The 72,089-nt window shown below is 41.9% G+C and overlaps 2 protein-coding genes and 1 pseudogene across 2 annotated transcripts; 1 reads left to right on the forward strand and 2 right to left on the reverse strand.

Moving 5' to 3' along the window:
• Nucleotides 1-313: 313 nt before the first annotated feature.
• On the reverse strand, nt 314-1,474 carry LOC145405535 (uncharacterized). Its single transcript, XM_080276879.1, has one exon. It carries the CDS (start codon nt 1,472-1,474, stop codon nt 401-403), a length of 1,074 nt encoding a protein of 357 aa, XP_080133005.1. The 3' UTR covers nt 314-400.
• A 23,303-nt stretch (nt 1,475-24,777) lies between these two features.
• Nucleotides 24,778-24,896, forward strand: LOC145405707 (5S ribosomal RNA; annotated as a pseudogene).
• An 8,959-nt stretch (nt 24,897-33,855) lies between these two features.
• LOC145405537 (uncharacterized) lies at nt 33,856-38,818 on the reverse strand. The gene is made up of 4 exons (XM_080276880.1): nt 38,756-38,818; nt 36,254-36,407; nt 35,750-35,879; nt 33,856-34,309 (listed from the first exon to the last, which is right to left on the reverse strand). The coding sequence occupies exons 1-4, from the start codon at nt 38,816-38,818 to the stop codon at nt 33,856-33,858; spliced, it is 801 nt and encodes a 266-aa protein (XP_080133006.1).
• Nucleotides 38,819-72,089: the final 33,271 nt, after the last annotated feature.

Genomic DNA, 72,089 nt, shown 5'->3' on the forward strand with positions numbered 1-72,089 from the left:
AGCAATCACATTTTTTTTTTTTCTACAACCCACTTTTTAAAATTTTCCATTACTTTGGCAAACCAGCCTAAGAAAAAAAACATGTCTTCTCCCTCACTTGTTAGTGAATGGCACCATGCCTGGTTAAAGCCTGATTCCTTCTACAAGCGTTGCAATGTTTATCATAACTATATAATTGTTTCACACCTGAATGAACTGTCAGGTGCCAAGTGAATAAGAATTCTTTCTACACAGTTTTCATCATCACATTTCAAATTTTTCCACTTCTGAACTGATATTGGAGAGAACTTATAATAAAACCATTTATCCCATTCATCACACTTGAATTTATTCACTCCTTAATGAATTAAACAGTGTCGGAAGACATCAACTGAGTCAATCGTTTGCCACATTAAGCACACTAGAAACTCTTCCCTCCACAGTGATTTAATAGGTGTCTAGTGAGATGACTTTTCCTACCAAAATGCTTACCACATTCATCACACTTGAAATTCTTCACTCCTGAATGAATTAACTGGTGTCTGGTGAGACTAACCTTCCGTGCAAATAGTTTACCACATTCATCACACTCGAAATTCTTAACTCCTGAATGACTTAACAGGTGTTCAGTGAGAATGCTCTTACGTGCAAATAGTTTACCACATTCATCACACTTGAAATTCTTCACTCCTGAATGACTTAACAGGTGTTCATTAAGAATAAACTTTCGTGCAAATAATTTACCACATTCATCACACTTGAAATTCTTCCCTCCTGAATGACTTAACAGGTGTCTGGTGAGACTAACCTTCTGTGCAAATAGTTTACCACATTCATCACATGTGAAATTCTTCACGCCTGAATGACTTAACTGATGTTTGGAGAGATCACTCTTGTGTGCAAATAGTTTACCACATTCATCACACATGAAATTCTTCACTCCTGAATGAGTTAACAGGTGTTTGGTGAGATCACATTTCTGTGCAAATAGTTTACCACATTCATCACACTTGAAATTCTTCACTCCTGAATGACTTAACAGGTGCTGAGTGAGATTAACCTTCCGTGCAAATAGTTTACCACATGCATCACACTCGAAATTCTTCACTCCTGAATGACTTAACAGGTGCTGAGTGAGACCATTCTTCTTTGCAAATAGTTTACCACACTCATCACACTTGAAATTCTTCACTCCTGAATGAGTTAATAGGTGTTGGGTGAGATTTGTCTTCTGTGTAAATTGTTTATCACATTTATCACACTTGAATTTCTTCACTCCTGAATGAATTAATAGGTGTTGAGTGAGACCAGCCTTCTGAGCAAATCGTTTACCACATTCATCACATTTAAAATTCTTCACTCCTGAATGAACAACTGCATGTCGGATAAGACTTTCCTTAAATGGGAATGCTTTATCACACTCTAAACATCTAAACTGCTTAACTTCAGCTGAGGACACTGTGTCCGGGACATTCTCATTGTCAATGAGGAACATTTTCTCATTTACCTCACACTCTGACTGTGCACCTGGTTCTTCCTTTACCACCTCCATTATTTTGTCACTCACCTCACACTCTAACTTTACATCTGGTTCTTCCTTTACCACCTCCACTATATCCTTCCTTCCACCTCTCTCAACTTCCACCATATTTCGGTTACCTTGGTGTTACTCTTACTATCACCAACAGGATGACTTATCTTCACTGTACCAATGCTCAGTTATAAGATGCTCCCATTACAATGAACAATGTATAAAATTTATCACTATTACTGGATAATCATTGTAAATACATAAAAAGGATAAAATTTCAACAAAGACTACAATTCCTTTAACCCTCTGGCTGCAACCTATCATTTCTCGGTCATTCCCCTGGTAGCGGCCAAAGTCTCTAAAAAATTAATGTGCTAATTATAACTTTGTTGTTACTTTTCCGCTGGGAAATGACCATGAAGTTCTCATTATTTGTGTGATAATGGTCAAACATGCACCTTGCTCTACAAAAAAAACTTTAATTCTCTAAAGGAAAAAAATGCAAAAAAAAATTCATTTTTGCTATTGTGTAATTTTGCATTAATGACAAGATTATTTCCGTCAAGCAAGGTTTTCACTTGTATATCTACACTAGACACATGTACACTGTTGGGACATAAAGAGAAATCAAAACTAACCGTATTTGTAAGAGAACATTGTAATTTTCTGAGAAAAAATGCAAAAATAATTAATCTGTGCTATTCTCTAATTCTGCTATAGTGATATTTACTTCAAGCAAAGGTTTTTCACTTGTACATATAAACTAGACACATGTACACTGTTTGTTGGCACATAAAAGAAATCAAAACTTACTGTATTTATACAAAAACAACATACGTGTGGATGGAAATGTTTTTTTTTTTCAGCTGTGGACTCTGGTCGCCTGACGTGTCACAAAGAATAACTAGTACGACGACCACAGTCACCTGACGCATCACAAAGACTAATTAGCAGGGTAACCACAGTCGCCTACCACAGCCAAAGGATTAAATACTGCTAACATGTGAATGCTTCTGAACCTTAACTTTAAACATACAGGCCATTACTACTGAGTCAAGCTGTCAATTCAGACTGATATTACCACTGTCTTCCTTATTTCAATAGCTGTTACCTACTGTCTCTGCAGCAACAGATACTGCAAAGGATACCACACCAGGTAAATCATCCAAGATCAGCGCCTATGTGGGGGGGGAAAAAAAAAAAAAAAAAAAAATCTTCCACAGGACACTACATGGATAATAACCCATGAGTTGCTGGCTGATGTACCTCTTGCTGGATGTGCTAACACATCACAAGATGTGCCCTCAGTCCTGTTTTGTACTTATTATCCATTACTCAGGCAGCACCCTGATGACGACAGTGTTTATGACTGCTTTACTGCTCTGACTCCAGCTGTGAACCTGGAACAACAGCTGCCATTAGACCAGCATCTCCATCAACTTAATAACACTATCCAGTGAACCCTAATTTTGCACTGAGTTCATTTATACTATGACCAAAAAAAAAAAAAAAAAAGTTCACATTAATTTTTATGGTTATTCAATTTGCACAGCAATAAAAGACATATGGAAATGTATATAAAAACAGCTAAAGAAAAATTGCTGTGTCTTTGTCTTACTAAGGGCTTGTATGCAAATCTGTGTACAACATGAACTGTTATAAACAAAAAATAAAATTTATTTGACATTTAATATCACTTTATTGTGAGATTCGTGATCAATACATCTTTAAACCTTAAAACGTGAAGTTCCTTCCATGAGTAAACATCATGTAACTGCTATATTACTTTTGGAATGTATTCTGAATTTCCTGCCACCTCATTACTGTGCATCAGAGACATGGATAACATCAATGGTGGCACAGTTTGACAGTAAGCCATAGTATACTGAATGCATTCCTGTATTGAAGATAACAAAAAATAACTTTAAAGAGCCAAGAGTGGGACCTTTGGGAAAATTTCTGATTCACTTTTCTCCAGTACCCCCAAAATGGGATTCTTAAGCTTCTTTTTGTGCAGATTCCATTTGCACAATGCACAGTATAACTTGGGAATACATTAGCCATGCAAAACAATGGCTTACAGTACAGCACTTTATAAAGGTAGAGCCAGAAACATCAACATGAAGAGTTAGTTTTGGCACAATCATTACCTTTTAGCTGGGGTCTGCAGAGTCAACATAAGCTCCTTTGATGAACAGACTGCAAGCTGCCTTGTGCATGTCCAGCTGCTCTCTCACCACACACCTGAATCACAAATCATTTCATTACACACACAACAGTAGACTAAAGGACAAGTACTTAATGGTACATCATCGCAACTACAATATGTAATACTTTTTTATGTCATTGGCCTAGAATCAACAGATTAATGTGTACTTCCTGAGGAAATACAGAAACAAGTAAAGCTTAAATGTAAAGTACTCCTAAAACAAAGATACATACAGCAATTGTAATTACGTAATTTAAACAATAACTGAAGGTATGAGGTGGTGGCAACCATCATCCACTCACTTGATGTACAGTAGTACTGAACTTCTCCCTTCCCCCTTCTCATATTGTTTCTGTCTGCCTTCATCTCATCTTACCTCTCCCTTCCCTTTCTGTTACTTTTTATGACTCTCCTTTCCATATCAGGTGGCTATATGCTCAGTGACAAGCCTTATAGTTTCCTATAACACAAGAAACCATTACAACTCTGGTTGATGATAATACAACCAAACTATAGAGTGCAGTGGGGCTTGCTATGGTGCCCCTAATGACTGGGTGGAGGGATGCAAAAGTGGCATTCATCCAGGAACCAAACCTCCACACTATTCCTGGCACCTTGCTTGGGTTAGGCACTGTCAGCCACAAATAAACATCAGGTCATTGCATGGGACAACCCTGTAGTGTTCCTTGCATGTAGCTGATGGGTCTGCTTGGCCAGACAGTCTGGGGTTGATCAGCAACAAAAAACAACCAACGACTGCATCACAGATCTGGCAAGTCCTATGTGGTGAATATGGGTGCCAAGTTACTCCACCTAGTGCCACCTCAGCACCACTAAACAATAAGTAGCAACTGATTGCTCTACATTTGTTTCCTAATGTAGACTAGATGTTTCCAATACCAGCCTAGTGCTGTTACACTGACTTATTCTATGTTCTGTCGCCGCCCAAACCCTCTAGAATCATAGGACTGACATTCTACGTTCGTCACCACCAAATCCCTTTAGAATTATAGGATGTTAAAAATGGCAACTACACTGGATTCAAGGCCATACGAGGTGCTATCCAAAATTTTCAGGACAGGGATCATGACACCAAAATGGATGGTAGTAGCAAGATGCACTTATAGGTGGCAGTACTATCATGCATTGTGAGTCAGTGTGTCACGCGGCAAGGAGCTAGGCAGACATGGGGATTTGTGACATTCATTTGTTTGCTCTCGTGCATGTATCATGAGGCGATTTTCGGATAGCCATAAAAAAGGAACAGTGACTTTGCATCAAATTTTCTGCAAATCTCAGAAAAAATGCAAAATAGACCCTGACAATGATTCAACAAGTGTTTGGTGAGCAATCTCTTGGTCAGACACAGGTGTTTCAGTGGCAGGCATGGTTCAAGGCTGGTTGAACATCGGTTGACAACGACAACCACACAGGGAGGCCCTCAACCAGCACAACTCCTCAGAATGCCACAAAAATTCAGCAGCTCATCCATGAGAATTGACGTCAGAGCATTGACAATATTGGTGAGGAGGTGGGAACTGGTTTTGTGACATGTCAGAGGATTCTCACTGAAGAATTGGGCAAGTGCCACATCACAGCCAAATCTGTCCACAGGCTTCTGACAACTGACCACATGCAGCAACGTGCTGATGTCTGCACTGAGCATGTTGGACTGACTTCAGCAGTTGAAACCTTCTTGTCCAGGCCCTCTGTGACTTTTTTCTGTTCCCAGAAATGAAGACTATGCTGAGGGGGCATTGTTTTGATACCACTGAGGACATCCAGAAGGAACAGCAGGTAGTGCCTGACACTCGTCAAAAAGAACTTCCAGGGAGCGTTCCAGCAATGGAGGAAGCGCTGGGACAGGTGTCTCAATACGCAAGGGAACTACTTCAAGGGTGATGGTGGCCAATAGGACGTATAGTGAGTTTTCAAATTTATATAGCATTAGTCTTGAAAATTATGGATAGCACTTCGTATATAGACCCTCCAGTTCAGAATATTTTTCCATAAGCTGAATAAGTTCATCCTTGCATATCCAAAATAATTGAAGACGGGACAACATGAGCCGAGTTCAATACTTATTATTACAGGCCAAACCTTACTGTACCTATTCGAACACACGTTTCATCATTCATCATCATCCGGACCCCCTTTCCCATCTTAGGGCAGGGTAAGGAGTAGCAATGTCCAGACAGCCCAAATTTGCCCACTTCAATGGACCACACTTCCATTCACTCACCATTCAAGCCCCCAGAATCCTGGCTCTATCTGGTATGCCAAAAACATTCACCATGTTCTGTAGCTTCACATAAACGTATCCGACAGAGTCAATCTGGACGCTGTCAAGTTAAAAAGAGGTGCCAAATCCCTGATCATGAGCTCCTCCTCACAATATTCATCCAGCCAGCTCGACCTCTTCTCAGTCCCCTAGCCTCACAGACTTCCAAACCTCAATGCCTCACACACTCATCCACCAAATTTCTCCACCTCCTCCTTGGCCTACCTTGCCTCCTCCCTTCTTCAAATTCGATCAGATATACCTTTTTCACCACTCTGTTGTTATCCATTCTCTCCACATGACCAAACCATCTTAGTACACTCTCTTTGATTCTTCTGTCCACAGACTTCCTCTCTCAACATCTTTCATAAATCACATTATTTCGTATCCTATCTACTCTCTGTACTTCACATGCATTCCTCAGCAGTCTCATCTCCACTGCTCTCACTCTCGACTTTCCATTTTCATGCCACACTAAAGTCTCACATCCATATGTTAGAGTTGGCACTAACACTCCTTCATGCAAGCCTCTTGCAGCTGCAACACTCAAGCCTCTGTTTCTTATCAAGGCCTTCATTGCACCAGCTACTTTCCTTCCTTCCATCATCCTATTTTCCACTTCTTTTGCACATTTTCCTCTCTTTTCTATCACCGTACCCAAGTATTTGAACTCTCTCACCAATTCCTGTCCCTCTCCATTCACTGCAACATCACACTGGGAGTCACATTCTCTCTCAAAAACCATCACTTTACTCTTTTCTACATTTACTCTCAAGGCATGATGCTCACAGACATCAGTAAAACTCTGCACAAGTCTACCAAGTTCTTGTCCAGTATTTGCAAGTAGTGCTGCATCATCATCATACAACACATTTGAGATATTTCATCCATCACCATTCATTACCAATGCCATCCTTCTCTCCATCATTCGTGTTTTTACTCTCTAGTATACAGTATACTGAACAACCATGGGGACATCACACAACCTTAACGCATGCCCAAACCAATCGTGAACCATTCACTTAGATGCCCATTTACCCTTACCTATGCCTCACAACCATCATAAAAATTCTTGACGGCACCTCTAGCAGCTTACCAGCTACACTGTACATGCGCAACACCTTCCACAATCCTTCTCTGTCTACTTTGTACTATGTTTTTTCAAGATCCACGAATGCCATAAACACCTTATAGTCCTTCTCACATGCGTTCTCCACTAGCTGTCTCGCTGCAAATATTTGATCCACACATCTTCTGGCACTCCTAAAGCCACCCTGTTTGTCACTCACTAGGGCTTCGGATATCTCTCTTACTTTATAATAATTCTTCCATATACCTTCCCTACCACACTCAGTAACCTTATGCCATGATAATTCTTGCACCCACTTCGCTCCACTTTATTTTTGTAAAAGAGTACAATCACAGCCTTTTTCCACTCTGCTAGCAGTTTCACTCATCCATGCCTTCCTACATGGAATGATGACGAATACCAGGAGATGTTGTCAGATATGGCTAGTTATTTACAAAAAATAATTGAGAAAAGCAACAAGATAATTTTGGTGGGTGACTTTAACTGTAAATAGGTAAACTGGGAGGAATGGGACTCAGAAGGCAGCGAAGATTCGTGGGGCTCTATATTATTAAATATAATAATGAATAATGTGATGAAGCAATGGGTCAAGGAAGAGACACCATTCCGAGGTGAGGACACACCAGAAAGGTTAGACTTACTGTTTACCAAAGAACCCGATGTAAAAGAATCATTGAAATATTTCTGTCCTATAGGAAAAAGTGACCATGTGGTCACTGAGTTCCAGATAATAATAGGGAATGTTGAGCCAAGAGACGAGATTTATAGGCAGGGAAGATACAACTTTGGGAAAGCAAATTTTACAGGATTGAGAAAATTTTTCAAAAATGCGGATTGGAGAAAATTTAGAGAAACAAGAGAGATACAGAGGAAGTGGGATATCTTTCTCGACCTCTATAATTTGAGGGTGGAAAAATTTGTGCCATGAGTAAGGGGGAAAGAAAATAGCAAAAAGGAGTGATTTAGTAGAAGGTGTATGATAGCTAAAAAAAAGATAGAGATAAGGCGTGGAACAACTGGAGAAAGAGAGGTAACAACAGAACAAAGGAAGAATATAAAAGAACTAGTAATGAATACACAAGAATACGTAGAGAAGAAGAAAGGAATTTTGAAAAAGGTATAATAGACAAATGGAAGGATGAACCCAAACTGTTTTATAGATTTGTTAATGGCAAACTGAAACAAAAAGAAAGAATCACCAAGCTGAAAGTAAAAGGAGAGGTCTATAAAGATGCAGCAATGCAAGCTGAAATAATGAACAAATGTTTCCAATCGGTTTTCACTAATGAAAAGGAGTTTATGGAAGGGGAGGGAGAGATTAGAAATGTGAGGTGATAAAAGATATAAAAGTGGAGGTACAGGAAGTGTATAAAATTATTGGAAACTCAAGATGTAAGGAAAGCCCCAGGACCTGATGGAATTTCTAACTGGGTACTGAAGGAATGCAAATAACAACTGGAGGATAAAATTCACAGTTTAATTGTGTGTCCTCTGGAAGAGGGGAAAGTGCCACAAGAATGGAAGAGGGCAAATGTGGTACCAATTTATTAGGGAGGAAACAGGGAAGAACCCCTGAATTATAGACCAGTGTCTCTAACCAGCATGGTCACAAAATTGTGTGAGAGAATCCTGAAAGACAGATGGATAAAATATCTAGAAGAGACGAATATTTTGGCTGAATGTCAGTTTGGATTCAGATGTGGAAGGTCATGTGTTTCCAACTTGAGCTTTTACTCAAGAGTGATTGACATGGTACAGGAGAGAGATGGTTGGGTGGATTGTGTGTACTCAGACTCAGAGAAGGCCTTCAATAAGGTACCTCATAAGAGACTAATGTGGAAACTAGAGTATATAGGAGGACTGAAGGGGAAACTCCTGGAATGGATGAGAGACTTTCTGAGAGACAGACAAATGAGGACAGTAATAAAGGATACGATGTCTGGATGGAGGGAAGTAACAAGTGGAGTCCCTCAAGGCTCAGTGTTGGCTCCAGCAATGTTACTGATTTACGTAAATGATATGGTAGATGGAGTGAACAGTTATGCAAGTCTGTTTGCTGATGATATAAAGATCTTGAGGAAGGTAGAGGTTAAGGAGGATTGTAAAATGCTGCAGGAGGATCTGAATAGGATACATGATTGGAACCGGATGTGGGAAATGAAATTTAACGTAAAGAAATGTAAAATATTGGAAATGGGTAAAAGTACCAGGAGGTCATCACTGAATTATTTGTTGGGTAATGAATTACTCACAAAAATGAGAGAAGAGAAAGATTTGGGAGTGCTGGTCCAAGATAGTTTGTCACCTGAAAAACATAATAAGATAGTTAGAGAGATATAAAAACTCCTGACTAACACAAGAGTAGCATTTCATTATATGGATGAGGAGATGATGAAAAAATTGATAGTGGCCATGATCCGCCCCAGGTTAGAATATGCAGTGGTAGTGTGGTCCCCACACAAAAAGAAAGATATAAACTAGATTGAGAGAATACAAAGAACAGCAACCAAGATGGTCCCCAGTCTAGCAGATCTGTCATACAGAAAGAGGCTGGAAATGCTGGATTTGCTTTCCTTAGAGGAAAGAAGAAAGAGGGGAGACATGATTGCAAGGTTCAGGACCATGATAGTAGATAAAATTGACAGAGAAGATCTGTTTGTATGGGATAAGAGAGCAACAAGAGGACACGGAATGAAATTGAAGAAGTCAAGCTGCTTGAAGGATATCAAGAAATATAGCTTTCCTTATTGAAGTATAGACCTGTGGAACAGCCTGGACAGAGAGATCGTGCAGTCTAAAAACTTAAACGAGTTTAAAGCTAAAGTTGACTTCCTGAGAAAGAGCGACGGGAACCCACGAGCATAGTACACTTCGTGTATATCGCAATTAGGTACATTAGGTAAATACATAAATATTTGGAACGACTTAGATGTAGAGGTGGTGTAGGTGAAAAACATTCATGTGTGTAAAAGTAGACTAGATAAATGTGGATATGGAGACAGGACAACACGAGCATTGCTCAATTCCTGTATATTACAAATAGGTAAATACATATCTCCAACAACCACAATTCCACTCTCTCCACTACACTTAATCATCTCTGCATACACCTCATCAACCCAGCTGCTTTCCCATTTTTCAGCTGTTTCATAGCACTCTTCACCTGTGCGAGGGGTCAATTTTCCTGGCACTGCATTCCTTCTCTCCACGCCCTCAAAACCAATCATGTTTACAGTGGCTCTGCTCTCTCTATTCCCATTCATCAGGGTTTCAAAATATTCTTTCCATCTGGTCCTTTATCCCCATGGGTTAATAATCTACCACCTGCATCCTTCACATTTCTTTCCGCTTCCACTTTTACATTTCCGCACCACTTTTCAGAATAACCATCTGTTTTCAGAGTAATTTGCATTCATTTTTCTTCCTAGATCATCATTTACCTCCTCCTTTTTCCTCTTCACTAGTCTCTTTATGTGCTTCTTGCTCTCAGTATATTCAGTTCTTATTTCAACTGAATCCCTATCCTGTAACCACTCCAGCCACTTCTTCCTCTTTTCCTCCAATGCTCTCTTATCCTCTTCATTACTGAACTTATATTGTCTAACCTAACAATATAACCAAACCAAACCAAAACTAACCTAACCCAACTTAACCCAGTGAACCCTAACCTAATCTAACATAGTCTAAACTAACTTTATTTAGCCATAACCTAGCCTAATCTAACCTATACTAACCTATGGTAACTTCTCCAAACACACTGTACTATCATAAATTAGGTTAGGATAATAATTTGCCATTAAATTATTTATTTAAAGTGGAAATACGAGAACTACAAGTCTTTCACCACCACCTTACATTCAATGGAATCAGCTGTTTTTTGTTTATGAATTATCACTGGCATGGTGCAGTACCTTGATCCTTGATGTGTGTGCTTATCTAACCCACAGAAAGCTTACCTTACTGTGTATTTAAGATAATACATGCTCATTTAAGTCTCCATTATTGAAACTGTTATTAATGATTAGTAAGGCCACTGAGTGATTTGCTTCTGACTGTTGGTGGCCTTCATGCCAGCCACCTCAACCTGTAGGCCTCTTCTAAACCAGGACTTTGTGTGTGTGTGTGTGTGTATTTACCTAGTTGTATTTACCTGGTTGTGATATACAGGAAATGAGCTACGCTCATGGGGTCCTGTCTCTTTTCCTTAAGTCAAATTTTGCTTTGAACTCGTTTAAGGTTGTGTGTGTGTGTGTGTGTGTGTGTGTGTGTGTGTGTGTGTGTGTGTGTGTGTGTGTATTTAGCATTTTTTGGGGGGAGGGAGGGGTGGGGTGGGGTGTGCTTTATATATGGCAGGAAATACAGTGGGTTGGGTTGTTGCGAAATTATTGGGTAGCTCTGGATAAATCAGCAATGGTAAAAGTAATTTAGTGCCAAAAACAGCATTCTAAGATGATGTCAATCTATCTTCAGCACACCACAAGACAGTGTTAACCACCAACATGACAATCCTTTAACCCCCAAGGCTCGGATGACGGCCACAGCCCTCGTGAAATACGTGATCAGGGCAGTTTGGATGATGGCAATGGACACTTTGCGTTTCCCACCAGAGTTTAATTTCCTACCCATTTTCTATGGTGTCCAGTGTGTGGCGTAGGCATTTAGGAGGTGGGTGAGCTACACGACCAGTCTTTGAAGGGGATCAGGTGGGCTTGGAGAAATGGTCTCTGAATCCACATACTCACATAGTCCAATCTGCTTGCTGCTACGAGCAGCTGCATGGCCCCTGCCACCTCCATCCCAGCCTTGCCTCCCACTCATACCACAGCGATAACACACTTTACCCAGTAATTCCTTCTCACGTAAATAATGTACCTCTTACTGTCTCCCACACCTTCTCAAACACTCACTAGTTTTTCAAACCCTCTGCCTCCTCTACCCCCACATAAAACCCCCAACCACCCACTGCCTGCCTCGTCTGACTCTGCTTCCAATACATGTTCCCATACTCAGGTGGTTCAAACCTCAGCCAGCCCACACAATGAAAACACTGAGCACCCAATGAAGCAGTGGAGGCAACTGTACATGGGGGATGTGCATATGGTACAAGAAATGAGGAGGGGGAAAGGATACTCGAGATTGGGGAGGCAATGAACATTATTGTGTACAACACACATTTTAGGAAAAGAGAGAGTAGGTTGATTACATACAAGTCTGGGGTAAAAGCAGCCAGACAGACTATTTCCTGGTCAGGAGGGCTGACAAGAGGTTAGTGAGGGATGTTAAAGTTATAGTGAGTGAGGAGTGTGCACAGCAACACAAGTTATTGATATGTGACACGGTGCTTAACCCTTTAACCGCGGGTGTCATCTCAGAATGACATTGCAAAAACTGGACCAAACCGCGGGTGTCATTCTCGAATGTTTGTGAATATTTTGAATACCCCGCTTTTTTTCCGTGCGCCAATTGTTTCAAGGGAGAGTAGCTATTAAGTTCTTTCACTCCAGCCGACCCCCACCTCCCTCCTCCCACCCCCCGGGCCCCCACCTCCCACCCCCTGGGCCCCCTACCCCACCCCTGACCAATATGCATCAGTATCTGTCCAGCTGTGTGAGTGACAACACCACTGATGTGGCAGTGAAGTGCAGGCAATTACAGTGCCTTTTATCTGCCTCAGTGAACACAGAGTAGGTGTTTATCGTATGTGCAGTGTTCATATATGTTTATAGTATTATTATCAGAATGAGGCTGGCATTTGGTAATGGTGTGTGAGCGAAAAATAGTGATTACAACACCGCTGATGTGGCAGTGAAGTGTGGGCAATTACAGTGCCTTTTACCTGCCTCAGTGAACACAGGGTGGGTGTTTATCGTATGTGCAGTGTTCATATATGTTTATAGTATTATTATCAGAATGAGGTTGGCATTTGGTAATGGTGTGTGAGCGATGGTAATGGTGTGTGAGCGAAGGTAATGGTATATGAACGAAAAATAGTGATTTTAGATCGCTCACTTCTAACGGCACTGCCCATCCGGTGATAGTCAACGAAATCATGAAACCTACATCATTGCAAAGCCGAAGGTTAGTACTTTCTAATGGTACCTTATTTTTTGCTCTAGATTTATTCTGTGCAGAGTTATAAAGGTTTAAAGTTTGTTTACATTTTGGCTGAAACCCCCGCGGGAGAGGACAGTCGGGGCAAAACAATGCCCGCGGTTAAAGGGTTAAGAAGCGGGTGATGAAAAAGAGGCCCTATGCACCTAGGAGGGAAATGGGTAAGTTGAGAAACCAAGCAATAGGAGATGCCTTGTATACCAAGATGAGGAGAGTGGAAGTGTTAATGAACAGTACAGAACCCTCAAGACCAACCTCTTGAGAGTTACTGATTCAGTATGTGGACAGACAAGAGGCCCACCAAGACATAAAGTGATTTGGTGGTGGGATGAGGGTGTAGAAGCTGCAGTTACGGAGAAAAGAAGGCTTTTCTGGGCATGGATGAAAGGTGGTAACAAAGAGGAATACTTGGCTGCCAAGCATAGGGCTAGAAAAGAAGTTTACAGGATGGAGTCTGAGTCACAGAGACTCTTACTTGATAACCTAAATCGTGGGGAAGGGAAGAATATGATTTTTTAAGGTGGCAAATCAGATGAAGAGGGAGAACAGGGATATCACAGGTGAGCAGTGTATGAAGAATGATGAAGGAAAGGCAGTGGTGAACAGTGGGGATATCACAGATGCATGGAGAGAGAATTATAGCCGGTTGTTGAACGAGAAGTTTGACTGGGACAGGGAAGGTTTGGAGCCAGCAGATCCAGTGTTTGGCCCTTGGCCTTTGATTGACGCTGCCACTGTGAGCAAGGCAATAGGCACGATGCAGGTGGGGAAGGCAGCAGGTGTGTCTGGGTTGACTGCTGAATGTTGAAGGCCTCAGGAAATATAGGAGTGAGGTCAGTCACTGATCTGATAAATATGATTACATATGAGTGTGTTGTCTCAGACGATTGGCTGAAGAGTGTAATTGTGAATGTGTACAAGGGGAAGGGCAATGCCCTGGAAAGAGGAAATTAAAGAGGCATAAAAATTTTAGACCAGATCATGAAGGTAATGGAGTTCCAGAAGGTACAATCAGAGAAAGAGTGAATACTGATGAGATGCAATTTGGGTTTATGCCAGGCATAGGGACCACTGATACCATATTCATTGTTCGACAGCTTCAGAATGTATATATATAAAAGAAAAGGGAACTGTACTTTGTTTTGTTGATTTGAAGAAAGCCTTTGACAGAGTCCCTAGAGAGGTGGTGAAGTGGGCAATGAGAAAGCCTGGGATCGAGGAGTGGCTGGTTAGGGTCATTATGGCCATGGATGTCAATCCTCACATCCAGGTATGGGTTAATGGAGATTCGAGTGATGAGTTTTCCGTGAATGTTGGTGTGCATCAGGAGTCAGTCATGAGCTCCTTGTTGTTTAACATGGTACTTGAAGCCCTCTCACGTGACTTCAGAAATGGATTCCCATGGGAGATGTTGTATGCTGATGATTTGGTGCTAATAGCAGAGAATGAAAGTGAGGAGGAGGAAAGATTTAGGAAGTGGAGAGATGGTATGGGGCACAAGGGCTTAAGAGTAAATGCAGATAAAACAAAAGTGGTGGTATCCAGGGCTGGGGGTGGTACTGTAAAGAAGAGGGAGAGTGGCCATGTGTGACTGGCCACAAGGGCATGGGAAGTAATTCCATCATGTGTAGTGTTTGTTATAAGTGGGTGCATAAGAGACGTAGTGGCACTAGAGGTAAACTGTAAGACAATGCTGATTTCATGTGTGTAGTGTTGTTGAGGAGAGTATGTGGATATTGCCAGGTGTGAAAGGATTGAACCTCCTGGAGAGGCTCATGAGTGTGTGGAAGAGTTTTTTTATTTGAAAGATATGTTAGGTGCTGGAGATGGGGCAGGAGCTAGCTCTGTGGCTAGAGTGAGAAGCAGTTGGAAGAAGTTCAAGGAGCTATTGCCTCTCCTAACATTGAAAGGGCTCTACCTCCGTGCTATGGGCTGTTTGTATGCGGCATGTGTTAGGAGTGTAATGCTGCATGGTAGTGAGACCTAGGCAGTAAAGGAACAAGATATTCGCAGGCTCAAACATACAGAAATGGTGAAGATTAGGTGGATGTATATTGCACCCTTGAGTGCAGGGCCTGAAGGGCGGCTAGGTTTACGATGGAAGAGTTAAGAGGTAGGATGGGACTGGAGTGTATTGGTGTTGTGATGAGGAAAGGTAGATTGAGATGGTTTGGGCGTGTGGAGAGGATGGGGGATGATAATAGGGTACAGAAAGCAAGATGCAGGGTTGGAAAAAATCAAAGATTTCTTTTTTTTAAACAAAAGAATAAGTTTTAAAATTTAAATTACACTCTTCAGCCAATCATCTGGAGAGTGTAATTTATACACATTTACAATTACACTCTCCAGATGATTGACTGAAGAGTGTAATTGTAAATGTGTATAAAGGGAAGGGTGATGCCCTGGAAAGAGGAAATTATAGAGGTATAAAGCTTTTAGATCAGATAATGAAGGTAATGGAGAAAGCTTTAGAAGGTATGATTAGAGAAAGAGTGAATATTGATGAGATGCAGTTTGGGTTTATGCCAGGTACGGGGACCACTGATGCCATATTCATTGTTCGACAGCTTCAGGAAAAATATATTGGTAGGAGAAGGGATCTTTATTTTGTTTTTGTTGATTTGGAAAAGGCCTTTGACAGAGTCCCTAGAGAGGTGGTGAAGTGGGCAATGAGAAAGCTTGGCTTGGAGGAGTGGCTGGTTAGGGTGGTTATGGCCATGTATGTGGGTGCTCACACCCAGGTGAGAGTGAATGGAGATTTGAGTGATGAGTTTTCAGTGAATGTTGGTGTGCATCAGGGGTCAGTCTTGAGTCCCATGTTGTTTATCATGGTACTTGAAGCCCTTTCACGTGACTTTAGAAACGGACTCCCGTGGAAGTTGTCGTATGCTGATGATTTGGTGTTGATTGCAGAGAACGAAAGGGAGGCAGAGGAAAGGTTTAGGAAGTGGAGAGATGGTATGGGGCAAAAGGGTTTAAGGGTAAATGCAGATAAAACAAAAGTGATGATATCTATAGTTGGTGGCATACTGTAAAAGACGAGGGAGAGTGGCCATGTGCAGTTTGCCACAAGGGCGTGGGAAGTAATTCCATCTTGTGTGGTGTGTGTGATAAATGAGTCCATAAGAGATGTAGTGGTATCAGAGGTAGACTGTGAGATAATGCCGATTTTGTGTGTACGGCGTGCCGGGGTGAGCAGGTGGAGATTGTCAGACGTGAAAGGATTGAACTTGCTGGTGAATCTCTTGAGTGTGTGGAAGAGTTTTGTTATTTGGGAGACATGTTGTGTGTTGGAGGTGGGGCTGGAGCTAGCTCTGTGGCTAGGGTGAGAAGTAGTTGGAAGAAGTTCAGGGAGCTCTTGCCTCTCCTGACATTGAGAGGGCTCTCCCTACGTGCAGCATGTGTTAGGAGTGTAATGCTGTATGGTAGTGAGACCTGGGCAGTGAAGAAGGAAGATATTCACCGGCTCAGACGTACAGAAATGACAATGATTAGGTGGATGTGCAGTGCGTCCCTGCGTCCAAGGCCTGGAGGGACTGGGTTTACGATGGAATAGTTGAGAGGTAGGATGGGACTGGAGTGTATTAGTGTTGTGATGAGGAGAGGTAGATTGAGGTGGTTTGGACATGTGGAGAGGATGGGGGATGATAATTGGATGAGGAAGGTGAGAAGTGTTAATACTGGGGGTGGGGTTATAAGGGGTTGACCGAGAAAGACATAGGACAAGGTCATTAAGTGTGACCTTAGAGTTAAGCAACTGAACAGGGAGGCTACAATGGATCGTGCAGCGTGGAGAGCCACCATTAGGTGACCAAGGCCAACACATGTAAGCATGTTGGAGCCTTTAAAAACGAAATGAAACGAAATTGGGTTTTTTTAATCAGATTTTTTTTAAATCTGTGATTATTATTTTTTTCAACCATGTTTGTGGCTTTGGGAATTCTGTCAAAACAGTACCATACTGGGTCTTTTTTCCTCCCACTTGCTGCAATGCATCCATTAGGCATGATTATATACTACTGTTCGAATAAACATACAAAATTGACTCCGCTCTGACCGGAGGATCGAATCCACCCAAGGGTCATTGGTAGACATCAGGAAAGGCATCTGGTCATAAAATGCTACAAGCTCCAATCCAAAGTCCTCTACCCAGGGGCAACGCCTTAGCCCTTCGGGGATACCTGGAGTAAAACGAAATTTTTATATATATATATATATATAGGTAACTCGCACGGAACACGTGGGTTTCGTTCCTACCGTGCCGTGTTAGGTGCGAAATCGCGTATATTTAAACTACTCCATATTTTGCTCCCTAGACCCCCAAATGTGTTGTTTTGCTGTTATCTGTCACTGGTAATCACTAGAAAGCACTTTAAGTGGTTAGAAGGTTTATTTAATGTTATAACTCACAAATACAGTACTCCAGAGCAAAACTTCAACACACAAATACTGTACGTAAACACAAGGAAACATTCCGACGCAGATCATAGGTAATCATATAAATCAGGTTAACTGGTACCAGGGCTTTAACTTACAAGCACATACCAGAACAGTACATATTTAATTTAGAAATGCAGTGCTGTGATATCGAATGATTTCAGTACATAATCTGTTAGGAATGGCTGGAAAAAAAAAAAAGATGTTATGAATACATTTTCACCTTTTTGATATATATTTATGGTAGCTTCGAGTTATTTTTTACGTTATCGTTGTGCCCATGCTTGGAAAAGGGAGCGAAAGAGTTGAATTTTCAGTCCTAAATGAGAAAACTGCACGTCCTCCAAGGCTAGACTCTGCCACGGGAGAATAAAATGGAGGGTCAGTCCGATTAGCAATAAGGAAGTTGTGTCACAACTTCCAGCTCCCACACCATGAGTATGGCTAAAAATAGAATCGTAATGCAGTTTCAGAACTAACAATAAGTCTAATTATTACGAATACAGATACAAAGCAGAAATAAATACGTTTACAGACGGGGAAAACGTACTTCTTCCGTCATAACATGTTCATCTTTCTCTATCATTTTACCTTGTTATTTTCGCAATATATATTGCTGTTTCGTAAACAAGGTGGTTGTTTGTGTTTTGCAAGGGAGGAAAAAGATTGTATTTTCTGTCTGGGTCGAGATAATGGGTGTAACTATGTGTGGTTAGGCATGGCCACGAGCGAAAAAATCGTACATCCACTCATCACGATATCAGGTGGTGAACTGACAGATGACACACGAGAGGGTGAAGTCAAGGTCAGTCTCATGTCCCAGATTTTCGTTCACTTCCCGAAAGTTTTCACAGTTTTCTACAATTTGCATTGCATCAAATGATCTAAACCATTACAGCAAACCTGAGCAAATAGGTAAAGATACCAAGACAAAAATGTATTTTTCTCTTATTATAAGTCTTTAACGAACAAACAAAAAAGGCAATATTCCGACGCCGATCATGGGTAATCATATAAATCAGGTTAACTAGTTACAAGGCTTTATTCAATGCTTTAATTGCTTACAAGTACATACCAGAACAGTAAATATTTAACTTACAAATACAGTACTGTAGAAAAGCAGTACAGTAAGAGTTTAATGAACAAACAAAAAAGGCAATATTCCGACGCCGATCATGGGTAATCATATAATTCGGGTTAACTGGTTACAAGGCTTTATTTAATGATTTAACTTTATTTAAGTGCTTACAAGTACAGTACATACGAGAACAGTAAATATTTAACTTACAATTACTGTACAGTACTGTGGAAAAAACGAACAAATAAAAAAGGCAATATTCTGACGCCTATCAGGTAAACTGGTTATAAGACTTTATTTCTTGCTTTAACGTTATTTAATAGTACTTTAAGTTGCACATAAACTTACCAGAACAGTACAGTACTGTAAATATTTAACTTACAAATACTGTGCTACTGTACTCAGGAATGTCTCACTCACTGAATAATTTCCCGCCTAGATCGTCACATAATCAAAACAAACCGCGTGTTGCGGTGACGTTCGAGGATTTGATCTTTCAAAGGCCTCTCCTGCGTTAATTTGTAGTTTTCATGATGGTTTTTTAATCTTACGTTGTCTTATATGTATCCCAGCCCTTACCGTGTATAATTGCGAGCGGTGACGTTCGAGGATTTGATCTTTCAAAGGCCTCTCCTGCGTTAATTTGTAGTTTTCATGATGTTTTTTTAATCTTACGTTGTCTTATATGTATCCCAGCCCTTACCGTGTATAACTGAGAGCGCGTTCCGTGAGATCGTGTTCCGTGCGAGTTACCTGTATACAGTATATGGCCATGTGGAGAGAATGGAGGGTGAAAGACTGATGAAGAGAGTGTATGTGAGTGAGGTGGAGGGGGGGAAGAGGGAGGGGGAGGCCGAGGATGAGATGGAGGGATGGGGTGGAGAGGTATATGAGAGAGGGGGGTGTGAGTTGGGAGCAGGGCAGTGAAATGGCGGGGGACAGGACGACTTGGAGGCGATTTGTTTGTGGCCACCCCAAACGGGATTGAGGCGTCTGGCAATAGATATATATATATATATATATACATATATACACTCATCCCTCGGCTATCAAGCCCAACTGGTCGCGCTAGAGCTGCGCTATAGCCGAAAGCGTGATAGCCGAACTGAAGAACTTACGGTAATAATTCTAACTGGTGCCACTACCTCAATATTTACCCCAAGATGCCCTTTTTGTACCACATATTAACATATAATAGTCTAAAAATGAGCATGCAAATTAGAAACAAACCAAGGTTAATAAAAAACAGAGCTTAATATCCCTATTTATTCAACTTTTGGGGGATGTTGAGTGGCTTGGGTGGGATAGAGGGGTTACAATGCTCGGTTGGAGTCTACTGACCACCTCTTTGACGTTCTATCTCAAGGAAATTCTCAGCAAACCCATGAAATTCCTCCTCCTCATCATCATCATCAAAGTCCAGGAGGGCAAGTGCTGGCTGACGGTCCTGGTTTGAAGATCCTGGTTGTGGGTCCGGTTGTGCCTGTGTCCGACGGCATAGGAAACCGGTTATTTGCCGTTGCTGTAGAGAGTTGATGTGAGCAGGGTATTGCTCTTCGTATCCTGCCAGTGCCTGAGTAATTAAGGAACACCTTGCCTCACTGTTAATGGTGGAATCTTGTTCAAGCAGGTGTCATAGCTGGCCACCCAAGTCAATGACCTTTTTTATATCGTTTATGCACAGTCCCTCGGTACGCAGCACATCACCATCACCTTCCTCCTCCTCCTCCTCTCCTGCACTGTTCTCATCTTGTGTCATTTCCTCTTTCACGATATCAGCAGCAGAAACTGGGGCTGGTCGTATTATTTCACGAATATCTTCGTCAGTTGTATCCCCAAAACCAGCTCCAGGAATCTGCCGTGCCTCCTCAGCAGCTGCCTCAACCTCTGCCTGAACCGACTGAGGCTCACCAGGTGCAGACCCGCGACGGTGCTCAGGTAAACCTTCCAAAAGATTCCGCCAAGCGTGACGAATTGTTGCCTGGGTTACGTTATCCCAACATTGAACCATCAGATTAACAGCCTGCTTGACACTGAACCGCTTCCAATAGTTTATAACCCTCTGCTCAGCAACGGTGTCTCCTTGCAATTGATCATCCTCATTTTCATCCTCACTGTTGTTGACCAGTTGCTGGATTAACTGTGTGTCCTCAGTTGCTTCCCTCATCGTTCTAAACTGACGCCTGGAGTATGCAGCCTTCAGGACTGAAATAACTTCTTGGTCGAGGGGCTGGATCAGTGAGGTGGTATTCGGTGGGAGGAATTCCACTTTAACATTGGGGTGTGCAGTCCTCAGAAGAGGTGAGTGTCCAGGGGCATTATCCATCACCAGCAGAATGTTAAACCTGATGTTATTTTTCTTGCAATGCTCCTCAACTTGCGAGATAAATGCCTCCTTCAGCCAATCCAGGGACAGTTTGGCAGACATGTACCCCTTCTTTGAAGTCATCCATGTCACATTGAGCTTCTTCATGTTATAACCTTTATAGGCTTTGTGCAGAACCGTCGGCTTCAGGCGACACGTCCCAGAGGCGTTCATGGCCAGCACCAAGGTGAATTGTTCCTTGAGTGCTTTCCTCCCACGAATTTTCGCTGACTTGGTGGTGATGAACGTCCTCCGTGGCAACGTTTTCCAATAGAAATTGGTTTCATCCATGTTATAAATTTGTTCTGGTGTATGCTGGCCCTCCTCAATTGTTCTTAATAGTTTCTGGGTATTCACGTGCAGCTGCATTGTCGGCACTTGCCACTTCACCAGATATTTTCACACTTTTAATTTTGTGCCTTGCCATATACTTGTCTACCCAACCTTTTGAAGCCATAAAAACTGGAGGTTGTCTCACGTCTAACTTCTTAGCGAGGTCCACATAAATTTCCTTGGCAGTGTTCATGATTTCACGTGTGTTCACAGCAATAGTTCTCCTTGCCTGTCGATCCATATATCACTACATCAAGTGAGTGGATGATGGTCGCCACCACCTACCACTCGTATATATATATATATATATATATATACTAAATATATATATATATATATATATATATATATATATATATATATACTAAATATATATATATATATATATATATATATATATATATATATATAAAATATATATATATATATATATATATATATATATATATATATACAGTAGAACCTCTCTCATTCGGACTATATGGGGGGAAGGGTTGTCCGAATTAGCAGATTGTCCGGACCATCAGGGTAATCTTCAGTTCATACCAAACTCTATCTACATGTGGTATGTTTGTTAATTATTAACATATGTGGCATATGTCAACCCTACGTAACTGCAAAAGATGAAAGGATACTGGTACTAAAATAACAAAACTAATCATGTACGATAGTTTTGTATTGCATAATTTACAGGTAAGGCCATGACAAGAAACTAGCCTACATTTTAAATTGCAGTAAGTGACTAAGGCCCGTGTAGGCAAAAAAATAAATTAATTAATTAACCAATATTTGGAATAAAAATAAAACTTATGTAGGCATAAAATACACTGTCATCTTTGGCATATTGATAACACTCATATGGGCAAGAAGCTAATGTCTGATGTACAAGTAAAGCAAATTTAAGTACAAAAAATAACCTACAGTAATCACTAAACACTGCAGAATATTCTGACCCATTTTTGTGTAAGCAAACTCCTCCTTTTAACACCTTTATTCATTACAGAAGCTACACTTGCATTAAGGGGCATGGTGAGTAGGATTAACTTTTGAAATACAGTGTAAAAATATTAATGGTTGGTGAACTAGTTGATGGAACGAATGCTAGCATGTGTTTAAACAGGTGCCCATGTAGCGACCTAGCGTGATCCGAGACTAAATGAATGACAATCGCTTTCCGCGCCGATACTGAAAATGCCTTTAGAATTACTTTCAACATATTTTTGGAGCTTATTATTTTTAAATTTTGTCCGGATTAACAGAAATCCGGATTAAAGGGGTCCGGACTAAAGAGGTTCTACTGTGTGTATATATATATATATATATATATACCGTATATACAGGTAACTGGCACGGAACACGTGGGTTTCGTTCCTACCGTGCCGTGTTAGGCGCGAAATCGAGTACTGTATATTTAAACTACTCCGTATTTTGCTCCCTAGACCCCCCAAATGTGTTGTTTTGCTGTTAACTGTCACTGGTAATCACTAGAAAGCACTTTAAGTGGTTAGAAGGTTTATTTAATGTTATAACTCACAAATACAATACTCCAGAGCAAAACTTCAACACACAAATACTGTACGTAAACACAAGGAAACATTCCGACGCCGATCATAGGTAATCATATAAATCAGGTTAACTGGTACCAGTGCTTTAACTTACAAGTACATACCAGAACAGTATTTAACTTAGAAATGTAGTGCTGTGATATCGAATGATTTCAGTACATAATCTGTTAGGAATGGCTGGAAAAAAAAAAATGTTATGAATACATTTTCACCTTTTTGATATATGTTTATGGTAGTTTCGAGTTATTTTTTACGTTATCGTTGTGCCCATGCTTGGAAAAGGGAGCGACAGAGTTGAATTTTCAGTCCTAACTGAGAAAACTGCACATCCTCCAAGGCTAGACTCTGCCACGGGAGAATAAAGTGGAGGGTCAGTCCGATTAGCAATAAGGAAGGTGTGTCACAACTTCCAGCTCCCACACCGCGAGAATGGCTAAGAATAGAATCGTAATGCAGTTTCAGAAATAACAATGTCTAATTATTACGAATACAGATACAAAGCAGAAATAAATACATTTACAGACGGGGAAAACGTACTTCTTCCGTCATAACATGTTCATCTTTCTGTTTACGTTCATCTTTATCATTTTACCTTGTTATTTTCGCAATATATATTGCTGTCTCGTAAACAGGGTGGTTGATTGCGTTTTGCAAGGGAGGAAAAAGGTTGTATTTTCTGTCTGGGTCGAGATAATGGGTGTAACTATATGTGGTTAGGCATAGCCATGAGCGAAAAAAATCGTACATCCACTCCTCACGATAGCAGGTGGTGAACTGACAAATGATACATGAGAGGGTGAAGTCAAGGTCAGTCTCATGTCCCAGATTTTCGTTCACTTCCCGAAAGTATTCACAGTTTTCTACAAGTTGCAATGCATCAAATGATCCAAACCATTACAGCAAACCTGAGCAAATAGGTAAAGATACCAAGACAAAAATGTATTTTTCTCTTATTATAAGTCTTTAATGAACAAACAAAAATGGCAATATTCCGACGTCGATCATGGGTAATCATATAAATCAGGTTAACTGGTTACAAGGCTATATTTAATGATTTAATTGCTTACAAGTACATACCAGAACAGTAAATATTAAACTTATAAATACAGTACTGTAGAAAAGCAGTACAGTAAGAGTTTAACGAACAAACAAAAAAGGCAATATTCCGACACCGATCATGGGTAATCATATAATTCGGGTTAACTGGTTACAAGGCTTTATTCAATTATTTAACTTTATTTAAGTGCTTACAAGTACAGTACATACGAGAACAGTAAATATTTAACTTACAATTACTGTACAGTACTGTGGAAAAAACGAACAAATAAAAAAGGCAATATTCTGACGCCTATCAGGTAAACTGGTTATAAGACTTTATTTCTTGCTTTAACGTTATTTAATAGTACTTTAAGTTGCACATAAACTTACCAGAACAGTACAGTACTGTAAATATTTAACTTACAAATACTGTGCTACTGTACTCGGGAATGTCTCACTCACTGAATAATTTCCCGCCTAGATCGTCACGTAATCAAAACAAACCGCGCGCTGCGGTGACGTTCGAGGATTTGATCTTTCAAAGGCCTCTCCTGCGTTAATTTGTAGTTTTCATAATGGTTTTTAAATCTTACGTTGTCTTATATGTATCCCAGCCCTTACCGTGTATAATTGCGAGCGCGTTCCGTGAGATCATGTTCCGTGCGAGATACCTGTATACAGTATATAAATCCGTAGTATTTTATTTAAATCAGATTTTTAAATTAAAATTAATTGTTTTACTTAACCGGATTTTTTTAAATTAAATGGCCATACCACGTTGAGTACACCGCTTCCCGTCCGATCAGCGAAGTTAAGCAACGTTGGGTCTGGTTAGCACTTGGATGGGTGACCGCCTGGGAACACTGGATGCTGTTGGCATAACGTTCTCCCTACGTGTCAAGTGGGGTTGGTGGAGGATTAGTGCCCCTCCCTGTAAAACAATTAACTCTAAGCCTTGGCCACCCCGTTTGGGATACATGGCGTCTGGCAATGAATGAATGAATGAAAATCTATTTTTTTCACTTTTATGAAGATTTATTTTTTTGTACTAAGCCTTTATCAATGTCAAATGAAATAATATTTTGGTATCATACATTTATTACTCCAAAGTTGCTATACAAGTTGAAAAGACCTGATGCATTAAAGGCTTTCCTACCCCCTGGGGGTAGGGGGGTTTTCAAGAATACTCCCCCAGTATCCCTGCTTGTCGTAAAAGGCGACTAAAAGGGTTGGCGGAGGGTTAGTGCCCCTCCCCGGAAAACAACTAACTAAAAAAAAAACAAAAAGCCTCGGACAAGGACTGACCAAACGATGACGACCCAGGACCGGACAAAGGACTTGGTAATGAGTACATGGAATGTAAAAGGAGCGAATGATGAGGTGAAAGAGAGAGAGATTGTCCAGGTGCTTGAGGGTGCGAAAGTGGGTGTACGTGGAATAACTGAAACAAAATGGAGAGGAGAAAGTGTGAGAGAATGGGAGTATGGATGGGGTATATGTGCAGGAGTAGATGAGAATGAGAGGGCAAAGGAAGGAATGTGTATAGTTGTGAGTAAAAGATGGAAGAAGAGCATAAGACAGTATGGATCAGTTGGGTCAAGGATTGTGTGGGTAAAGTTGAAAGTTGGCATACAAATGTGGGCGATTGTGTGTGTGTATGCGCCAACGCAAGATCGTGCTAGAAGAGTGAGAGAAGAGTTCTGGACAAATGTGGAAGTGTGCATGGAAAAGTTTGGAAGGAATGAGAGAGTGTTTTTGATTGGTGATATGAATGGTAAAGTTGGTAATGTGAAGGTGGATGGAATAGTTGGTGAGTGGGGTGTGCCTGCCGAGATAGATGAGAATGGGAGTGCGTTAGTGGACATTTGTGCTGGGAGGGGGTTGGTGATAGCCAATACCCTCTTCAGGCATAAAATGATCCACAGGTATACATGGCGAGTGATGAGAAGGATGGGTGGTGAACTGAATGAAAGAAAGGCAATGATTGATTATGTGTGTGTGGATGAAAGGATGAGAAGATGTGTAAAGGATGCAAGAGTGTATAGAGGTTGGGGGAGTGGACTTTCTGACCACTACTTGGTGGTGGCCAGAATTAGAATGCAAGTGAGATGGAGGAATAGAAGAAGGGAAAGACGAGAGGAAGGAGTAGTTGCAAGGAGAGTGGAAAGGTTACAAGAGGATGAGAAAAAGGCAGAGTATAAGAGAGAAGTGGAGGAACGATTGGGCAAATATGAATTGGAGCAGATGGGAGACGTGGAAGGTCTGTGTAAGATATTTACAGAAGAAATATGTGCAGCATGTGATGTCGTGTGTGGAAGGAAGAGAAGGCGGAGGGGGGTGCAAGGAACAGCGTGGCGGACTGAAGAGGTGAAACAGGCTGTGGCACAAAAGAAGAAAGCATACAATGAATTGGTGAGAAATAGGGGCTTGGAAGAAGTTGAGAGGCGGAAGAGAGAGTTATATGTGGAAAGGAAGAGAGAGGTGAAAAGATTAGTAAGAGAGAGTAAGAAGAGAGTGGATGAGGAATTTGGAAGGAAATTGAGTGTAAAGTGGAGGGACTGTAAGAAAATGTTCTGGAGAGAAGTGAAAAGAGTAAGACAGGGTGGAAGTGAAGTTAGCTGGGGAGTGAAAGATAAAAATGGTAGATTACTAGTGGAGAAGGGAGAAAAAGTGAACAGATGGAGAGAACACTTTAAGGAATTGTTGAACATAGAGGATGGAAGTAATGCGAGTATAAGTGGCTGGGGAATGGCTGGGAGAAGGAGGGAGGTGAGAAGACAGGAAGAAATCAGTAGGATAGAAGTTGTGGAAGCAATGAAGAAAGTTAAATCGGGGAAAGCCCCAGGAATTGATGGAGTGTGTGGTGAAATGCTGAAGCATGGGGGAGAGATAGTAGTAGAATGGATGTGGAAGATGTGCAGATTTGCCTGGGAGGAAGGTAGAGTCCCGGAGGATTGGAAGTCAGGTATAATTATTCCCTTGTACAAAGGAAAAGGGGAAAAAGAAGTGTGTGGTAATCATAGGGGCATTTGTCTTCTTAGTATAATAGGAAAAGTGTATGGTAGGATACTTATAGACAGAGTTAGAGAAAGAACAGAGAAATTAGTTGGAGAAGAACAGGGAGGCTTTAGGAAGGGAAGAGGTTGTGTAGATCAGATATTCATTCTTAGATCTTTAGTGGAAAAGTTTCTAGAGAAGGGAAAGAAGTTGTATGCGGCTTTCATGGATTTGGAGAAAGCATATGACAGGGTGGATAGACAAGGATTGTGGAAAGTGTTAAGAATATATGGAGTAGATGGGAAGTTGTTGAATGTTGTGAAAAGTATGTACGATGGTGCGAAGGCTGCAGTGCGTGTGGATGGTGAACTAAGTGAATTTTTCTCTTTGAAAGTTGGGTTGAAACAGGGATGTGTCATGTCTCCATGGTTGTTCAATCTGTACATGGATGGGGTAATAAAAGAGGTACAAGGTAGGGTAGTGGATGTTGGAGTGGCCCTGGTGAGAGAGGATAGTGTTTGGAAACTCCCTGTACTGTTGTTTGCAGATGATACTGTGTTGTTGAGTGAAGACGAAGGGGAGCTGCAAGGCTTGGTGGATGAGTTTGAGAGTGTGTGTAAGAAACGGAACCTAAAGGTGAATGTAGGGAAGAGTAAACTGATGGTCTTTGAGAGAGGTGAAGTTAGTGAATGTACAGTGAGGTTAGATGGTGAGGAATTGGAAAATGTGAGTACGTTTAAGTATTTGGGTAGTGTGATGAGTAAGGATGGAGGTTTGGAGGGTGAAGTGCTTGAAAGGGTACAGCAGGGAAGAAAGGTTGCTGGTTCCTTGAAAGCAATGATATGAAACAGGGAAGTGAGCATGGAAGTGAAAAAGTTACTACATGACAGTATTGTGATACCAACTCTAACGTACGGAAGTGACGCTTGGACATTGTTGGAAGGACACAAGTCAAGAGTGAAAGCAGTGGAAATGAGTTATTTAAGAGGAGCCTGTGGAGTCACGTGGAGAGACAGGCTGACGAATGAGGATATAAAGGAGCATTGTGGTGTGGATGTGGATGTGATAGGAAGCGTTATGAGGAACACACTGAGGTGGTTTGGCCATGTGGAGAGGATGGAGGGTGAAAGACTGACGAAGAGAGTGTATGTGAGTGAGGTGGAGGGGGGAAGAGGGAGGGGGAGGCCGAGGATGAGATGGAGGGACGGGGTGGAGAGGTATATGAGAGAGGGGGGTGTGAGTTGGGAGCAGGGCAGTGAAATGGCGGGGGACAGGGCGACTTGGAAGCGATTTGTTTGTGGCCACCCCAAACGGGATTGAGGCGTCTGGCAATAGATAGATAGATAGACTAACCGGATCATTTACTGTTATCATTAAAGAGCCTTCTTTCCTCTGTTTTATTAATGTTTGCTTTGTAACAAAAGGCAATCACTGGTGCCTCACTTGATCAAGACCAGTACAGGAAGAGTACAGGCCAAGCAGACTTGAGGCATCTGTACAATACACATCCATCACATTCTCTGTCCTCATCATTTTTACTGTATTTATATTTTTAAAAAATTCATTTTGATTTAAATCATGATTTTTTCACTCTGATTTAAATTGATTTAAATCACAACATCCCTGGTGAAAAGTGTTAATGTTGGTGTAGGGGAGTGAGAGGTAGACCAAAAAAGACCTGGGATGAGGTCATTTAGTGACCTAAGGGTTAAGGGACTAAATAGGGAAGCTGCCAGAGATCAAGCAGCATGGACAGCTGCCATTAGGTGACCAAGGCCGATACATGCATGCATTTTGGAGCCTTCAAAAACAAAAACAAAACAAAAATTATAGCAGATTATGAAGGATATGATGAACAGGTGTTTCATAACTAAGTTATGTTGTAACCGTTCCTCAGCCAGAATGAATGCAGCGCCACCCAGTCACACAAGTACAGTAAGCCCTCATTTATCTAGACATAATAGAGCCAAAGGCATGTCCAGATAATGAACACTATTCACCTACCATACCCAGACCCTACCTATACCCACATCCTACCTACACCTAACCTATTTGTACGGTACCAATGCTTAATTTGGCAGTGTTTTCCGGTCATTCAGGCATATTTAGACATCAAAGCACATGTAGGAATATGATAAGTAATGCTGAACACTAAGAAAACCATGCAGAAAAAACACTGAAAACCAAAAAACATCCTACCTAAACACTACTGTATGTACAGTACCCCTAATTATTTTGGCAATGTTTTCTGCTCATTAAGCCATATTTTGACATCAAAACATAGAAAGGATTATCTTAAATAATTTTCAGCACCAAGAAAACCATGCAAAAAAAAAACACTGAAAACAAAAAACACCCTACCTATACACTATGTACAGTACCCCTCCTATTTTTGGCACTGTTTTCAGGTTATTCTGTCATATTTTGACATCAAAACACACATGGGAATATCCTAAATAAACTACACCGAGGATACTATGAAAGAAACCTTAACTTACCTGCCAAAAAACATTCGGTTGGGGTACTTATCTCTCAGTGCACCGCAGACAGGCTTCTTAACCCTTAGATGCAGGAATGGGTCTGGGAGACCCAGTCAGTTTTTAAAAGTGTTCTTTTTCTCTTATTGTTTTACATCTGGCTATCATTTCCCAGCTATTCTCCTAAAATTTATTTATGTTTAACTGAGCAAAAAAAATGATGAAAAATATCTGTTACCAGAGAGGAAATAGAGGCATACTGACCTCTACCCCTAATTTCCAGAGCCTGAGTCCAGAAGACCCCAGTTTTCTATAGTGTGTTTCTCCTTCAACAATGATCAGGCTATGCATGCAGCTTGCGTGAATGTTAGCGTACTTGGCACCAATATGCTTGTGATATGTGTGAATGTTAGCTTGCTTGGCTATGCTTATAATTTAAGTGCATTTCCTTGACAAGAGTGATTGTTGTCAGTGTCATATGTTGTGAATGGGTTCATTCTCTTGACAGTAAGCACTGATGATTACTAGTAAATTAATAAATGCACTTATGAGTAGTATTGGATGACAATGGAGTGTCTCCTTGCATACAGAATGTCGAAACAGTTACGTTTAGGTGCAGTTTGTTTCAAACTGCCGTAAATCACATAGCTCAAGTGACTGTGTGACTGTAGATGAGCAGCTGATGCCTTTTAGGGGGAATGCAAGTTCCTTCAACATATGCCAAGTAAGCCCGCAAAATATGGTATAAAGATTTTCTGGCTTCGTGACTCAAGAAAATACTATCCCTTTGATGGGACTGTCTACACTGGAGACAACCTGGTGAAGAGGTTATGAGAAATCTATAGTCTCACCAATCTAAAACCAAGGTTTGGGTGGAGTCCAGCCAGGGATTTCCCGGCGTACAGCGTTGCCTTGTTTCCTACACTCTGATTGGCTAGTGGCTGACCTGACACCGTTAGAGTTCGCCGCTCATGTGCGTGTGTGTGTGTGTGTGTGTGTGTTTGTGTATGACTTCACCCACTTCTGTGTGTGTGTGTGTGTGTGTGTGTGTGTTTGTGTATGACTTCACCCACTTCTGTGTGTGTGTGTGTGTGTTTGTGTAGTGTGTGTGTGTGAAGACAAACTAATTTAAGTTATAAATATAACCAAAATAATGAATTTAAAAATCGCATTCTCACTCTCTCATATGATTTATGATTCCCAGTATGGGCCTGGATGTTGCAGCTCGTGAGGGTGTGTGTTTGTGTGTGTAAAGACAAACTAATTTAAGTTATAAATATAACCAAAATAATGAATTTAAAAATCGCATTCTCTCTCTCTCATATGATTTATGATTCCCTGTATGGGCCTGGGCCCAGATTCTACAAACCGTCATAGCTAAGTCCGTCGTACATATCTAAACAAAATGGCGCATTTTAGACATAACTCCGTCAGAAACTCGTATGGTCGACCATAAACTCCTATGGACGACCATAATAAGACGCGGGATGGTATGTTCGGGTTCACCCTGTCTTAACGCCGCCTATGACCGTCAGAAGCGTGTCAACATGGCCGCACCACAGCAAGCAGATCCCCAGCTGAGAAATATTTTCCGAAGAAGGGACGTGCTTAACGAGCTCAGTGATGCTGAGCTTATCAAGAGATACCGGCTAGACAGGGACGGTATTTTGTAAGTCACCAATCTTGTGAGGGACGCCTTATCGAGTGACACCAAGAGGAGAAACCCACTCACCCCGGAGCTTAAGGTCATCATAACACTACGTTATCTTGCTACCGGAAAAATGCAAATGTGCAGCAGCGACGACCTCGGCCCATCACAACCCGCCATCAGCAGAGCCATCACCCAGACCATTGACGCCCTTGCAGACATAAACATTATCAAGCAGTTCATCAGTTTTCCCACCACCCAACAAGTTACTGAGGCGAACAAGGCAGACTTCTTCAACATCGCTAATTTCCCCGGGGTTATTGGTGCCATTGATGGGACACACATAAGGATTGTGGCACCGAAGGAGCAGGAAGACGTGTTTGTCAACCGCAAGGGATATCATAGTATTAATGTACAGGTAGTCTTCGATGCCAACTATCGAATATTGGATATCCTTGCAAAATGGCCTGGCTCAGTGCATGATGCACGTATTTTGAATGGCAGTGGAGTGGCAGTTTTGTTCGAGAGAGGACATGTGCCACCAAATAGTCACTTGCTGGGAGACAGTGGATATCCCAGCAAGCCATGGCTCCTGACACCATACTTGCGACCTCTGCCTGGACCTCAAGCACGCTATAATAGGTAAGTAGATGTTTTATATATTTATTTATTATATTTGTTATGTGCTCCCCAGTGAAGATTATGTTGAACGCGAGATCAGCTAATAATTTTGTAGTTTAGTTAGGTTTAGCAGACATTACCTGTTGGAATTGCCAAACTGAACCAATCACATCACATATCCATTATATACAGAGTTTGGGCTTTACAGTACTTGTAGGGCTAGCCCCAGCAGGTTAGGTTAATTATGGATGTCAAAAAATTATTAAATAATAAATAATTATATAAATATAATAAAATAATAATAATGGGATAGGTAAAGTTAAGACTGGTCGAAAAAATAATACTTTAGGTTAAAGTTAGTGTAAATATTAAATAAACCAGAAACAAATTATATAAATATATAACTCAACCTAACCCAGATGAACTGGTTATTGTCCCATTGCTGTCGATAGCAATGAACATTTTCTTTAACAAAACCCATAGTACATAAATTTAGTTTAGCCCCACAGGGCTTGTGGGGTTAGCCCAAGCAGGTTAGGTTTAGTTTATAGTAACCAGAAAAATTAATAAGGTGTGCTAACTTTCTTTGGACTTAAGAAAATATTTGTAATGTAGGTTAAGTATATTATAATAAATAATGATATGAATAAAAAAATAAAAATAAAAATATATTATAAAATTTAACCTAACCAAGTTTAGCCTAGCCAACAAAAAAATACTAATATGAAATTAGATGAAATTAATAAGGTAGGTTAAGTTTACACTAGTCAGACAGTGTTTTTGGTTAGGTTCAGAATAATTTTTAAAACATTTGAAATAAAAAACAAAACCTAAATTAACTGGTAAGTGTGCCATTGAATTCCATAGTAAGAAACATTTCCTTTTAATTAATCATCCACCTCTAAATCCATTACCAAACCTAACTAAAACTATCCAAACCTAAACAAAGTAAACACAATCAAATCCAACCTAAGTTAACCCAAAGTAATCCTGACAATGTTACCCAAAACCTAACTTAGGTTATTTCAATTCACCATCAGCAGTGCAATGCTGTCATAATCTAGAAAAACAAAAATCCCTGTTAGATTCTGCAAATATTTAAAGTACTCAACCTATACTGACTGACTGTATGAAATTATAGCCATTTCCTACATACACTCATAGATGCTACATACAGCTTAGGTATGGCAAGTAGTGAATTTACCAGTCGTTTTTGGTTCATAAGTACTTATCAATGACTGCCATTATCATTTGTATTTTCTTTTAGGGCCCACAAACGGACGCGGAGTGTTGTGGAACGGGGAATAGGACAGCTTAAACGCCGCTTTCATGTCCTACACAGCGAGGTCCGAGTACGTCCCCCTTTGAAGATTTGCAAGATGATACATGTATGCGGTATGCTCCACAACATCTGCAAGGACAGGAATATTCCCATTCCTCTCGATGATGCTCAACCTAATGTTGAAGAAGGTGATCCTGCCATAGCACAAGATGTGCAGGTTGTACCACCACTTCCAGCTGGTCACCAGAATGAAGGTCGCCGGTATCGAGATAAATTCTGCAACTTGCATTTCAAGTATGTTGGATATTTTGTACATGTACAGTTTTCTAACTGAATATGGCAAACATGCAGTTCTCAAGAACCTCCATTATTCTGTATCATTTTTATTATGAAACTACTTACTAATTAATTTGTTTTTCTTTCAAGCAACGAAGACTGAAACCTGTTCCTCTGCACAACTGGTCAAGTACATGCCAAGGTACTGTTCCACTTGCATTTATAATGCAATAAATCAATGACCTTATACCTTCCTTCCTGTACCTCCCCCAGGGCCACATTTACTCTCTCCTTATATCTCTCACTCTCACATGACATCACGTGGTTCATATGCCCCAATCACACTTAGATTTATACCGTGTAAACTTAGCGTTACAACTGCTATTCTTGAATTCTCACATTCATACATAACCATTCTGCCACATTTATATATGAGAAGAAATATCCTTGGACATTAAAGAAATAAACACATGCATAATTAAACTACAACTAAGGTTTGACAATCATAGATGTGCATCCTTTTCTACCTTTATTTCATTATTTGTTTTTTCTTGCATTTTCAATTTTCAGTTTGTATAAAATTTGTTTTAGCCGCATGGCTTCTACTTTTTCTTTGGCAACTGCTTCCCGTGCTCTTTCAGCTGCTTCCCGTGCTCTTTCAGCTGCCTCCCCTGCCTGCACAGCTCCTGCAAAGGCCCGAACACACACAGCCACCTCCTCTGCAGCTGTCTTCATGGCCCGTGCAGCCTCCTCCCCTGCCCGTGCAGCTCCTGTTGCTGCCCTTGCAGCTTCAGCCTCCTCTTTGGCAGCTTCCACCTTTGCCCGAGCCGCTGCTGCCTCCTCTTCCGAGCCTGCCACCTTCATCCGAGCAGCTGCCGAGTCCTCCTCAAATGGCTCAGCCACTCTTTCTGGATCACCAACAACTATTACTGTTGGTGCCTCAGCACCTCCATGACTTGTGGAGAGGTCAATTGAAGGCTCTTGGTCCGCACTGCAAGTAATGTACGTGGTAATGAAATGGGTGTACAAATGAGCAGTTATTAAACGATGCAGATCTGACAGATGGTATCTTTTTCCTTTCATAGACTACGGAGTAAATATGGCACACACTGTTATGGAAATGGAAGGCGTACTTCGTACTAAACAATTAAAAAGGTTTAGAAGACTTGCATACCTGTGAGTGGATTTACATTAATTGTGAAGTACAGTAATCACTCCAATATCCGGATCAATAGAGCCATCGGTAGGTTCGGATATTGGTTTTGTCCGGATATTGGGCCCCAGCTTATGGACTTGTACTTACGGACCCTAACACAGAGAAACACCTATACAACTCCCTCCGGACATGCATAGCACCTATTTAACACCCAAATCACACCAATAAGGCACATAAATGACTGAAATAAATGCAATAGACACATAAAATGTGGGTTTAGAAGTATGTTCATACATTAATAAACATTCTGGTACTTATGGACTCTAACCGAACCTAACCTAACCGAACCTAACCGAACTCTGAAAAACACATTCCTACTGCACATGCATGAGGTAAGTTTAGTATGGAAAGAAGTACAGTATGACACTTTCTGGTAAGTATAGTATGGGAAAAAATACAATATGAAACATTCTGGTAAATATAGTATGGAAAATAGTACAACATGAAACATTTTGGCTACTTACAGCAAGTCCCTGGCCACCTTGATGAATAACCGCCTCCTCTCGGACTCTGACAGTAAGAACGATTTCCTGAAGCACTTGCACTACACTCTTCCTGAAGTCTTGCACTGAACTTAGTCACTAACACACAGAAGTCCGTTCTTTTCACAGTGTTCACTTTAGTCCAAATAATGTTCCATTAAATTTAAGTGTTGCACATTAACTTTTCCCAAGCCATGGCGAAGAGCGTAGGTCTTGTCGCGGTGAGAGACAGGCGGGAAGTGGGGAGGATGCAGCGGCGCTCTATCGGACGTCGGAGGAATGACGAACCAAAATAATGCTCTCACGCGGCGCGCGCGGCAAGTTCAAATTACGGACGGCAAAAAATCGATTTTTTTTCCAATTTTTTTGGATTTTCGGACCATTTTGGGAATGTTTGATCCCAGGACGATAAGGTTCGGTTAGTGGGGATGTTCGGTTATTGGGCGTCCGGATATTAGAGGGATTACTGTACTATGAATCAAGGTAGGAGTGCATCAATTGATATAAGTTGATGTTGATTCAGGTATAGTTGACCTAAAGCCGTTAAACAATATATTCCACCAGTAAAGTAATATCCATCATAAGTTCTTTCTAAGTGAAGAGTTATGTTTCTAATGTTTTGTAACATACTTATTAATAGTTTTGCTAAGTAGAACTGAACATATTTAGGACAATAAATTGCAAGCATAGAACTAAAGAGTGTACTTCACAGATAAAACAAATAGATACATACAGGTCAACGGCCTTTTGGAGTCCAATGTCATCTACCTCCTCAAATCCCATGAAGGTCTTGTTGTCCTTCCCCAAAATGTCCTCAACAAGATCATCAATGGGGTCAAGGGGTGGGGGTGGAGGGCCACCACCTGGAAAAAAAAGGGAAAACACAATCTTGTCATGTTTTATGTTTCATATTTTTTCATTACATTTGGCAAAGCACTACATTAGTGTCTTATCAGAATGTAATGCAAAAGTGGGTTCTGAAAAGTATATACTTTACTGTGACGTGATAAAAAATTTTTTTGTCTCCATAACACAAAATTGCTGCACTCCCACCATTATTCAAGGTTGTGTGGGTTAGAAAGAAGGGAGCATTTCTTCCTCTTTTATACTTTACCTTACAGGCATCTCTTATTAACTTCTAGAACTTCTAGAAATATTAAAGTTTTCATAATTGAAAAAATTATATATGTGATATTCCAAATGCTCGGAATGACACAACTAATACACGGAAAGTTACCTGTTCCATTACGATGTGCTCGGAATTTCTCCTGCTTCATCCTGGACTTGGAACTGATGGTGAACCACCGTTTCTTCACCTCTACGGCCGTCCTCCCATGCTGGAATTGTGTGTTTAAGTCCACCGTTATTTTCTCCCATATGTCGTGTTTCTTCTGATTTGAGACACCGACATTTTTGAAATTTTTCCTCAGTATATGGACTTCATCCCTATACAACATTGCCAGCTGGAGAGATTCATCATCTCCCCAGTTTGCTTTTTTTTGCCTCTTAGCTTGGGGTTCCATGCTTTCAAGACCTTTGTAAACAAAGCCAGCTGAGTGTACATTTGTTTACACACTTTTCAACGGGAATACGTTTCAGCGCATTTTCTCACAAACGAATTCCTATTTTACTATGTCTAACTTCCCCAAAAGTCGTAATATGAAGTTAAAACAATTTAAATCCAAGAAAATAATGCTAAGAACCTATTTTATTCCATAAATTTAAAGTTGACAAATTGTGAGCGGTGCGTTCTAGCAGCTGACGGTGTTGTTGGATTAGTGAGGTATGGCCGACGACTTCCAACGGCCATAAGACTGACGGTCATAAATTTGGTTAGCTATGACGGTTAGCTAGGGTTGACCAAAAGCACTATGCAGAATACGGGCCCTGGATGTTGCCGCTTGTGAGTATTTTAACTTATTTATTTCTATTACGAAAATAACGTATGTTCTACTGATTCCTTCAAATTATATTATAAACGTAATTGTTACATTACTTACCCAACTTAGAACTACCGTGAAAGTCGGTAAAAGTAACTACATTTTTTTCAGCAACACTGTAAAATATGTATGCCACATTTCTTTATTGATGTACAAGGGCCATATGCATTACAAGTTTACCTTCCTTTGATATGCTAGAATACTTATGTTTATATTGTATTAGTATGTGTGTACCTATCTGTGATGCCTATTACATATATAACAGAATTTACCCATCGCTCGTTTAGGAAGTATGGCATGGCTGCACCCTGCGCCAGACCCCACCCAAACCTTTGTTTTAAATTGGTGCGACTATAGGATCAAGTATTGTGCAGCAGTTGTGTAGTAAACTCAATGACAGTGGTCACAATATAACAATGGAGAACTTCTTCACAAGTGTTCCACTTGCTGAAGCACTTCTCCAGAAAGATTTAACACTAGCTGGTACACTTCGGCAAAACAAGCCAGACATTCCTCCTGTTATGAAAGCTTCAAAACACCAAGAAGTACGCAACATTAAATTTGGATTAAAAGAAAATGATACCATGATGAGTTATTTGCTAAAGGAGGGAAAGGCTGTAATACTGTTGAGTACCATGCACCACAATAGAGCCATTGATGAACAATGTCAGAAAAAGAAACCAATTATAAGCAAGTACTACAAATGATGACAGCTTATTCATGTAAGAGACAACCAAGGATGTGGCTTATGGTCATGTGTTACAGTGTTCTTGATGTGGCAAGTCTTTTGCGTTCAATTTGTTCCAACAACATCATCTAGATTTTGGGCAAAACCAGACACACAAACGCCAACTGTTCTTGAAAGAACTTGTAAAGCAGCTAGTTACTCCACAAATGAAAACCCAGTTGGAAAATACTTCCAATCTCACTTGTACTGTTATTACCTCAATGGAGAGATGTGTACTACTGGCAGGACCTGCTCCATGTCCTGAACCTGGCCTGGCCAAGAAGAAAAGGTGTCACTTTTGCTCTACAAAACGGGATAGGGAAAGCTCAATGACATGTCAGAAATGTCACTGCCATGGGTGTAAGGAACACATCAGTGTGGTTTATGTGCATGGGCTAAAATACAAATTGCTCTGCTATGAGTTTATAATGGAACAATAAATATTTTTATTTTCTTTCACTATGGTATGAAATGGTATTCATGGTATGATATGGTAGTCATGGTTTCATATGGGTCTCACAGACCCGATTACTGTAAGGATATAAAATTTCTAAGTTTTAGATTAAAAAAAAAAAAATCCCACTTTTCCCATTAGCCTGGAGCAATTTATTCTGAATGCATATAGACCTAAGAAAAAATAATGAATGAGTTTAAATCACACTTCAACAATTTGTGACAAGTAGTTCTGAAGCTCAGATTATATGTTTTTTATTTAGATTTTTTTTTAGTTTATATAATTAAAAATATACTCTTACGATGCCCAACAGGCTGCATGTAACATTATCAATTAAAGTAAACACCTCACATTAATTATTAACCATGATTCACTGCCCGTAATTAAAATAATAAATGTACAGGTCTGCCGGACCCAAACAATGGAATGGTGTGAGGGTGGGACATGTCTGCATCTAAGAGTTAACCTGCACACCTCCAGCAGGTGTAGAGTTGTCCCATGTGGTCTAGTGACAAACATTTGCGCCTAGCAAATGTCCCATAACCCCTCCTTCTCCTGAACCTGCTGGAGCTGGGAGATGAATGGTGACATACGGTGAGGTGATGGTGGCCTACCCACCTCAGGAGACTCTGAAGACAGCTGCAAACTTATGTCTGACGGAGACTCAACAGCTGTCGACATGCTTGGTTGTGGGTCCAATGTTGAAGGCGAGAAACAAGCTGGTGATGGTGGTGGTGGTGGTGGTGAGTATGGAAAGGCACTCGTGGGTGTTGCAGGCTTGAAGAAAGAGTCAATCCTGGTCTGATGATAGGACCAACGATTCTGCCGGAGGATAACAGAGTCCTGGACTCCTTGCAGTTCCATCGCCAGGGGGAGCGGCACCAACTCCGTCACAGTGTGGATGCTCGACATACTCCAACACCCCTTCCCGGTAACCACGGAGGACACTGAAATGAGGGATTGAAGGAGTTGCAGAGGGTTGTGAGTCAGGGTCCTCATCCTTGTTGGTCTCATTGTCCTCTTCCATGCCCACAGAGGCATCAGTGGTGATCTCCTCATCAGACATTGTCTGATGACCAGGATTGCCACCATCGTCATCCAGCCAATCCCTCACATCGCCAATGTCCACCTGCTCTCGTACTGCTCTAAGGCAACTGTGGAAATCATCCATGTCACACCCCTCAAAGTTGTGCTCGGCTTCAATTCCCTGCAGGAGAAAAGACCGACCACTTTCGATCAAGGGTTCTGACAGAGACTTCCTTCCACGCGTTCACCCAGTTGAACACTGCAGACATCAGGTCATAACACCGAAGATTCTGCAAAGTCTGCTCCCCACGTGTGTCCTTGACCACGTCCTTGTCCTCCAACACCACCATCACCTCGATCAGGAACCTCAGGCGATACAGTCTCTTGGCAGACACAATAACACCCAAGTCCATTGGTTGAATCAGAGCAGTCATATTCTATATCTATCTATATACCTAGGCTGCTTCCCCCATGGAAAGGGAGGTAGCCGAGACAGGACGACACACTCCCCATTTACTCATCCATTCAAACACAGTCATTCGCATCTTAGCCCCAAAGGGGAGAAGGGACAGATCCTCACCGCACCACACCACACAAGAGTCAAATGCACAGTGCAATCAGTGACATCCGCAGCAGGGCCCGACAGCAGAGCTGGTTTACCCCTGCCACATCATAATAGACTCATCCCCATACTCGCACCTGACCTGACTAGCTAATCAGACCAAATGCGGTAGAATAACCCCTTAGGGCTGCGTCATCATTTATTCATTCACAATTTCTCTCCATTTATTCCTGTCACGCACAGCCACTCTTCCTTGCTCAACAGACATCCCTCTCGCAACCAGCGCTCTCTTCACACTGTCCATCCATCCTATTCGTGGTCTCCCTCTCAGCCTTACACCTCTCACATCAGATCTAGTTATCTTTTTCACCAATCGCTCATTATCCATTCTCTCCATATGCCCAAACCATCGCAACACCCTCTGCTCAACTCTACCAGCCATCTCCCGAACAACTCCAGTTCTCCTTCGCACTTCATCATTTCGCAGTCATATTAGGTGGCAGAAACATGCACCTAATCCACCCGTCATAAGCAACCAAATCTTCTCAGACAGATACGTGAGGGCATTATCCAGGAGGAGGAGTGCCTTCACCCGGTCACAGGTGATACCAAGGACCTTCGTTTCATAACAGACAACCTCCTTGATGAAATGTCTGTAGAACCAATCTCTAAAGACCTTAGTGGTAAACCAGGCCTTCACAGAATGGTACCACACAGCAGGCAGGCTATTCTCAGCCCATGGAGACAACGTGGTTGTTTTGCATGCCCAACAACAACGGGTTTGAGGTGGTGCGTCCCATTAGCATTGGCACAGCACAAAACAGACATGTTGTTGGGACAACTTCCAACCAGACACAGTCTCCTCCTTTCCCTCAGCCAGGGTGTTGGTGGGCAAGGCGCAGTAGAACAGACAAGTTTCGTCAGCGCTATAGACTTGATCAAGGGCAAGGCCTTCGTCCTAGACTAGGCACTGCACTTTCTAGTAAAATGGGTCTACTTCCCCTACTGCCTCATCCTAGGCCTTATGGCTGGTAGGTCCAAGGGGAAGCTTGAAGCAAAAGAGCCATCCCTCGAATCCCTTGAAGTCCCGCACGTTGTGCATGCATGCAAACTTCTTGGCAGCAGCCTTCACCTCGGTCCCATGCACTAGCATACAAGCACCATGTTGCTGGCAAAACCACATCAATGTCGACCGGTCGATAATGGCGTGCCAGGCCTGGGCCATTAACATCCTGTCATCCCTACATGTGCTTTCACCAAAGTCCTGTCTGTTCTGCGTAAGCTTGTCGTGTGACTTCTTGATATCAAACAATGCTGAACGGGCTAGATCATATTCGTGAAGTATGCACCCTCTGGTCCAGCCCGCATCAACCTTACCCAATATCTCATGTTTCTTCTCCAGTGTCAGAACCTTCCTCTTCTGCTTCTCGGGTGGTGGTGGGGACATCATCACACACATAAGAATACAGCAGAGGAGGGCCACAACCTGAAGAAGGTAGGGAACCACACCACTAAAGCAACCACATTCACAGACATTCTTGTAAGCCAGCCACTGAGGTGAAACAAAGGTAGGAACTGAGGTGCGGGCCTGCTGGCCGGCAAGCAGTGTAGTGCTGCCATATCACACCCCATCATTGCCTCCAAGTACAGAGGAGGCAAAACGTGGCAAACTGACATCTGCATATAACGTTCATTTACCCAGGCAAGGTTCAGTGCGTGACGGCAACAGCAGATGACCAGTAAATCACCACCTTAGGCAGTGTGTGATTAATGCAGTCTGCCAGGCGACTCTGACCATTCGGTAGGGAAGCGGACAGGCGCATATGGTGGGGGGTTTCGCACTAATCCCAGAGGCCAGGGGATTCCCACCGTTTGGTGTAGAGGAGGATGGACACTTTTACCGTACAATTACTCGTGGCTTGTGGTCTGTGTTACACGTGTGGCAGCCACCGGTACCCCTCAGCCAAGAACAACGCTCGCCCCATCGTTTCAAAACTAACCATAGGATTTTTTCAAAAATAAGCTCAATGTGTTTCCCAGGCAAAATTACTTATGTTATCATACCCTAACCTAACCAAACCTAACCTATCCCATTAGGGCTGCTTGACTAAGGTGGCTGGCTGTGGTACTGAAACGAATACCCATACCGACGGACAATACATACACACATACTGTGTACTATCATATGCATTTATACTGAGATTACTGTGCTGATATTGTAATCATTTCAGGATGAATCTCTCTCTTTCTCTCTCTCTTTCTGTGTGTGTGTGTGTGTGTGTGTGTGTGTGTGTGTGTGTTCTTACCTAACTGTTCTTACTTAATTGTATCTTTACAGGAATGAGTCAAGCTCGTACTGTCCCATGTCTTAAAACATATTTATCGTACATATCCTTAAATTTGTGAATTGTTTTGGCACACACTATTTCATTCGGTAGTGCATTCCATTGATCAATTGCTCTGTTTGGGAAACTGAATTTCCTTATATCTTTATCACCTCTCTTCTTATGCAGTTTCTTACAGTGTCCGCTTGCTGATGCTTCTCCATCTGTTAAGTAATCATTTATGTCTATTTTCTCCTTCCCTGATATGCACTCATATAGCATTATCATGTCACCTCTTTTCCTTCTCTCCTGTAGTGTTGGTAGATTCAGTTTATTTAGTCTTTCTTCGTAGCTTAGGTCCCTTAAGCTTGGTATCCATCTTGTATCGGCCCTTTTAACTTTTTCAATCTTGTCTATGTGCTTTTTGAGATGAGGACTCCAGACTACTGATGCATATTCCAAGGTTGGTCTAATGAATGATGTTATTATCCTTCTTAGCATGTCTTCATTTATGTATGTGAATGCTATTCTCATATTTGCAAGCAGTGGATACATGTTCCGTACCTTCTCACTTATGTGGTCAGCCGGAGATAGTCTGTCATTGATGATCACACCTAGGTCTTTCTCTCTTTCTGATGTGTATAGGGTTTTATTTCCTAACTTATAATCCCAATCAGGTCTTTTTCCACTTTTACCAAACTTGATTACATGACACTTGTCCACATTGAATTCCATTTGCCATGTACTACTCCATTCATGAAGTTTATTTAATTCTTCTTGTAGCTCTTTACAAGAGTCTGTGTTAGTAATTCTCCTTTGTATTTTTGCATCATCTGCAAACATATTCAGATAGCTCTCATTTCCAGTGTTACTGTTTATATCATTTATATACACTAAAAACATGATTGGTGCCAGCACTGAACCCTGTGGTACTCCACTAGTCACTTCTTTCCATGATGAGTAGTTTCCTCTTAGTACTGTTCTCATTTCTCTTTTTATGAGAAAGTCTTGCATCCAACAAAACAGTTTGCCTCGAATTCCCCCTTGATGGTACAGTTTCCATAAAAGTCTTTGGTGTGGTACTGTGTCAAAAGCTTTCTTGAAATCTAAATAGATACTGTCCACCCATCCTTCCCTTTCCTGTATTGTGTTTGTTACTCTGTCATAGTAGCTCAACAGATTAGTAACATATGATTTTCCTTTTCTGAAACCAAACTGTCTTTCTGTTATCATACTGTGTTCTTCTAGATGATTTACCCAAGCTTTTCTTATAAGCTTTTCTAATACCTTGCTTACAACACTGGTCAGTGATACTGGTCGGTAGTTGAGTGGATTTTGTCTATTTCCTTTCTTGAATAAGGGGACAATATTTGCTTTCTTCCAAATATCAGGTAGTTTACTTTGACTCAAGGATTTCTTGAAAATTAAAAATAATGGTTTACTTAACCCCTAAAACGCGGCTGTGTACGGCCGATCCCCCCGCTGTGGCGGGGTTGTAGCGGGGTCTGAGTACCTGTGGGAAAATATTTGCCAAAAATCAGAGATTAACCCTGGAGCATTAAAATTTTTATGGCATATAGTACTTACATTCAGCTTTCTCCTGAGACACATGTTGAGCCTTCGTGGAATACAAAAGGACTTGTGAAGACTTGCAAAGTTGGGTAACAAAGTCTTCACTTTCACACCTCCAGAAACCCGGTTTTCTTTCTACCACAGCCTCAATCTGTCACAGTACACTTTATACAACAACGTACAGGTTGTTTGGAATCCGTATTTGTACAATAAGCACTGAAAATAAGGCTAAAATGAACGGAGCGCACGGCCGACATGCAGCACGGCGGCAATCTTCCCGTCACTATTGTCACATTTGCCTTTTCACGGCTAAAAACATGTATACTACATTATTTTCCATCATAGTACTTCGCAAACGTTCACTTGTCACTATTACGGCCATAAAAATCACTGTCACTGCCAGTATTGTGGATCGGGACTGAGGAAGACCACCGCGGCGCGAGTTTATTCAGCCTTACGGCAGGCACTTTATTCTCGCTCCAGTCGGCCACTCGCACTTCATTTCTATCGCTCACTTTCACTGTAGCTGTCCGTTTTTTGCCTTATTCATCAGTGTCACTGTCCATTGTTATAAAAATAATATTTTCTACACAACAAACTGTCACTGTCAGAACATAGAATAGGAACATATGCTTTCAACTTCTTACACTGGAGTGACTGTCACTCGCAATACTTATATTATTACTATGTACAATTATTTACACCAAAAAACACTGTCACTGTCAGTGCTTTTACAAGTACATACACTAATTTACACTCATCAGGCTGTCACTGTCAGTACGTAAAAGAAAACTAAACACTAGTATCACTGTCACTCTCAGTATTATTTCCAAGAATCTTACCCTTATTTTCAAAATCTAGTCAGGCTGTGGTAGTCAAAGAAACACGGGTAAGCACAGAGGGGAATTTTGCACTCTTTGCACTGCAAGGAGGTGCGCCTAAAGGTTCTGTCCTGCCTGGTGGTGTGGCTGCACACATGACACCTCCTCAGTGCTTTTCCCCTCTTGGCAGTGGCAGGCAGTGGCTCCAGGCGGTGTCGCTGAAGGTAGTCCTGGCACTGTAGGCGGTCTGAAGGTGTCTGAGGGTGGCGTTTGGGACCTGTTGCAAGTACCTGGCCATAACGCTGAAGCAGCTGGTAGACACAAGTCTTAGAAAATCTTCGGAGAGAGTAGTTTGCTGGCTTCCTGTTCTTGATTTTATACAGGATGAAGGTGTTCAGCATGCACACATCAATCAAGTGCAAGAACACCTTCCTATACCAATGACAATTCTTCCTCAGGCAGTCTATCTCTCCGGTCATCATGTCAGACTTGTCCACCAGCCGCATATTGACGTTGTAGTCAATGACAGCACCAGGCTTCATCACAGGCTCGCCAGTCCTTCTGTCGACCTTCCCTGTGGCCAGCATTTCCCCCTTGTGTACTGTGGTGAGCACATTCACGACTCTCTTATCATGCCACCTGATCGCAGGCATCTTGTCAGATTTCTTCAGGTGCACGTCTCCCTGCTTTGATTTTTCAGCCTCGGGGAAGGCAGGGTAGTGTGCCCAATAGCTCCTGACAGTGCCACAGGATCCAACGCCATGTTCAGAAAGGTACTTGGCGAGTTTAGGAGCTGTATAGTAATTGTCCGTATACAGGACATGATTCTCGCCAAAGTACTTTTCCAAAAGCACTTTCACCACAGAACCAGAGAATCCAAGGGGGTCAGTCTCGTCCAAATCGACATTGCTGGCGGTGTAAATCACGAAGTCTAAGATGAACCCCGTCTTGCAGTCGCACAGCACGAAAAACTTGATTCCAAAGCGGTGCCGTTTGCTTGGAATATACTGCACAAACCGAAGACGGCCCCTGAACAAAACCAAGGACTCGTCAATCACCACTTTCTTGAAAGGGAGCAGGAACCTCGTAAACTTATCCTTGATCAAGTTCAGGATTCCCCTCACTTTCCATAATGGGTCAGTTCGGGAAGGCTCATCATTGTTCGCGAAGTGAAGGTAAGTCATGAGCTGCCTAAAACGATCGCGGCTCATGTATTTATTGAAAATTGGTGTTGGGCAAAGATCATCTGAACTCCAGTATTCCTCCAGCTTATGTTTCCAATTGTGGGGCATTAATAACATCAACCCAATAAATACAAAAAGTTCCCTGATCGTTAGAGGCACCCATGCTGCCATCCGCGACGTGGATGGCGTTGCCGCCTCACCTTCTCCTTCGCGAACTGCAGCAGATTGCCCCTCGTACCTGTTCGTCTCGGTACAAATCTGTTCCATTACCTCGTTGTCAAGGAAGGCCAACAGGTAGTCCATGCATTCACCATCCTCGTCGACAGGGAAGTCAGCCTGAACTCCACACCCACTGTCATCAAAGATCCTCTGGCACAAAATCTGAGCCCTCTGACCACACGAAGGCATCAAGAGTGCCCTGCCTAGGCTGGGAGGTGCTGAGGGCGGCGGGAGGTGAGGCAGGTCATGTGGGAGTGGGTGAGGCAGGCGGTGAGACAGTGCATGAGGCAGAGGCTGTCCTAGGTCGTGTTGGCGTAGTGGTGGTGGTGGTGGGGAGATTATCTGAGGGTTCAAGGTCACTCGCGGTGGCGTGACTGGCGAGTTGCCTAGTGCGAGTTTCCTTACGAGCTAGCCTTACACTAGGGGACAAAGTTCTAGCTCTACCAACACAAACACTGGGCCTACAAAAACCTCTACTACGTAAAGTTGAACGTCTACTTCCCTTCCGAGGTGGTGAAGGCGACTCTGAAGACTCAGGAGACAGGGCAGCTGAAGAGGAGGACGAGAGAATGGGGCTGGGAGTGCGTGGCGGGCTGGCGGTGGCGTGACGTGGCGTAGGGGACAATGGCAGTGAACTTGGGTCACCACTCCTTTTCCTCTTTGCCCCCTTCCCATATTCCAAGCCCCTTTTCACAGGAGCCTTGCCTGTTGAGGTGCTTGGCACTGAAACAGTCACTTCTGGCACAGACTCAGCACTCGATTGCGTGTCAGACTCTGCCAGGCTTGACCAAACACCGACGTCACTCCCATAATCCATCGAAGCTTTCAATAGTTCACTGGCTATTGCAGAGTCACTCAGTCCCTTAGCAGTTCCTGGTAAGGTTTTGAAGGGGGTTGAGGTCACAAAACCCTTTTTCGGAGGGCTGGAAGGCACAGACTCGGAAGAGCTTGAATTTGACATGGTGTCACCATGGAAGATTCGCGTGGACTGACGCTAAACAGGGGCAAACCGCGCGAAAAAATCACAGTGTGACAACTGGGGAAACAAGCATTTCCCAATAGCAGAAGGTGCTTGCGAGATGACGGCGCAAATTGACACGTATGAGCCGTCCGCGCATTGCTATATCGCACGACGAGGGAGGGCCGCGCATCGGTGCGTGGGTGGGTAAAAAAAATGAAACTTGGCAACAACCGAGGTCAGTAGTACAAAGGTCAAGTGTGCTAAACGTAGCTCACGGGTGGCGGTACTGATAGACAATACCAGCTGGAGCCTGCTTGCCCGCAGTTATTCAAAATTAACTCAAATCGCAAACGCGACGATCCGCCGTTCTGTCCTTTAGGCCGACCGTCGCAAAAGCGACGATCCGCGTTTAAGGGGTTAACTCCTTTGCACATTCTCGTAGTACCCAACATGAAATTTCATCAGGACCACTTGCTTTTCCTCTGTCTAATCTACTTAACACCTCCTGTATTTCTTTTTCTGCTATTTGTATATCTGGTAGTATGTGTGGACATGCATGTTCCACATAGTCCCTCTCAAATTTCTTTCTTCCGTAAAAACTAATTGGAAATTCTTATTTAGTGCTTCACAAATATCTTTCTCTTGTGTATAAGTGATTCCCTCATCCGTAACTGTTTATATTATATCTTTTACTCTGGTTTTGCTTCTGATGTAGCTGTAAAACAGCTTTGGTTGATCACTACTTTTATTTATTATATCCTCCTCAAACTGTTTTTGGGCTTCCCTCCTTATTCTTGTATAATCGTTTCTTGCCTGTTTGTAATTATTATACGCCCTTTCACTATTATGTCTTCTGTATCTATTCCACAACAAATCTCTTCTTTCTTTTGATTTTTTACATTCTGTATTGAACCATTTCTGTAATTTCTTATCTGCTTCTTTGTGCTGTGGGATGTACTTCTGGACTCCTATTTCATAAAATGCACAGAACTTTTTATATACAGCATTTAAATCTTGTCCTCTAAGCTCATTTTCCCAATCAACTTCTAAGAAATACTTCTTAAGGTCTTGATAATTTTTTACATTCTGTATTGAACCATTTCTGTAATTTCTTATCTGCTTCTTTGTGCTGTGGGATGTACTTCTGGACTCCTATTTCATAAAATGCACAGAACTTTTTATATACAGCATTTAAATCTTGTCCTCTAAGCTCATTTTCCCAATCAACTTCTAAGAAATACTTCTTAAGGTCTTGATAATTTCCCTTTTTATAGTTTAGGCTCTTTTTGTAACTGTCATTGCTGTTTACTATGTCATATGCTATCCTGAAGTTATAATTCAGTACTGCATGATCGCTTTTGCCGAGTGGAGGGTGATATATTAAACTGTCAATATCATTTTCTTGCCTAGTAAATATTAGATCTAGCACTGAAGGTACATCAAATCCTCTTTTTCTGGTGGTTTCCCTCACATGTTGTGTTAGGAAAAACTCTTGTACGAGATCCAGGAGCTTTTGGTCCCAACAGCTTTCTTGGCTAATTATATCTAGAGTATTCCAATTTATATTTGTACTGAAATCCCCAGTTAGTATAATTCTTTCTGATTTCTCTTCCATTTTATGTAGTAATGATCTTAAACTCTGAATTGTACTCTCTGCCAGGTCCTCATATTCATCTCTTTCCCATGTGTTTGATCTGGGTGGCATGTACAAATTGGCTACAATTACTTTACCTTCAGATGTGTTGATCTCTACTGCAATCAGTTCTACTTGTGATGGTATATCTAGTTTTATTTCATTGGCTTTTAGATTTTTCTTAGTTAATATTATAATTCCTCCTCCTTTTTTAAAATTTCTGTCTCTTCTCCATATAATGTATTCCTCTAAGTTTAGTATGTCATTGGATATCCTTGGTGTTTTCAGTTAGGCATATTATTTGTGGTTCATTTTCTCTGACATAATCATTCATCTCTAGTAATTAAGATACCATTCCATCCACATTTGAGTATATCAACTTTATCATCTTGTTTATATACTTGTCATGACATGGTTCTACTACCTTCCTCCTTTTTATTCCATCCTGTTTGTGTACCACTTTCGTACCTGCAATCCTATTACCTTCTAAAAAAAATTTCTTCTTCTCCTCTTCTGATCTTCCCTCATTTTTTGTTTTTGCTTCCTCCCTTTTCTCTTTCAGTAATTCCAGTTCCTCTTGTGTTAGGCATCTTTTTATCCATACATTTTTGAACTCCTCTTTTTCCATAAGAGTCTTTGCATTTTTTAGTATCTCTTCCACAGCGTTTACACTCTGGAAAGTCACCTTTAGAGGTCTTGTCTTGCTTTTCTCATATTTCCCTAACCTTTTGTATTCCTCTATGTCTTTACTACAGATTTCCTCTGATACTTCTTTCAGTAAGCTCATTACATCTGCCATCTCCTTTTTGTCTCTTGTGATCTTGTTTTTTACTTCTTCCTCTTCTATACCAGTGATTACTATAGATTTGTTTATATCTACTGAATCTCTGACTAACTTTGGATTGTTTTGGATTATTCTTTTCACCTCCTTTTTAATGCTTTTTTCATCCACCCTTGTTTCTAAGTCTTTCTTTACTTTCACCATTTCAGCATACGTGGTTTCCACATCATTTTTGTAGCTTTGCACAGCTTTATTCACCTGTGTTACCTTCTTCTCAATATCACTGCTCTAGTCAATAAGACTGCTTACTTGCCTAATTGTCTCTGTGTCATTTTTGAACTCTTCCATAACACTCTCGTGATTGACTACTGTACTTGCCATTTCACTCATTTTCTTCCTAAGTGTACTCAGTTCCACTGTTAGTTCACTGATGGTTGTGTCTTTCTTATTGGCCTCCCTTCCTAGTTTTTCTATTTCTTCCTTTTGCAAGTGCATCTGCCTCTTTATTTCATCAATTTCATTTTTGAAAGCCATTTCTAGTTTGTTTACAAGTTCAACCAGCCTATTGTGGGTCTCCACTTCAACCAGTTCTTGGTAGAAATCATCATTTTGCTTTTTACCTTTATCCCTTTTCTTTTCCAAATTTGCTTTACTAAAGTATGTATCCATTTTGCAATACTAAAAGTGCAGAATATGTACTTACAATCCCCGTGTTGTTGTAGTCTAAACAAACCTCAGATGACTCAGCGTATTCTTTCGTCTTGCTTCTCTTTCCTGTTTGAACAAGTCTTGTTTAAACTTATAATTTTTTTCCTTTTAATAACGAAAAATCATTTAGTCTAACCTGGTACAGAGCCTGACTCATACAAAGATACTAATTTAGGTAATGCAACTGGCCATGTTGGTTTGGTACGGAGCGCCGATGTAGCACATCCAGCTCGGTTGAATCCCTGTGTGTGTGTGTGTGTGTGTGTGTGTGTGTGTGTGTGTGTTTGTCCCAGTGACCAGGCGACATTGGATGTTCAGTAGAGAGGTGGATGGTTGCTGTCACCAAACATGCACTCGTGGCTTGTGTTCTGTGTTCGATGGAGGTGGCGGTTGGGAAAGACTTAGCCTGGTGGCCAAACGACACTGGACATTCGGTGGGGCTGCATACAGATGTTTTGAAACCACTTGCGGGTTACAGTTGTATTATTCAGGTGCTGGAGGTTCATTGGGAGTGATCAGACAAGTACCGACTTTGACCATACAGGGGCAGACGGACATTTTAGCTCTGGTTATGGGTTATGCACTACTTCCCGCTCACGTCTCAAGCCCAGCGGCCACAATACCGAATGCTTTTTAACATATCGCCTGGCTGGCCGAAATTCTCGGGGACTTGTACATCCGCATAATAGCAAGTAAATTCAGATAATGGTTTAATAAAGCCAAGGTCCAGCATCCGGATAATGAACACGTCTGGATACTGAAGGTCTGGATAAATGAGGGACTACTGTACTAAAAAATAAATAACAAATAATGTAAAGGTACAGTCTATCCTCGTCTAACACGGCTTTCCTTTACGTGAAAATGGTTTAACACGGTACAATTTTCTGGATGCACTATCGCTTCTAACATGGCCGTTGATAAAGTTAACAAGGATTTTTTAACCAGGCGGGCAGTGACGAGATGAATCATAGGAGCATTGCCTTGCCAATGGGCGTCATCTACCTCCCAACCAATCACACTTAAGCATTCTCACTTTTGACCTACCCAGCCAATCAGGACACTCCTTGCTCCCGCCTGCCTCCCCAAGTCTGCCTGCTGAGAAGTGTTAAGTTCTATTGATTTTGAAGGATCTTAACCAGTGTTCTTCCCTCTACCTCCTCTCTGGCATAGTGTGTCTCCTCTTATCCTCCCATGAGGTAAATAAAAAGTGGCTTTTAACTGTAATAATACTCTTTTACAATTTTTTAAACCATATTAATGCTTCCAAGAAGGTTAAAATTGGGGGGTATAAAAAAAATATTGCGCCACAAGAGGGGAAAAACCAGATGCAGGGGTGCAGAAGGAGATAGGGGGTTTCAAGAGTCCCTGAAACACGAAATTTCTCTAACACAGTATGGGTGTGGAAGCAATTATCCGTGTTCGACAAAGACAGACTGTACCAGTAGTTCAACTTAAGAAGGGTTTACTGTATTACCAAACACTTTAATCTTGTAAGAAGTGTCCACAGACAAATCACCTCTATGTTGCCCTGTCCCCCGCCATTTTCCTGCCCTCCCCCCAGCTCACCCTCCCTCTCTTATATACATCTCCACTCCATCCCTCAACCTACCTCAGTCTCAGCCTCTCTCTCCCTCTCCCCCCCTCTCCACCTCACTCACATAGCCAACATTCTCCGTGTTAGTCTCTTGTTATCTATCCTCTCCACATGGCCAAACCACATCAATGTATATCTCCTAACGCTTCCTATTACATCCAGATGCAAACCACAACACTCTTTCGCTTCCTCATTTGCCAGTCTCTCTCTCCATGCAACTCCACATGCTCCTCACAAATTACTCATTTCCACTGCTCTCACTCCTGACCTGTGTTCTTCCAGCAATGTCCAAGGTTCACTTCCACACATTAGAGTTGGTATCACAATACTATCATGCAATGCCTTTTTTCTTCCCTGCTCACTTCCCTATTTCTTATCACTGCTTTCAAAGAACCAGCAACCTTTCTTCCTTGCTGTACCCTTTCAAGCACTTCACCCTCTAAACTTCCATCCTTACTCAACGCACTACCTAAGTACTTAAATGCACTTTTTTTTTTTTTTTTGCCTTTTTTTTAATATGTAGGAAAGGAGGAACCAAAGGCCAGGAAGCCACAGATTGTTCCCTCCAAGAAAAAAAAAAAAGACAACAGAGAGCCAAATTCAAGATCTGTATATTTCAATATGCCTGGATACACTGTGTTTGAAAGATCGGAGATCACAGACAGTACGAAATACAGACAGAGGGAGACAGTTCCAGAGTTGACCTGTTGCATACATGAAGGACTGGGAGTAACAGCTAACTCTTGCATTACAGAGTTGGGCAGAAAAGGGATGAGAGCCTGCTGCTAGATGGGTGCCACGTGCCAGCTGTAGTGGTGGTGGATGCAAGCAGACAGTTCAAAGCAGTGACCATTGAAGTAGCGACAGAAGAGATAAAGATGCAACAGTGTGGTGAGGAGACAGAGGTTGAAGGGAGCCAGTAAGAAGAGGAGGGCTAAGACAAAATGCCTATGACTCCACCTTATTGAGAAAAGCTGTATATGCAGAGCCTACCCACACATTGGACCTGTACTCGACATAGGGGTGAATAAAACCTGTGTACTGTATAAAGTCACCAACTGTGCAGGCATAAAGAAGGCATGGAGTTTGCTTAGCACACCTGATCTCTTGGATGCACAATTTACATTTAATATGATCTTTCCAAGATAAATCCTGCAAGAACAAAACCCCAAGTAAGTTTAACCTGTGGACTGCAGTCCACAGCTCAGACTGGAAAGCGTTGCATTGCGAGCCACAGCTCAGGCTGTGCTGGCCATGCATCATTGTTAACTATTCCACCCTCATGCAAACTTACGCATGGCGCTAAGCCAAGATGGATAGAGAAAGAGATTTTTTTTTTTAACTAGCTGATCCCCTGGATGTTTACCTTCAAGTTTATAATAAATTAAAAAAAAAAAAAAATCATTTTTTCACTACACCTCAAAGCAAATTTACGTATGGCCCTATGCAAAGACGGAGAGGGAGAGAGAGAGAGAGAGAGAGAGAGAGAGAATTTTTTTTTTTTTTCAACATGTGATGCCCTGGATGTTTATTTTCAAGTTTATATTAAACAAAAACTAAAAAAAATATATATATATATATATTTTTTTTTTTTTTTTTTTTTTTTTTTGCACACCACAGGGGGGATAAAAACAGGTACCTGTGCAATCCAAGGGTTAAAGATGGTGCATGGCTGAGTTGGATATTGTTAAAAATTAGAGGATACTCCTGCAGAACATACTGTTGGGTTGAAAGATGTAAAAACTGAGTTTTAGAAGCATTATAAATAAGATTACGTTTACCCCAATCAGAGATATGAGCCAAGTCAGATATTATGTGTGCCACAGCCTCATCCCTTATTTACTGAAGTGACTGCTGAGATGGACATTGCGGGAATGGAAAGGTGAAGGGTGGAGTCATTAGCGTATGAGTGGATGGGGTTAGATGTACAGCTTAAAAGGTCATTGATGAATAAAAGGAAGAGAGCTGATGACAGGACAGAGCCCTGAGGAACACACTGATTGCTCTAGGTGAAGAACGGTGGCAGACTACAACTGCAGCTACGGAATGACCCAAAAGGAAGCTAGGGATGAAGGTATAGATAGAAGACCAAAAACCCTGTATAAGAGGGCAAATAGGAATCTGAAGATTTATGCCAGACTCGACCGAAAGCCTTTGAGATGTCAAGTGCAATGCCAAAGCGTTTCCCAAAGTCCCGAAAGGAGGACGACCAGGAGTCTGAAAGGTAGGTGAGAAGACTGCCAGTGAAGCGTCCCTGGCAGAACCCATACTGATGATCTGAAAGAAGGTTGTGACAGGAAAGATGCTTTAAAACTTTTCTGTTAAGAACAGACTCAAAAACTTTTGAGACACAGGATGTTAAAGCAATTGGGTGATAGTTAGAGGGTTGGGAATGGTCACCCTTCTTTGGGATTGGCTGAATGAGAGCAAACTTCCAGCAAGAAGGAAAGGTACATGTTGATAGACATAGGTGAAAGAGTTTACCTAGGCAGAGTGTAAGCACAGAACCACAGTTCTTGAGGACAACAGGAGGGACCCCATCAGGCCCATATCCCTTGTTAGTATTGAGGCCAGTGACGGCAGAAAATACATCAGCTGATGAAATTTTAATGTCAGCCATGAGGAAGTCAGAGGGGGGAAATGATGGAGTAACAGCACCGGAATCATCTAAAGTGGAATTGGAAGAGAAAGTCTGAGCGAAGATATCTCCTTTATCAGTGGAAGAGATAGCTACAGAGCATCAGAGTAGAAAAGAGGAGGGAAGGATGATGAGGTAAAGTTGTTAAAAAGGTTTTTGGCAAGGTGCCAGAAGGAGTGGGAAGAATTTGAGTTGGAGAGTTGAGAGCACTTATTACGGATGAAATTTTTTTTTTTGCAGAGCGAAGAACAGACTTAGCACAACTAAGGGTAGAAACATAAAAGACATGAGATTCAGCAGTGGGCTGGCTCTGGTATCTTTATAGGCCTTCTCCTTGCTGTAGACTGCATTAGAACAAGCGTGATTAAACCAAGGTCTTTTTGCTTTAGTCACAGGATATGAGAAAGGAATGTATGAATGTATGTTTCCATGACCGAGAGAATAACCTCTGTAAAGTGAAAAGCCCACTCAGATGGCTCCCGGCCAAGGAAGCAATAATCATTCTTAGGAAAATCAAAGAAGTAATGCCTGAGGGCCTCCCAATAAGCAGCTCCAAAGTGTCACAACTGACACTTCCTGGGAGGGTCCGCAGGCTTTACAGAAGTAATAGGACAGGTTAAGGTCATAAGGTTGTGATTGGAGGAGCCCAATGGAGAGACGATTAACAGCGTAAGCAAAAGTTTTAGTTGTATGGAAGAGGTCAAGTATGTTGGAGCTCTCTCCAAAGCGGCCAATGATACCGGTAGGGTGCTGTACATGCTGTTTTAGGTCATTAAGAATTGAAAAGATGTAGGCTTGTTCACCAGGTGGATCAGTGAAAGAGGAGGAGAAGTAAAGGTGGTGGTAAACATTGCAGTCACCTAGTAAAATCTCTTACTGCATTAAATCTCCCCGAAAGCCGTTAGTACAATCAAGCCTCTGTATTTGTCAGTTTGGTACAGGCAAGTCGCCTATGACACAGACTTCCATGCCGCGGTTTTCTATGACATGGTAAGATGCCAGAACCAAAAAAAAACGAACCACACTTATAAAATACCTATGGCACGGCGGCACGGCAAGGTTTGAAATGCCCTGGCAACCTGTTTGTAAACAAAGAAGATGGCGACCACTTCAGCTCCATACTAGAAGTGCTCCAACTGTGGACTTTCTTCTCTCTTATGAGGAGGTTAAACTTCATTAAATTCACAGTGTTAAGTAATGAAACATTAACCCCTTAACAGCGGGGCGTCATTTTCGTGACGCTCGGGCGCAATGGATCATACCGCGGGGCGTCACTTTTGCGATTCTGTGTTATTTTGAATTCTCCTGGGCTTGCAAGTGGTGGCTTGTATCATCTATCAGTACTGCCAGTGTCCAACAATAGTCAGCACAGTTAATGTCATCTGTACTCCCATCTATTGTTGACAATTTAACCATTTATTCCCGTTCTTGACTAACCTCCCTACCTCCCCTCCATTACCCTCTCCTCTCGCCTGCCTGGCCGCGCTGCACTAAGCAAATCTTCCCCGGAATTTTCCACTGATTTCATCCATTGAAATAAGCCCTATGTCCTATTCTTATACAAAACAATATACAATACTGTATACCAAAGAAAAATAACGTAACTGATAGTGCCATACACCTGGAGTTGGCTAATTATCACCTGGCAACACCCCACGTGCACTTGTTCACTAATTTTCCCTGGTAATTTTCCCTTGATAGATAGAATATGCCGTATAACCAATTCTCGTAATAAAAATATACATAAGAAAGGACGGGAGAAGCCCAAGTGATATTTACATTCACCTGGAACTACCTAATTTCCGGCCAATCATTTCACAGCAAATATATTAGCAGCTGTCACCTCGCTGACGTTGTCAACCCTTGGCGGCCCATATCCGCCTCGTCATTTAGTTAAGTGTTGTTTCTTGAGATGAAAGCACGTAGCACTCGCACCCGTCCATTTCCGCCACTTCTAGAGGGCCCTGTGACCTCCACCCCTACTAAACCTAGTGTGGGAAGGAGTAAAGGACTAAATGACTCTGCTGTGGAGCGTGAACTGACTAATTTATCCATGATAATGATGGACAATGACTACAATCTTTCTGGTGAATCGTGTGATGAGCCAGTGGAGGAAATGGTGATAAACTACAAGTGCTTCAGTGTCGCAAGTTCATCCTGGCTCCAACGGAATGGAGCCCTTATTTACTGGAAGTGACAGTGTATAACATAGTGTAAATAAAATAGAAATGTAAATAATTACTATTATAATAATATGAGTACAAATACTTGGAGTAATGACTTTCAAAGCTTTGCTCTCTACGCTAGTTTACTGAACGAGAAAGTTAATCCCTGGAGTGAAAATAAACTACTATTACTGAAGGAAACTTATGGATAAATACTGTATATATATATATATATATATATATATATATATATATATATATATATATATATACAGTATATGTACAGTAATCCCTCTAATATCCGAACGCCCAATATCCGAACATCCCCACTAACCGGACATAATCCTCCTGGGATCCAATATTCCCAAAATGGGCCAAAAACTGCAAAAAATTCGAAAAAAATCTGACTTTTTTCCCTCCCATAATTTGAAATTCCCGCCTGGCGCCAAACAGCTGTTACACCATGGTCCCTTCACCCCTTCCTTCCTCCCCCTCCCCCCTCCCCTGTCAGGTTGCCATTTGGTATTTTTCATTACCAAGTGTGGGCCAATTTGGTAATGAAAAATTCGTTTGGTAATGCATTAGAATAATGCATTACCAAATGGATTTTTCACATGTATGAGGATACACAGGATGGAGATGGTGGATTGTTTGCTCTCTCTGATTAATCTGCTACCCTACATAGTGTGAAAATAATCAACATGGTGTTAGTTATAAGGAGAGTGATTACATGTATTTCCACTTGTATATATAATTAGTGAAGAATATATGCTAGCTTTACGAATTTGGTAATAAAAAGTTATATTTGACAATGAAAGTTGAGGAGATTGGTAATGTGGCTGTTGCGATCTGGCAACTCTGTTACCCCACCAACATCAACAGTCACAGCTTAACTCCGATGGAGAGCAGATACTCATAACAGTGCAAGCCACAGGTGCTTGTTTTTTGTGAATAAACAGTGAATAAACTGCAATACCTTGCCACTAGAGCACACAGGAATTTACAGTGTTGTGCAGTGTTAAGAAATTAGAATTTAGAGTGCAGAGGATTAACTGTGGACTGCAAACTGGCGGTTCAAACCAGTCCAAGACCAAGGGACTTGTAAGTACCCAGAATGTTTAATATTGTATAAACTCACCTCTAAAACCTCATTTTATGGTTCTTTTGCATTTATTTCAGTCTTTTATGTCCCTTATTGGTGTGATTTGGGTCTTAAATAGGTGCTATGCATGTCCAGAGGGAGTTGTATAGGTGTTTTTCAGAGTTAGGGTCCGTAAGTACTAGTCCATAAGCTGGGGCCCAATATCCGGACAGGACCACTATCCGGACCTGCCTATGGCTCTATTGATCCGGATATTGGAGGGGTTACTGTATATACATATAATTGTAATAAAGTAATAGGAATATACAGTGTGAGTGTGTTTTCCCCCTGGGGGTAGGGTTTTTTTTCAAGAATACTCCCCCAGTATCCCTGCTTGTCGTAAAAAGCGACTAAAAGGGTTGGCGGAGGGTTAGTGCCCCTCCCCGGAAAACAACTAACTAAAAAAACAAACAACAAGCCTCGGACAAGGACTGACCAAACGATGACGACCAAGGACCGGACAAAGGACATGGTAATTGGAACTTGGAATGTAAGGGGAGCGAATGATGAGGTGAAAGAGAGAGAGATTGTCCAGGTGCTTGAGGGTGCGAAAGTGGATGTATGTGGAATAACGGAAACAAAATGGAGTGTGTGGTGAAATGCTGAAGCATGGGGGAGAGATAGTAGTAGAATGGATGTGGAAGATGTGCAGATTGGCCTGGGAGGAAGGTAGAGTCCCGGAGGATTGGAAGTCAGGTATAATTATTCCCTTGTACAAAGGAAAAGGGGAAAAAGAAGTGTGTGGTAATCATAGGGGCATTTGTCTTCTTAGTATAATAGGAAAAGTGTATGGTAGGATACTTATTGACAGTGTTAGAGAAAGAACAGAGAAATTAGTTGGAGAAGAACAGGGAGGCTTTAGGAAGGGAAGAGGTTGTATAGATCAGATATTCATTCTTAGAGCTTTAGTGGAAAAGTTTCTAGAGAAGGAAAAGAAGTTGTATGCAGCTGTCATGGATTTGGAGAAAGCATATGACAGGGTGGATAGACAAGGATTGTGGAAAGTGTTAAGAATATATGGAGTAGATGGGAAGCTGTTGAATGCTGTGAAGAGTATGTACGATGGTGTGAAGGCTGCAGCGCGTGTGGATGGTGAACTAAGTGAATTTTTCTCTTTGAAAGTTGGGTTGAAACAGGGATGTGTCATGTCTCCATGGTTGTTCAATCTGTACATAGATGGGGTAATAAAAGAGGTACAAGGTAGGGTAGTGGATGTTGGAGTGGCCCTGGTGAGAGAGGATAGTGTTTGGAAACTCCCTGTACTGTTGTTTGCAGATGATACTGTGTTGTTAAGTGAAGACGAAGGGGAGCTGCAAGGCTTGGTGGATGAGTTTGAGAGGGTGTGTAAGAAACGGAATCTAAAGGTGAATGTAGGGAAGAGTAAAGTGATGGTCTTTGAGAGAGGTGAAGTCAGTGAATGTACAGTGAGGTTGGATGGTGAGGAATTGGAAAATGTGAGTACGTTTAAGTACTTGGGTAGTGTGATGAGTAAGGATGGAGGTTTGGAGGGTGAAGTGCTTGAAGGGGTACAGCAGGGAAGAAAGGTTGCAGGTTCTTTGAAAGCAGTGATAAGAAACAGGGAAGTGAGCATGGAAGTAAAAAAGTTACTACATGACAGTATTGTGATATCAACTCTAACGTACGGAAGTGAAGCTTGGACGTTGTTGGAAGGACACAAGTCAAGAGTGAGAGCAGTGGAAATGAGTTATTTAAGAGGAGCCTGTGGAGTCACATGGAGAGACAGGCTGATGAATGAGGATATAAAGGAGAGATGTGGTGCTGATGTGGATGTGATAGGAAGCGTTATGAGGTACACACTGAGGTGGTTTGGCCATGTGGAGGATGGAGGGTGAAAGACTGATGAAGAGAGTGTATGTGAGTGAGGTGGAGGGGGGAAGAGGGAGGGGGAGGCCGGGGATGAGATGGAGGGATCGGGTGGAGAGATATATAAGAGAGGGGGGTGTGAGTTGGGAGCAGGGCAGTGAAATGGCGGGGGACAGGGCAACTTGGAGGCGATTTGTTTGTGGCCACCCCAAACGGGATTGAGGCGTCTGGCAATAGATAGACAGATAGTGTTTATGAATATTAAATGACAAAATACCAGCAGGGAACGAGCGCAAGTGGGAAGTTCATACGCGTTCGTAATTTTCATTGCTTTCACAGTGTTTTTTTTTTTTTTTTTGGTGTATGGATTCCAAACTTCATGAAAATCATAGAATATTGTTTCCAGTGATAATATCAGGCTGTGGTTATCATATTACGGGGTGTCAGTAAGTGTAAAGTGGAGAATTCGTTACCGAAATTCAGGAGTCTCCACAAGTCCTACGGTACTCAACGAAGGCTCAACAAACATCCCAGGAGAAAGCTGAAGGCATGTGCCATAAGCACATGTAATTATAATATTCTAGGACTAATAACTGATTTTTGGCAAATATTTTTTAAAAGTCAGTCAGAGCGCGAATATCCTCGCGGGACACTCAAGGAGCGCAAAAACATCACCAAGGTGTAGGAGTTAAATATTCTCGGGTACTGCGACTAGTTTATAGGTTTGTTCATAAAACTGGTATGAACTGGTTGGTGACAAAGCACCTACCTTTGAGCTATGATGAAATATAATGCCTCTCATCATCATCATCATCATCATCGTGTACTGTATATACGAATGATGATTAATGTGTTAAATGTGAGTTTTGTTGACACTTGAGCATACAAACTTAATCAAATAAACTTCTTCAATCAATGTTTGACCAGGCAGCCTCCACCATCTTTAATGTTTTAGTCGGTGTGCCGATCTGTGTCTACTTGACTGAGCTTTTTTGTGCTCGATCTGCAGCACATGGTATTGCCCAAGCAGACGCAAGGCCAATAACCCTCAGGTTTTTTGTGGCTATTGCTAAGTGTATTACATGCATTGACTGATTGTTTGATTGCATGCGTGCGTAAAGTGGGGAAAAAAAATAGAGAAAAGTGGGGTGAAAAGGGGGACTCTGGGTGAACGTCCAGAACCAAATTCATTTTTCCCATAGGTTTAGTTATTTGTATGGTACAGTTTTCTATGGCACAGGTGTGGTCCAGAACCAATTAGCCACGTCTTAGCCAACTTGACTGTACTGTAATATACCTATATTGCAAGATAAAATATAAAGTGACAACTTAAATGTTCAAAAAAATAGTGATGATACAGCACAAGAGCAGTGTAAATTAGCTTTGTGTTAATGTCTTTGAGAGAAGTGAAGTCAATGAATGTACAGTGAGGTTGGATGAGGAGGAAATGGAAAATGTGAATGCAATTAAGTACATGGGTGGTGTGATGAGTGAGGATGGAAGTTTAGAGGGTGAAGAGCTCGAAAAGGTGCAACAAGGAAGTGAATATGGAAGTAAAAAAGTCACTGCATGACAGTACTGTGATACCAACTCTAACGAATGGAAGTGAAGCTTAGATCTAGTTGGAGGGACAAAAGTCAAGAGTGACAGCAGTGGAAACGAGTTATTTGAGAGGAGCATGTGGAGTTAAATGGAGAGAGAGACTAACAAACGAGGAAGTGAAGGAGCAATGTGGTGTGGATGTGGATATGAGAGGAAACGTTAGGAGAAACACACTGTGATGGTTTGGCCACTTGGAGAGGATGGAGAGCGAGTGACTGACAAGGGGTATGTATGTGAGGTGGAGGAGCGGAGAGGGAGGGGGAGGCCAAGGATGAGATGGAGGGATGGAGTGGAGAGGTATATGAGCGAGGAGGGTGTGAGTTGGGAGCAGGGCAGTGAAATGGCAGAGGACAGGGCAACATGGGGGCAATTTGTTTGTAGCCACCCCTTACGGGATTAAGGCATCTGGCAATAGATAGATAGATAGGTAGATAAATAGATTAATGTCAGTATACAAAATAAAAATTAAACAGATATATAATAAGATTAGCTACTGTAAAAACTCCAAGTGGCTTCCATACAGTTACCAGAAAACAGTCAATGAAAATCAACCCTGGTAAGAGTATATTCCTTACCCATGATATGTAATTACAGTTTTAGCTTTTGAGGGGATGTCTGGTAACTTAACCCCCACGATATTCAAGTGATTATTATACCAAGTCCAAAATACACCATACTGACCCAAGAAAGACATGCCCAACACACCAAACTTGATGCTGCCATGTTCAGGGCAGAAAATGTATGGCACGAAATCAAACATGTTTCTAAAGCATGTACCACACACACATTTGTCTTCAGAAACACCCGAGAAACCAATGAGACTACACCAAGATGTCAGATGACTCTATATCATGCTGCTTGGGACACCATGGAAGATTGGGGCCACACAGAAAAGTAAGATGTCTTCAGCAAGCCTTTGTTTTCAAAACAACACAGTGTTCAGTCACAAGGCACAAGAAAGATGGGCATGTCTCTAAAGACCACTATTACCAAGTCATCACATACAATTATACAAGGGATCATGGCCAGACACTGCAATGGAGAGCAAAGCAAATTCAGTATGTAGTTACCCTCACTGGAATGGAAACAGAGTTCCAACACAGAGCCTGAGTCAGAGCCAATTATAGTGGGTGATGCTCAAGGGAAAAGGAAGGAGCTGGGGCAATATTCTTTCCACCATTGGACATGTCAAGGGCTCAAGGGCAAGAAAATGCCAAGGAGAGACAAGGGTGATGTTACTTATGCCTCAATGAGCCACTGCCTTTGTCAAAATGAACATGAGTGTTTGCCTTTGTCAAAATGGACACAATGCCTCATCAGAAGGAATGAAACTGAGCCAAATACTCACAAGACGGGAGAGAAAGTTTTTTGTCTGCAAAGGACTGTAAGTAGGTATTGTGCCTAAAACTTTAACATATCAACATAAATAATAATTTTGATGTCTGCAATACAACACTCGGCTATTTCCACAGACTTAAATTTCACAGGTGAATAACTGACAATAAATGACAACCGGGTTCAAAAAGTGAAAAGTCTGAATGTAAAGGGTGGGGTTAAGAGAGGGAAACCAATAAAGACCTAGGGCATGGTCACACAGTGTGACCTCATGGATAAGGGACTGAATATGGATGCTGCCAGAGGTTGTGCTGTGTGGAGATCTGTCATTAAGTGACCAAGGCCAACGTGTGCAAGTATGTTGGAGTCTTCACAAACGCTAAGAACAATACAAATAACTGCCATCTGATGAAACTGTCTCTGTGAGCAGAAGGAATTATCTACATAAGTTTCTAAATAATTTTATTTTAAATTAAAAAACTGCAGCAGACATTTTTCATGTTTAATCAGAATTTTTTTCCACCATACTATAGTATTGTAGCCTAATCTGGTAAAGCTAGGAACTGGGTAAGTCTTCTGACAAAATTATAGGTAACTCTGCAGCTTCAAACACTCTCGTCCCCACAAACATTATTAGACCCTGTTGAACATGCCACCTGCAGACATTCCCACACTAACTCACCCACATCAAATGTGAGCCAATACATCACCTCAGTCAGAAAACTGAGGCTATAAGCCTCCCCCCCTGACATCCACCCACTAGATATATGTGTCTTTAAACTGAGCTGACTAAGTTCAACTAGCCAGGCTTAGATATGGACACCACCCAGACATCCTAAGCTGTCACATTATATTTGGGTTTGGTGGGGTCACAGACAGTGTATGTCCAGTCTGTATACTAGGCTCACATGACATCACACACTCAAAGGAGCACTGCACAGAACATGACACTACACTAAGATGCGGACATAATGCTAATAGCCTAGGGAACCTGTGAGAAAGTTCTATATGGGCATTTGTTCATCAGTGAGCAATGGGCCTGCTTATTATTTATTTATATATTTTTTTAAGGAAGAAGAAACCAAACACCAGAAGTCCACAACATTGTTCCTTCCAAGAAAAGGTAAAAACAAAATAACAGCTCAGTTCAAGATCCATCAATTTCGAGACGCCTGGACACTCTACCTATCTATTGCCAGACGCCTCAATCCCGTTTTGGGTGACCACAAACAAATCGCCTTGTCGTTGCCCTGTCCCCCGCCATTTCACTGCCCTGCTCCCAACTCACACCCCCCTCTCTCATATACCTCTCCACCCCATCCCTCCATCTCATCCTCGGCCTCCCCCTCCCTCTTCCTCCCTCCACCTCACTCACCTACACTCTCTTCGTCAGTCTCTCACCCTCCATCCTCTCCACATGGCCAAACCACCTCAGTATGCTCCTCATAACACTTCCTATCACATCCACATCCACACCACAATGCTCCTTTATATCCTCATTCGTCAGCCTGTCTCTCCATGTGACTTCACAGGCTCCTCTTAAATAACTCATTTCCACTGCTCTCACTCTTGACTTGTGTCCTTCCAACAACATCCAAGCTTCACTTCCATACATTAGAGTTGGTATCACAATACTGTCATGTAGTAACTTTTTCACTTCCATGCTCACTTCCCTGTTTCTTATCACTGCTTTTAAAGAACCAGCAACCTTTCTTCCCTGCTGTACCCTTTCAAGCACTTCACCGTCCAAACCTCCTTCCTTACTCATCACACTACCCAAATACTTAAACGTACTCACATTTTCCAACTCTACACCATCCAACCTCGCTGTACATTCACTGACTTCACCTCTCTCAAAGACCATCACTTTACTCTTCCCTACATTCACCTTTAGATTCCGTTTCTTACACACTCTTCCAAACTCATCCACCAAGCCTTGCAGCTCCCCTTCGTCTTCACTCAACAACACTGTATCATCTGCAAACAACAGTACAGGGAGTTTCCAAACACTATCCTCTCTCACCAGGGCCACTCCAACACCCACTACCCTACCTTGTACCTCTTTTATTACCCCATCCATGTACATACTGAACAACCATGGAGACATGACACATCGCTGTTTCAACCCAACCTTCAAAGAGAAAAATTCACTCAGTTCACCATCCACACACACTGCAGCCTTGGCACCATCATACATACTCTTCACAGCATTCAACAGCTTCCCATCTACTCCATATATTCTTAATACTTTCCACAATCCTTGTCTATCCACCCTGTCATATGCTTTCTCCAAATCCATGAAAGCCACATACAACTTCTTTCCCTTCTCTAGAAACTTTTCCACTAAAGATCTAAGAATGAATATCCGATCTACACAACCTCTTCCCTTCCTAAAGCCTCCCTGTTCTTCTCCAACTAATTTCTCTGTTCTTTCTCTAACTCTGTCAGTAAGTATCCTACCATACACTTTTATTATTATACTAAGAAGACAAATGCCCCTATGATTACCACACACTTCTTTTTCCCCTTTTCCATTGTACAAGGGAATAATTAAACCTGACTTTCAATCCTCCGGGACTCTACCTTCCTCCCAGGCCAATCTGCACATCTTCCACATCCATTCTACTACTATCTCTCCCCCATGCTTCAGCATTTCACCACACACTCCATCAATTCCTGGGGCTTTCCCCGATTTAACTTTCTTCATTGCTTCCACAACTTCTATCCTATTGATTTCTTCCTGTCTTCTCACCTCCCTCCTTCTCCCAGCCATTCCCCAGCCACTTATACTCGCATTACTTCCATCCTGTATGTTCAACAATACCTTAAAGTGTTCTCTCCATCTGCTCACTTTTTCTCCCTTCTCCACTAGTAATCTACCATTTTTATCTTTCACTCCCCTGCTAACCTCACTTCCATCCTGTCTTACTCTCTTCACTTCTTTTCAGAACATTTTCTTACAGTCCCTCCACTTCACACATTTAAATTCCTTCCAAATTCCTCATCCACTCTCTTCTTACTCTCTCTTACAAATCTTTTCACCTCTCTCTTTCTTTCTACATATAACTCTCTCTTCCACCTCTAAACTTCTTCTAAGCCCCTATTTCTCATCCATTCATTGTATGCTTTCTTCTTTTGTGCCACAGCCTGTCTCACCTCTTCAGTCCACCACGCTGTTCCTTGCACCCCCCACCGTCTTCTCTTCCTCCCACACACCACATCACATGCTGCACATATTTCTTCTGTAAATATCCTGCACACACTTTCCACGTCCCCCATCTGCTCCAATTCATATTTGCCCAATTGTTCCTCCACTTCTCTCTTATACTCTGCCTTTTTCTCATCCTCTTGTAACCTTTCCACTCTCCTTGCAACTACTCCTTCCTCTCGTCTTTCCCTTCTTCTATTCCTCCATCTTTCTTGGATCCTAATTCTGGCCACCACCAAGTAGTGGTCAGAAAGTCCACTCCCCTGGACACACTGCGTATAAAAGACTGGAGGTCACGCAAGCTGGGAATAAGCAACAACAACTCCCTCCTATTTTTTTACATTATCTGGCTAAAATAATAGGGATCTTCTCTATGACTGCCTGTTGGAAGTGTTTGGGTCAGAATTTAGTAAAAGGAGAAATGGGGCGGGGGGATTCTCCAGCTCCACCAGCTACCATACAGCATCTGCATCCAATAATAAACCAACCTAATTTTCTTAACCTAGCTAATGAGGAAATAAACTAGTATTAGTACAGGAAAATCAATTATCAGGGGGCATGGTTGCCCTGTAGTAAAGCAACTGACTTGAGACCTAAGAGTCCTGAGTTCATGCCACACCCGGGTAAGCTGCCTTGCCGGGAGAGGTTGCATAATCCTGTCACCTAGCAGGTTGTAGTAGTCATGGTTCAGAGGGTTTGAGAGCTCTGACCAAAGGGTCGGAGGTTCGAGTCCACGCAAGGGTCATTAGCAGACATCATGAAGGGCATCCGGTCACAAAGTGCTACACACTCCAAAACCAAAAGTCCTCTACCCAGGGGCAACGACTTAGCCCTTTTCAAAAAAGGGGACATGGCGTAAAACTAAAAATAAATAAATAAAAAATACCATAATGTGCCAGGAATTGAACCTGCGACTCTCAGATGAGAATCAAGTTACTTTCCACTGCATCATAAATAGGTGAAAGTTGTCTCACCTTGTCACATACTTGTAACCAAGGTACCCATGCCCCCCGCTGCAGGCCTGAAAGGGAAGAGAAACCCACTGGCACTTAGGCAAATACAAGCTGTTAATCACACCCATGGCACATCTGAGGTGAGGGTGCCTTGGTTACTAGAATGTGACATGGAGAGACAACATTTACCTGGTTGTGGTATGCTGGAAACTGCCTGGCTTTCTCTCGAGAGTCCCAGGTTTGATTCCTGGCACAGTACTAGCAATGTTTGTTTTCCTTAGCCTAATCTAACTTACTTAAACCTACAGCAACCTAACCATACCTGACCTAACCTAATTTTGGTGACCTAACTCAACCTAATCTAACTTTAACCGATCAATGGCTGCAGGCATCGTTTGAGCGCAGCCTATAAAAAACTGCAAAAATTTTTGGGAAGTGAACAAACATTCTGAACGTCTTCACACTGACCTACACTACACTCCCATACACCTGATCAAGCAGTTCAAAGCCTGCTGTAGTGATGAGTGGATTTTCGATTTTTTCACTCCTACCCATGCCTAAACAAGCACAGCTTCACCCATTATCTCGACCCAGGCAGAACATATCATCTTTGTCTTCTCTTACAAAACACACACAACCACCTGCTTATGATTATGAAGTAATACAGGCACATACAAAAAAGACATGATAAGTGAAAAAATACATTTTTGTCTTGACATCTTTTCCTATTTGCTCAGCCTTGTTGAAATGGTTTGGATCATTTGATGGAATGCAACTTGTAGAAAACTGTGAAAACCTTCGGGAAGTGAACGAAAATCTGGGACATGAGACTGACCTTGACTTCACCCTCTCACATATCATGTCAGTTCACCACCTGCTGTCATGACGAGTGGATGTACGATTTTTTCACTCGTGGCCATGCCTAAAAACGAGTACAGTAACCCCTCCAATATCCGGATCAATAGAGCCATAGGCAGGTCCGGATAGTGGTCCTGTCCGGATATTGGGCCCCAGCTTATGGACTTGTACTTATGGACCCTAACTCTGAAAAACACCTATACAACTCCCTCTGGACATGCATTGCACCTATTTAAGACCCAAATCACACCAATAAGGGACATAAAAGACTGAAATAAATGCAAAAGAACCATAAAATGAGGTTTTAGAGGTGAGTTTATACAATATTAAACATTCTGGGTACTTACAAGTCCCTTGCTCTTGGACTGGTTTGAACCGCCAGTTTGCAGTCCACAGTTAATCCTCTGCACTCTAAATTCTAATTTCTTAACACTGCACAACACTGTAAATTCCTGTGTGTTCTAGTGGCAAGGTATTGCAGTTTATTCACTGTTTATTCACAAAAAACAAGCACCTGTGGCTTGCACTGTTATGAGTATCTGCTCTCCATCTGAGTTAAGCTGTGACTGTTGATGTTGGTGGGGTAACAGAGTTGCCAGATCGCAACAGCCACATTACCAATCTCCTCAACTTTCATTGTCAAATATAACTTTTCATTACCAAATTCGTAAAGCTAGCATATATTCTTCACTAATTATATATACAAGTGGAAATACATGTAATCACTCTCCTTATAACTAACACCATGTTGATTATTTTCACACTATGTAGGGTAGCAGATTAATCAGAGAGAGCAAACAATCCACCATCTCCATCCTGTGTATCCTCATACATGTGAAAAATCCATTTGGTAATGCATTATTCTAATTCATTACCAAACGAATTTTTCATTACCAAATTGGCCCACACTTGGTAACGAAAAATACCAAATGGCAACCTGACAGGGGAGGGGGGAGGGGGAGGAAGGAAGGGGTGAAGGGACCATGGTGTAACAGCTGTTTGGTGCCAGGCGGGAATTTCAAATTATGGGAGGGAAAAAAGTCAGATTTTTTTCGAATTTTTTGCGGTTTTTGGCCCATTTTGGGAATATTGGATCCCAGGAGGATTATGTCCGGTTAGTGGGGATGTTCGGATATTGGGCGTTCGGATATTAGAGGGATTACTTACACCCATTATCTCGACCCAGACAGAAAATACAATCTTTTTCCTCCCTTGCAAAACACACACAACCACCCTGTTTACGAGACAGCAATATACATTGCGAAAATAATACGGTAAAATGATAAAGATAAACGTAAAATTATAGAGAGAGATGAACGTGTTATTACGGAAAAAATACGTTTTCTCTCGTCTGTAAACTTATATATTTCAACTTAGTATCTGTATTCCCCCTGGGGGTAGGGGGGTTTTTCAAGAATACTCCCCCAGTATCCCTGCTTGTCATAAAAGGCGACTAAAAGGGTTGGCGGAGGGTTAGTGCCCCTCTCCGGAAAACAACTAACTAAAAAAACAAACAATAAGCCTCGGACAAGGACTGACCAAACGTTGACGACCAAGGACCGGACAAAGGACATTGCAATTGGAACTTGGAATGTAAGGGGAGAAAATGATGAGGTGAAAGAGAGAGAGATTGTCCAGGTGCTTGAAGATGCGAAAGTGGATGTATGTGGAATAACTGAAACAAAATGGAGAGGAGAAAGTGTGAGAGAATGGGAGTATGGATGGGGTATATATGCAGCAGTAGGTGAGAATGATAGGGCAAAGGAAGGAGTATGTACAGTCATGAGTAAAAGATGGAAGAGGACCATAAGACAGTATGGATCAGTTGGATCAAGGATTATGTGGGTAAAGTTGAAAGTTGGAATACAAATGTGGGCAAATGTGTGTGTGTATGCGCCAACGCAAGATCGTGATAGAAGAGTGAGAGAAGAGTTCTGGACAAATGTAGAAGTGTGCATGGAAAAGTTTGGAAGGAATGAGAGAGTGTTTTTGATTGGTAATATGAATGGTAAAGTTGGGAATGTGAAGGTGGATGGAAGAGTTGGTGAGTGGGGTGTGCCTGCTGAGATAGATGAGAATGGGAGTGCGTTAGTGGACATTTGTGCTGGGAGGGGGTTGGTGATAGCCAATACCCTCTTCAGGCATAAAATGATCCACAGGTATACATGGTGAGTGATGAGAAGGGTGGGTGGTGAACTGAATGAAAGGAAGGCAATGATTGATTATGTGTGTGTGGATGAAAGGATGCGAAGATGTATACTGGATGCAAGAGTTTATAGAGATTGGGGGAGTGGACTTTCTGACCACTACTTGGTGGTGGCCAGAATTAAAGTTCAAGTAAGATGGAGGAATAGAAGAAGGGAAAGACGAGAGGAAGGAGTAGTTGCAAGGAGAGTGGAAAGGTTACAAGAGGATGAGAAAAAGGCAGAGTATAAGAGAGAAGTGGAGGAACGATTGGGCAAATATGAATTGGAGCAGATGGGGGACGTGGAAGGTGTGTGTAGAATATTTACAGAAGAAATATGTGCAGCATGTGATGTGGTGTGTGGAAGGAAGAGAAGATGGAGGGGGGTGCAAGGAACAGCGTGGTGGACTGAAGAGGTGAAACGGGCTGTGGCACAAAAGAAGAAAGCATACAATGAATGGATGAGAAATAGGGGCGTGGAAGAGGTTGAGAGGCGGAAGAGAGAGTTATATGTAGAAAGAAAGAAAGAGGTGAAAAGATTAGTAAGAGAGAGTAAGAAGAGAGTGGATGAGGAATTTCGAAGGAATTTGAGTGTAAAGTGGAGGGACTGTATGAAAATGTTCTGGAGAGAGGTGAAAAGATTAAGACAGGGTGGAAGTGAAGTAAGCAGGGGAGTGAAAGATAAAAATGGTAGATTACTAGTGGAGAAGGGAGAAAAAGTGAGCAGATGGAGAGAACACTTTAAGGAATTGTTGAACGTAGAGGATGGAAGTAATGCGAGTATAAGTGGCTGGGGAATGGCTGGGAGAAGGAGGGAGGTGAGAAGACAGGAAGAAATCAGTAGGATAGAAGTTGTGGAAGCAATGACGAAAGTTAAATCAGGGAAAGCCCCAGGAATTGATGGAGTGTGTGGTGAAATGCTGAAGCATGGGGGAGAGATAGTAGTAGAATGGATGTGGAAGATGTGCAGATTGGCATGGGAGGAAGGTAGAGTCCCGGAGGATTGGAAGTCAGGTATAATTATTCCCTTGTACAAAGGAAAAGGGGAAAAAGAAGTGTGTGGTAATCATAGGGGTATTTGTCTTCTTAGTATAATAATAAAAGTGTATGGTAGGATACTTATTGACAGAGTTAGAGAAAGAACAGAGAAATTAGTTGGAGAAGAACAGGGAGGCTTTAGGAAGGGAAGAGGTTGTGTAGATCAGATATTCATTCTCAGATCTTTAGTGGAAAAGTTTCTAGAGAAGGGAAAGAAGTTGTATGCGGCTTTCATGGATTTGGAGAAAGCATATGACAGGGTGGATAGACTAGGATTGTGGAAAGTGCTAAGAACATATGGAGTAGATGGGAAGTTGTTGAATGCTGTGAAGAGTATGTACGATGGTGCGAAGGCTGCAGTGCGTGTGGATGGTGAACTAAGTGAATTTTTCTCTTTGAAAGTTGGGTTGAAACAGGGATGTGTCATGTCTCCATGGTTGTTCAATCTGTACATGGATGGGGTAATAAAAGAGGCACAAGGTAGGGTAGTGGATGTTGGAGTGGCCCTGGTGAGAGAGGATAGTGTTTGGAAACTCCCTGTACTGTTGTTTGCAGATGATACTGTGTTGTTGAGTGAAGACGAAGGGGAGCTGCAAGGCTTGGTGGATGAGTTTGAGAGGGTGTGTAAGAAACGGAATCTAAAGGTGAATGTAGGGAAGAGTAAAGTGATGGTCTTTGAGAGAGGTGAAGTCAGTGAATGTATGTGGAGAGACAGGCTGACAAATGAGGATATAGAGGAGCGTTGTGGTGTTGATGTGGATGTGATAGGAAGCGTTATGAGGAACACACTGAGGTGGTTTGGCCATGTGGAGAGGATGGAGGGTGAAAGACTGACGAAGAGAGTGTATGTGAGTGAGGTGGAGGGGGAAAGAGGGAGGTGGAGGGGGAAAGAGGGAGGGGGAGGCCGAGGATGAGATGGAGGGATGGGGTGGAGAGGTATATGAGAGAGGGGGGTGTGAGTTGGGAGCAGGGGAGTGAAATGGCGGGGGACAGGGCGACTTGGAGACGACTTGTTTGTGGCCACCCCAAACGGGATTGAGGCATCTGGCAATAGATAGATAGATGGAATCTGTATTCGTAATAATTAGACTTCTGAAACTGCATTACGATTCTATTTGTAGCCATGCTCGTGGTGTGGGAGCTCGAAGTTGCGACTCAACTTCCACATTGCTAATCGGAACTGACCCTCCACTTTATTCTCCTGTGGCAGAGTCTAACTTTGGAGGACAAGCAGTTTTCTCATTTAGGACCGAAAATTCAACTCTTTCACTCCCTTTTCCAAGCATGAGCACAACTACGTAAAAAATAATTCGAAATTACCATAAACATATTTTATATCAAAAAGGTGAAAAAATATTCATAACAATTTTTTTTCCAGCCATTCCTACAGATTATGTACTGAAATCATTCGATATCATCATATCTCATATATGCACAACATTTCAGCACCATTCGTATTGTTTTCGGAGGTAAAAAAAAAAATAAGAACACCTGCCCAGTTGCGTTGCGGCAGCGCCCCTGGGCGGCGATATCGGTTACCGATATTTCTGCAACTTCCGCGCTCCATTGCAAGCCATAAAATGCATCTAGGAAGCTGGTATTTGCACTGTTAGGTGCATC

This window comes from Coenobita brevimanus, chromosome 67, assembly GCF_032717465.1.
Source record: "Coenobita brevimanus isolate Jiangsu-jjx chromosome 67, ASM3271746v2, whole genome shotgun sequence".
In the NCBI taxonomy this organism is placed as follows: Eukaryota; Metazoa; Arthropoda; class Malacostraca; order Decapoda; family Coenobitidae; genus Coenobita; species Coenobita brevimanus.

Coding starts and splice junctions, on each gene's coding strand:
- LOC145405535 (XM_080276879.1), bottom strand. CDS start 1,474: ATGTTCCTCATTGACAATGAGAATGTCCCGGACACAGTGTCCTCAGCT.
- LOC145405537 (XM_080276880.1), bottom strand. CDS start 38,818: ATGTCGACAGCTGTTGAGTCTCCGTCAGACATAAGTTTGCAGCTGTCT. Junction 36,408..38,755: donor TGTCTTCAGAGTCTCCTGAG/GTGGGTAGGCCA, acceptor GTCTCAAATCAG/AAGAAACACGACATATGGGA. Junction 35,880..36,253: donor AGCACATCGTAATGGAACAG/GTAACTTTCCGT, acceptor TTTTTTTTCCAG/GTGGTGGCCCTCCACCCCCA.